The 72,089-nt window shown below is 50.5% G+C and overlaps 2 protein-coding genes across 3 annotated transcripts; one reads left to right on the top strand and one right to left on the bottom strand.

Moving 5' to 3' along the window:
- The first annotated feature begins 26,564 nt into the window (after nucleotides 1–26,564).
- Nucleotides 26,565–42,698, top strand: APOOL (apolipoprotein O like). Of its 2 annotated transcripts, none has more exons than XM_082264629.1 (9): nucleotides 26,565–26,700; nucleotides 27,439–27,543; nucleotides 28,215–28,334; nucleotides 35,278–35,332; nucleotides 35,442–35,540; nucleotides 36,005–36,096; nucleotides 36,718–36,834; nucleotides 39,912–40,062; nucleotides 42,571–42,698. In XM_082264629.1, the coding sequence occupies exons 1-9, from the start codon at nucleotides 26,689–26,691 to the stop codon at nucleotides 42,666–42,668; spliced, it is 849 nt and encodes a 282-aa protein (XP_082120755.1). In that variant the 5' UTR covers nucleotides 26,565–26,688; the 3' UTR covers nucleotides 42,669–42,698. The 2 variants fall into 2 exon arrangements, with proteins under 2 accessions (XP_082120755.1, XP_082120756.1); XM_082264630.1 differs by having other exon boundaries at nucleotides 26,568–26,700; nucleotides 42,574–42,698.
- Nucleotides 42,699–48,905: 6,207 nt separating this feature from the next.
- Nucleotides 48,906–64,152, bottom strand: AP2S1 (adaptor related protein complex 2 subunit sigma 1). The gene is made up of 5 exons (XM_082264263.1): nucleotides 64,031–64,152; nucleotides 59,002–59,151; nucleotides 51,284–51,397; nucleotides 50,457–50,516; nucleotides 48,906–49,237 (listed from the first exon to the last, which is right to left on the bottom strand). Exons 1-5 carry the CDS (start codon nucleotides 64,031–64,033, stop codon nucleotides 49,136–49,138), a joined length of 429 nt encoding a protein of 142 aa, XP_082120389.1. The 5' UTR covers nucleotides 64,034–64,152; the 3' UTR covers nucleotides 48,906–49,135.
- Between the last annotated feature and the right edge of the window lie 7,937 nt (nucleotides 64,153–72,089).

Raw genomic sequence — 72,089 nt, 5'->3', positions numbered from 1 at the left:
GGACCAGATCCATAAAGACATGGTTTGACCAGTTAGGATCAGATCCATAAAGACGTGGTTTGACTAATTTGAACCAGCTCCATAAAGACATGGGTTGATCATCTGGGACCAGCTCCATAAAGACATGGGTTGACCAGTTTGGACCAGCTCCATAAAAACATAGTGTGACCAGTTTGGACCAGATCCATAAAGACATGGTTTGACCAGGTAGGATCAGATCCATAAAGACGTGGTTTGACTAATTTGAACCAGCTCCATAAAGACATGGGTTGACCAGCTCCATAAAAACATGGTGTGACCAGTTTGGACCAGATCCATAAAGACATGGTTTGACCAGGTAGGATCAGATCCATAAAGACGTGGTTTGACTAATTTGAACCAGCTCCATAAAGACATGGGTTGATCATCTAGGACCAGCTCCATAAAGACATGGGTTGACCAGTTTGGACCAGCTTCATAAAGACATGGGGTGACCAGTATGGACCAGAATCATAAAGAGATGGGTTGACCAGTTTGGACCAGCTCCATAAAGGCATGGGGTGACCAGTTTGGAGTGGAGGAACTCGAGTGTCCTGTACAGAGCCCCAACCTCAACCCCACTGGAAACCTTTGGGATGAATTGGAACACCTTTAGTGAGCCAGGTCTTCTCATTCTGCATCAGTACCCAACCTCACAAATAGGCACAAAATCCCACAGAGACTCTTCAAAATCTTATTGAAAGCCTTCCCAGAAGAGTGGAGCATGTTGTAACCATAAAGGGAGTCCAAGTCTTTAAAGACATGGTCTTGCCAGTTGGGTGTGAAGGAACTGGAGTGTCCTGCACAGAACCGTGACCTCGTCCCTAATGAACACCTTTGGGATGAGATGGAACGCCACGCCAGGTCTTTTCATCCAACATCAGTACCTGGCCTCACAAATGAGCTCAAATTCACCACAGACACGCTCCAAATTCTTGTGGAAAGCCTTCCCTGAAGATTGGAGGATGTTCCAAACACAAAGGGAGGCAACTCTATATTAAGGGCCATGGTGTGGGATAAATTGGAACTCCAGTGGTGAGCCAGGTCTTCTTATCCAACATATTGCCTCGTTTCCACTGAGCGGATCGGTTTGGTACGGTATGCTAATTTGAGTGTTTCCATTATGAAAGTGACCCATACAACCAAACCGCACCATTCCTGGTCCTGCTTCAGATGTAGGGCCATAGGAAATGGTATGGTACGGTTAGGGCAGGGCTACTGGCGTCACACGATAGATTCCACTGATTGGCGGACAGGAAAACTTCAATGCTCACGTCAAATGAAAGAGCAAAACAAACATCTCATTTGGTGTAAACCCCGCATGGTCCCTGGTGGCCCGACTTGGAAACGCTCACCTGAATAGACCGGACCATTCTAACCCTTCCAAACTGTACCGACCCGAACCGTTCCGCTCAGTGGAAACGAGGCAAAATTCTCACAAACACCCTCAAAAATCTTGTGGAAAGCTTGCTCCAAAGGGTGAAGGATGTTGTAGTGCCAAAGGGACGCAATCCCATAATAATGGTTTTGGAAAGGAATTCCCACCAAGCTCCCATAGGTGTGATGGTCGGGTGTCCACTAATCTCAGAATTTCCAACTGTTATAAAACAAGCAAAAACATTGTCCCGTTTGTTCATAATGGAGGATAAAGTTAGCTTATGTATGACAAGGATCACGAACACCTATGAATACAGGGTGCTGTTAACACCCAGAATGCACTGCAATTGTGAGGGCTGCCTAATTGAGGGACAAATCAAGAACAAGTTTAGGGGGGGGGTTTACCATTTTGGGATTTCCTAATGAAGACACTTAGACAACCCTTTGCTTGGTGGGTGGAAATGCCACTGGTCAAAGGGGATGCAAATTTAAGGCCACCTTGGCAGGAAGATATGCCAACCTGTTTTGCGGCAAACTTCATGGAGTTTTTATTGTTTTTGTTTTTTTTTTACTTTGGCTCGAGTTATTAGAGAAGAAGAAATCTTTGTATTAGCACCATGACTGTATTCGAGTGATAGATGACGTAGTTCAATCTCCGCATAACAATTTATTAGGCGAAGCCAAAACTCTTAACTGCACTTAACGAGAGAGAGGTAAAACCTGAGAGAGCTGTATATAATCTTCATCTTCCTGTATCTGATACATGTACCTGGATTTCTTACTTATATAGTATATATAGATATAAATATATATATATAGGCACATATATAAACAGAATATTTTTTATAAATTATATAACTCCATATTTACCATGGGAGGAATGTGACACAACCAAGGAACATAAAGATCCTGATGTACAGTATATGACTTATAGCAATTATTTATTTGTTCTATATGTAGGAAAGTTAATTAAAAAAGAAAAAAAAAAAAAAAAGATTTTGTTATCTAATCAATAATAAAAACAGTTTTGCAAAACCATGCATCGTGATAAAGCTGCACTGAACTTTTTATGGACTTGTAGACAAAATTTATTTTTGTGCACCAAAAAAATGTCATAAAACTCACCGACTTCTCTGTTCTCAATAAATTCTACACGCCAAACATGCCTGCCAATTACAATTTACCCGGGTGTCTTTCCTACAAGGGTGCGATCTGTCTTCTCTTGTCCCTATATATATAGTCAAGAGTAAAGAAAGACTCTTCCCAACTTCTGCACTGTTCTCAAGTACCGAAATACATAATATAGCTAAATATGGACATCTGAACATTACACCTACCTATGTGAACCGCCCCTCCAAAAGGATATGTTCAGGTTTCTCCAGGTGAAGGGTACTGGTAATACTACATTGTACATCCTACAAAGACTATGTAGACAATTGTGCTCTTCCAACCTTGTGGTAACAGTTTGGTGAAGACCCTTTTCTGTTCCAGCATGACTGTCCCCCCTGTGTACAAAGCCAGCTCTATAAAGACATGGGTTGACCAGTTTAGACCAGCTCCATAAAGACATGGTTTGACTAGTGTGGACCATCTCCATAAAGACACGGGTTGACCAGTTTAAACCATCTCCATAAAGACATGGTTTGACCAGTGTGGACCAACGCCATAAAAACATGGTTTGACCAGTTTGAAGCAGCTCCATAAAGACATGGGTTAACCAGTGGGGACCAGCTCCATAAAGACACGGGTTGATAAGGGTGGACTAGCTCCATATAGACATGCGTTGACCAGTGTGGACCAGCTCCATAAAGACATGGTTTGACCAGTTTGAACCAGCTCCCTAAAGACATGGTTTGACCAGTTTGAACCAGCTCCCTAAAGACATGGTTTGACCAGTTTGGACCAGCTCCTTAAAGACCTGGTTTGACCAGTTTGGACCAATTTCATAAAGATATGGGTTGACCAGATTGGACCAGCTACATAAAGACATGGTTTGACAAGTTTGGACCAATTTCATAAAGATATGGGCTGACCAGTTTGAACCGGTTCAAGATATGCATCGACCAATTCGGAGCAGCTCCATAAAGACATCAGTAGACCAGTTTGGACCAGCTCCATAAAGACATGGGTTGACCAGTTTGGTGTGAAGGAACTTGATTGTCCTGCACACAGCCCTGACCTTAACCCTGCTGAAAACTTTTTGGATGAATTGAAATGCTGCCTGTGAATCAGGTCTTCTCATCCACCATCAGTACCTGACCTCACAAATGGGCACAAACTTCCTCCGACACCCTCCAATATCTTGTGAAAAGTATTGGAGGATGTTATAGACAAAAAGGGAGGGACAACTAACTCAGCATGGTTGGACCAGTTTGGTGTGAAGGAACTTGATTGTCCTGCACAGAGCCCTTACCTCATCCCTACTGAACACATTTGGCTTTATGATGAATTGTGATACCTATTGTGAGTGAGGTCTTCTTATCCAGCATCAGTACCTTACCTCTAAAATTGGCACACATTCCCACAGACACCCTCCAAAATCATCTAAAATAAGGGGGAGACCCCTCCTCTAAAATTCATTGGCTTTATCTGACTTTCTTGCTCAGTTACCATTTATAAATGGACTTCCCAATGAGACGACCTCTTTTACTAGGCGCTCCCAAGCACAAATCCGGGTTTTGATCTTCTAATGTTTCCTCCATGGTGATCAGAAAGGAAAAAGCCAAGAACCCGAACCAGGTCAACATGCTGAGCTTTCACCATTGGTTCATCTTCATCAAGGAGGACACCCCATCTTTTACATATACACTAGAACCAATTCTCATTCATACTGGTCCAGTGCTACCACATAGCTACAAGTTCCTAGAGGAGTGGAGGCTGTTATAGCTACCCTAAATCAGGCGGTTGGGGAAACTTCATATAAATGCCCATGGGATGTCCAGCAACCTCACATAGGTGTGATGGCCAGGTGTCCATGAAATTTTGCCCATAAAGTGTATTTATTGTAAATGATCAATTGCTGAAACAAAGAAAAATGTTGCACATAAATAATAATGCTCCCCCAAGCAGAGTACCGGTTACTTTAGTCATGGAGGCCTCTCCGCCTTTTGTCTTTCAGAAGTAATGCCGTTTGTCAAGGACACTGCTGCCAACCAACTCACCTTAGCTACTGTATGTCTACTCTGTAGTTTGATTGTGACTGAGCATTTGTGTTGAGGTCCTCTATATTGCTGGTGGACATTGTTTGTGGACAACTATCTGCACCTCCAAAGCTGTACAGCAGCCTTTCTCAAGCTTTTTCTAACATAGAGGAACACTTTATAAAACTAGATCTACAGCTAACAGTACAATATGGTGAACAGTAAGCTGAGCTACAGCCTCTAGTGGTGAGGATGGACTTGGCTGCAGCTGTACCCAGGTCACGGCCCCTGGGGTCCCCCGGGTCACGCTCTGTAGGGAGAGAGGGGAAGCAGCCACTCAGGACACAAGGGATAGTGATGGGTAAGCCGAGGTCGGGACAACAGGCAGATGAATGTAACCAAGGAACAGGCCAAAGGTCAGGGTCACAGGCAAACAGGAGTAGTCAGAGACGAGCCAAAGTCGGTACACAGAAAGGTAGATCAAGCACACGGCAGACAGGAACACAACTAACAAACACTGTTGAACAGCAAAGCAGACCTGCAGTGCGCTGGTTAATATAGACTTCCTGGAATGGCCTGGGGTGGAGCCAAACAGGGAGGAGACATGATAAAAAGGAGCCAGAAGGAGAGTCTGGCCTCTAATGCAGACATGAAGAAGCAGGTAAGCTGCCAGACACTATTGCATGTCCTTGACACAGAATATCAACCAAAAATCCAGAAAAAAAAACACGATACAAATGTTATAAATGGATTTGCAGTATTTGATCCCCGACCAACCAACAATAATTCTGTCTCCCACAGACACCCTCCCTACAGTCACCGTCCCTACAGTCACCATTCCTACAGACACCCTCCCTACAGTCACCATTCCTACAGTCACCTTCCCTACAGTCACCGTCCCTACAGTCACCATTCCTACAGTCACCGTCCCTACAGTCACCGTCCCTACAGTCACCGTCCCTACAGTCACCATTCCTACAGTCACCGTCCCTACAGTCACCGTCCCTACAGTCACTTTCCCTACAGACACCATCCTTACAGTCACCATCCCTACAGTCACCTTCCCTACAGTCACCGTCCCTACAGTCACCATTCCTACAGTCACCATTCCTACAGTCACCTTCCCTACAGTCACCGTCCCTACAGTCACCGTCCCTACAGTCACCATTCCTACAGTCACCTTCCCTACAGTCACCATTCCGACAGTCACCTTCCCTACAGTCACCGTCCCTACAGTCACCGTCCCTACAGTCACCATTCCTACAGTCACCGTCCCTACAGTCACCTTCCCTACAGTCACCGTCCCTACAGTCACCTTCCCTACAGTCACCGTCCCTAAAGTCACCGTCCCTACAGTCACCTTCCCTACAGTCACTTTCCCTACAGTCACCTTCCCTACAGTCACCATTCCTACAGTCACCGTCCTTACAGTCACCATTCCTACAGTCACCTTCCCTACAGTCACCGTCCCTACAGTCACCGTCCCTACAGTCACCATCCTTACAGTCACCGTCCCTACAGTCACCATCCCTACAGTTACCATCCCTACAGTCACCGTCCCTACAGTCACCGTCCCTACAGTCACCGTCCCTACAGTCACCATCCCTACAGTCACCGTCCCTACAGTCACCATTCCTACAGTCACTGTCCTTACAGTCGCCGTCCCTACAGTCACCATTCCTACAGTCACCTTCCCTACAGTCACCGTCCCTACAGTCACCGTCCCTACAGTCACCATCCCTACAGTCACCATTCCTACAGTCACTGTCCTTACAGTCACCGTCCCTACAGTCACCTTCCCTACAGTCACCGTCCCTACAGTCACCGTCCCTACAGTCACCGTCCCTACAGTCACCATTCCTACAGTTACCGTCCCTACAGTCACCATTCCTACAGTCACTGTCCTTACAGTCACCGTCCCTACAGTCACCTTCCCTACAGTCACCGTCCCTACAGTCACCATCCCTACAGTCACTGTCCCTACAGTCACCATTCCTACAGGCACCGTCCCTACAGTCACCATTCCTACAGTCACCGTCCCTACAATCACTTTCCCTACAGTCACCGTCCCTACAGACACCATCCTTACAGTCACCATCCCTACAGTCACCATCCCTACAGTCACCATCCCTACAGTCACCTTCCCTACAGTCACCATCCCTACAGTCACCATCCCTACAGTCACCTTCCCTACAGTCACCATCCCTATAGTCAAGCCCGGAGGTGGAAACATGATGCTCTGGGGCTGTTTCTCTGATAAAGGTACAGGCTCACTTTGCTCCATTGAGGGTCCAATGGGCGGGGCCATGTATTGTAAAATCTTGGATGAGAACCTTCTTCCCTCAGCCAGAACACTGAAGATGGGTCATGGATGGGTCTTCCAGCATGACAATGACCCAAAACATATCGCCAAGGAAACAAAGGAGTGGCTCAAGAAGAAGCACATGGAGTGGCCTAGCCAGTCTCCAGCCCTTCATCCTATAGAAAATTTATGGAGGGAGCTGAAACTTCGAGTTTCCAAGCAACAGCCAGGAAACCTTAAGGATTTAGAGAAGATCTGTAAAGAAGAGTGGACCAAAATCCCTCCTGAGATGTGTGCAAACCTCCAACTACAAAAAATGTCTGACCTCTGTGCTTCCAACAAGGGTTTCTCCACCAACTACTAAGGGGATCAAATACTTATTTTACTCCCCGAACTGCGACTCCATTTATAACATTTGTATCATGTGTGATTTCTGGATTTTTGGTTGATATTCTGTCTCTATCATATAAAATACACCTATGATAAAAATTATACACCCGTCATTTCTATGTAAGTGGGCAAACTCACACAATCTGCAGGGATCAAATCAGTATTCCCATCCCCCCTCCCTCTGTACTTGAATTTCACACACCATTGGTCATTTCCAGGCATCATACAGAATGGGAGGGGCCATTAAAGCTCGTATACTAAGGACCGGTCATCGGATATTTATAATAAATGCAGCATGCGGAGTCCGGTGTCAGTGTGACTCTCACAGAGATCATAGAATTCACCCCCTGAAAATTCCTTCATCTGCTTTCCTCTCCAGAAGGACGACACCATCTTTGTTCAGGTAACATCCAGGGTCACCATCTACTTCCTGGACTGAGATGTTGGCTCCGAGGTGACACAATCATGGAAATCCGTGGCGGTGTTCACAAATTTCTAACATGGATCAGCCCCTGCTGCAGCCTCTCACCTTGTGTCTTACTACAAAGTTACAATGTACGGTCTGATCACTGGGGGAGGAGACTGAGGAAATGACTCCTCCTCCGTCTACAAAGTTACAATGTACGGTCTGATCACTGGGGGAGGGGAGACTGAGGCAATGCCTCCTCCTGCTTGCAGCAGACTGATGACATCATCCCAGGCGGAGTCACTGAGTGGAGCTTTCTTAATGATCAAAGTGGAGTTTTCCTGAAGTATGACTCTACTGATGTATATTGGGACAGGTCAGGAATGCGGTCACACATGTGAAGATACTGAATCAGAGGTGAAAGGTCACATTCGGAGTTTCTGTGGCTGGGATTGGCTCATTCTCACACACTGCAAACTCAATTTAAGGATAACTCCGCCTTTATTTTTCAGTAGAGGACTCTTTTAGTTGGTGCAGCGAGAGCCTGTAATAGTCTATGGCAGACACCGGTCAGAGGCACGCCCTGAGCTTTGGCGCCCCCCAGAGGAGGAGTCAGACCACACTTCCACATAAAGCTAAGGCTGTTTATACAGCCAATCAGCCAGCAGCAGATGTAGAGGAGAAGAGGGAACATCGACCACAGCTGAGACATTGGAGCCTATGGATGACGCCACCACTCCTGGAAATCCCAGCCATTGTCCAGCGCTCTCATCAGCAGCCTGGAGTGGTGACATCACCCATAGGCTCCCATGTCTAAGCCACTGTTGGCGCTCCCTCTTCCTGTGATCCACTCTGGTCCCGTGATCCGGCTCCCCTGTGTCAGCTGCAGAGGAGGGAGCATCAACCACAGCTGGGCCATTGGAGCCTATGGATGACACCACCACTCCTAGAATTCCCAGCCATTGTCTAGCGCTCTCCTCAGCAGCCTGGCACTCATAGGCTCCCATGGTCCATCCGTTGTCGGCGTTCCCTCCTCTCCCCTGCAGCTGCCGCTGAGTGACACAAGGGATCTGGATCACGGAATCAGGTTGGGCTAAAAATAGGTAAGTATATATCTTTTTTTACACTGGTTAGTCAACATAGGGGTTAGGAGAGGGGGGGGGAGCATTTTTAGGACTCGTCAGGTCTAGGCTGGAAGTCTACTTTAGGAAATATTCTTCCTGTAAATTCCATATCTTGGAGTTCTTTGAGTGGCACAGAACTAGTTGAGGGGCACAGAACTAGGTGAGGGTGAGGGGCACAGAACTAGTTGAGGGTGAGGGGCACAGAACTAGATGAGGGGCACAGAATTAGATGAGGGGCACAGAACTAGTTGAGGGGCACAGAACTAGTTGAGGGGCACAGAACTAGTTGAGGACACAGAACTAGTTGAGGGGCACAGAACTAGTTGAGGGGCACAGAACTAGTTGAGGGGCACAGAATTAGTTGAGGGGCACAGAATTAGTTGAGGGGCACAGAACTAGTTGAGGGGCACAGAACTAGTTGAGGGGCACAGAACTAGTTGAGGGGCACAGAATTAGTTGAGGGGCACAGAATTAGTTGAGGGGCACAGAACTAGATGAGGGGCACAGAACTAGTTGAGGGGCACAGAATTAGTTGAGGGGCACAGAATTAGTTGAGGGGCACAGAATTAGATGAGGGGCACAGAACTAGTTGAGGGGCACAGAACTAGTTGAAGGGCACAGAACTAGTTGAGGGGCACAGAACTAGTTGAGGGGCACAGAATTAGATGAGGGGCACAGAATTAGTTGAGTGGCACAGAACTAGATGAGGGGCACAGAACTGGTTGAGGGGCACAGAACTAGTTGAGGGGCACAGAATTAGTTGAGGGGCACAGAACTAGTTGAGGGGCACAGAACTAGTTGAGGGGCACAGAATTAGTTGAGGGGCACAGAATTAGATGAGGGGCACAGAACTAGTTGAGGGGCACAGAACTAGTTGAAGGGCACAGAACTAGTTGAGGGGCACAGAACTAGTTGAGGGGCACAGAATTAGTTGAGGGGCACAGAATTAGTTGAGGGGCACAGAATTAGATGAGGGGCACAGAACTAGTTGAGGGGCACAGAACTAGTTGAGGGGCACAGAACTGGTTGAGAGGCACAGAACTAGTTGAGTGGCACAGAACTAGTTGAGAGGCACAGAACTAGTTGAGGGGCACAGAACTAGTTGAGAGGCACAGAACTAGTTGAGTGGCACAGAACTAGTTGAGGGGCACAGAACTAGTTGAGGGCACAGAACTAGTTGAGGGCACAGAACTAGTTGAGGGGCACAGAACTAGTTGAGGGGCACAGAACTAGTTGGGCACAGAACTAGTTGAGGGGCACAGAACTAGATGAGGGGCACAGAACTAGTTGAAGGGCACAGAATTAGTTGAGGGGCACAGATTTAGTTGAGGGGCACAGAACTAGATGAGGGGCACAGAACTAGTTGAGTGGCACAGAATTAGTTGAGGGGCACAGAACTAGTTGAGTGGCACAGAATTCATTGAGGGGCACAGAACTAGTTGAGTGGCACAGAACTAGTTGAGAGGCACAGAACTAGTTGAGTGGCACAGAATTAGTTGAGTGGCACAGAACTAGTTGAGGGGCACAGAACTAGTTGAGTGGCACAGAACTAGATGAGTGGCACAGAACTAGTTGAGGGGCACAAAACTAGTTGAGTGGCACAGAATTAGTTGAGGGGCACAGAACTAGTTGAGTGGCACAGAATTAGTTGAGGGGCACAGAACTAGTTGAGGGGCACAGAACTAGATGAGGGGCACAGAACTAGATGAGGGGCACAGAACTAGTTGAGGTGCCCAGAACTAGTTGAGTGGCACAGAATTAGTTGAGGGGCACAGAACTAGTTGAGTGGCACAGAATTAGTTGAGGTGCCCAGAACTAGTTGAGTGGCACAGAATTAGTTGAGTGGCACAGAACTGGTTGAGGGGCACAGAACTAGATGAGGGGCACAGAACTAGTTGAGGGGCACAGAACTGGTTGAGGGGCACAGAACTAGTTGAGGGGCACAGAATTAGTTGAGGGGCACAGAATTAGTTGAGGGGCACAGAACTAGTTGAGTGGCACAGAACTAGATGAGGGGCACAGAACTGGTTGAGGGGCACAGAACTAGTTGAGAGGCACAGAATTAGTTGAGTGGCACAGAACTAGTTGAGGGGCACAGAACTAGTTGCGGGGCACAGAATTAGTTGAGGGGCACAGAATTAGTTGAGGGGCACAGAACTAGATGAGGGGCACAGAACTGGTTGAGGGGCACAGAACTAGTTGAGAGGCACAGAATTAGTTGAGTGGCACAGAACTAGTTGAGGGGCACAGAACTAGTTGCGGGGCACAGAATTAGTTGAGTGGCACAGAACTAGTTGAGGGGCACAGAACTGGTTGAGGGGCACAGAACTAGTTGAGAGGCACAGAATTAGTTGAGTGGCACAGAACTAGTTGAGGGGCACAGAACTAGTTGCGGGGCACAGAATTAGTTGAGGGGCACAGAATTAGTTGAGTGGCACAGAACTAGATGAGGGGCACAGAACTAGTTGCGGGGCACAGAATTAGTTGAGTGGCACAGAATTAGTTGAGGGGCACAGAACTAGTTGAGTGGCACAGAATTAGTTGAGGTGCCCAGAACTAGTTGAGTGGCACAGAATTAGTTGAGTGGCACAGAACTAGTTGAGTGGCACAGAATTAGTTGAGGTGCCCAGAACTAGTTGAGGGCACAGAACTAGTTGAGTGGCACAGAACTGGTTGAGGGGCACAGAACTAGATGAGGGGCACAGAACTAGTTGAGGGGCACAGAACTGGTTGAGGGGCACAGAACTAGTTGAGTGGCACAGAACTAGTTGAGTGGCACAGAATTAGTTGAGTGGCACAGAACTAGTTGAGGGGCACAGAATTAGTTGAGTGGCACAGAACTAGTTGAGGGGCACAGAACTAGTTGCGGGGCACAGAATTAGTTGAGGGGCACAGAACTAGTTGAGGGGCACAGAACTGGTTGAGGGGCACAGAATTAGTTGAGTGGCACAGAACTAGTTGAGGGGCACAGAACTAGTTGAGGGGCACAGAACTGGTTGAGGGGCACAGAACTAGTTGAGAGGCACAGAACTAGTTGAGGGGCACAGAACTAGTTGAGGGGCACAGAACTAGATGAGGGGCACAGAACTAGTTGAGGGGCACAGAACTGGTTGAGGGGCACAGAACTAGTTGAGGGGCACAGAATTAGTTGAGGGGCACAGAATTAGTTGAGGGGCACAGAACTAGTTGAGTGGCACAGAACTAGATGAGGGGCACAGAACTGGTTGAGGGGCACAGAACTAGTTGAGAGGTACAGAATTAGTTGAGTGGCACAGAACTAGTTGAGGGGCACAGAACTAGTTGCGGGGCACAGAATTAGTTGAGGGGCACAGAATTAGTTGAGTGGCACAGAACTAGATGAGGGGCACAGAACTGGTTGAGGGGCACAGAACTAGTTGAGAGGCACAGAATTAGTTGAGTGGCACAGAACTAGTTGAGGGGCACAGAACTAGTTGAGTGGCACAGAACTAGTTGAGGGGCACAGAACTGGTTGAGGGGCACAGAACTAGTTGAGAGGCACAGAATTAGTTGAGTGGCACAGAACTAGTTGAGGGGCACAGAACTAGTTGCGGGGCACAGAATTAGTTGAGGGGCACAGAATTAGTTGAGTGGCACAGAACTAGATGAGGGGCACAGAACTAGTTGCGGGGCACAGAATTAGTTGAGTGGCACAGAATTAGTTGAGGGGCACAGAACTAGTTGAGTGGCACAGAATTAGTTGAGGTGCCCAGAACTAGTTGAGTGGCACAGAATTAGTTGAGTGGCACAGAACTAGTTGAGTGGCACAGAATTAGTTGAGGTGCCCAGAACTAGTTGAGGGCACAGAACTAGTTGAGTGGCACAGAACTGGTTGAGGGGCACAGAACTAGATGAGGGGCACAGAACTAGTTGAGGGGCACAGAACTGGTTGAGGGGCACAGAACTAGTTGAGTGGCACAGAACTAGTTGAGTGGCACAGAACTAGTTGAGTGGCACAGAACTAGTTGAGGGGCACAGAATTAGTTGAGTGGCACAGAACTAGTTGAGGGGCACAGAACTAGTTGCGGGGCACAGAATTAGTTGAGGGGCACAGAACTAGTTGAGGGGCACAGAACTAGTTGAGGGGCACAGAACTGGTTGAGGGGCACAGAATTAGTTGAGTGGCACAGAACTAGTTGAGGGGCACAGAATTAGTTGAGTGGCACAGAACTAGTTGAGGGGCACAGAATTAGTTGAGGGGCCCAGAACTAGTTGAGGGCACAGAATTAGTTGAGGGGCACAGAATTAGTTGAGTGGCACAGAACTAGTTGAGGGGCACAGAACTAGTTGAGGGGCACAGAACTGGTTGAGGGGCACAGAACTAGTTGAGAGGCACAGAACTAGTTGAGGGGCACAGAACTAGTTGAGGGGCACAGAACTAGTTGAGGGGCACAGAACTAGATGGGGGGCACAGAACTATTTATTCAGGGACATGCGGGTTATACTGCTAACCATCGCTCTAGGATTATGTACTATTCCTGGACAATATTGAAGGTTTTGGCTTTTTATATACTTTAGTACGGATTATAAACTCTTTAGGTGCCTCGGATTCCTGATCCTAAAAAAAGGGGGTGCTGTAACAGGGGGGCGCTGACCTATGTGAAGCAAGCGGGGGGGGGGCGCAGTTCCTTTGCGCAGGTTGCCCTCTGCCATCAAGGGCGTGGATTTACCAAAGACAAATAAACTGAGCACTTACTGTGTAGTTGCTCCAGAGCTTCGTAAAGGAGGAGGAGCTCTGCTGACTTCCATCATCCAATCATCTGCAAGCAAAAATTGTGTTTTGTTTTTTTAATCTTCCTTGCATGTGATTGGCTATTCTTTATAAAGTGAGTCTCCCCCCTCATTTACTAACCTCCGGAGCAGGGATTCCCAAACTATGGCCCACCAGATGTTCAGGAACTACAATTCCCATCATGCCTAGCCTCGTCTGTGAATGTCAGAGTTTTACAATGCCTCATGGGAGGTGTAGTTCTGCAGCAGCTGGAGGGCCGTAGTTTGGGAATCCCTGCTCTACAGCCCCCGCACCGTCTATTTGCCTTTAGTAACTCCGCCCCTACGTCTGCCGCCGGTCCGGCAACCAAAGTAGCGATCGCTAAACGTGGCGCCTGTGTGTACAGCCTAGATTGTCAGCTCCTGGGTCACATTGTCTGTATATAATGCTGTCCTATATTTCTGCAGCAATAGATTATAACTCAAAGCTTCAAGACTGTTCAAGCCCTGCATACTGCTGACTTCTCTAATCACCAATCAATGGGGGTGATTATTATTTATTGATTTTCCAGTCTTTGTTTCTTTTTTTGGAGGAGGGGGGTGGTAAAAGAAAAGGGATCTTGTTGGAGAGTGTGATGATGTCGGCTGCGTTGGAAAAGGCGGCACGTCAGTTCACGTTTTCCATTTATCCCCCGGATCACACCGGTGCGGTTTTGAAAATCGCGCAATTTCAAAGCAGCACATCGGTGCGATTTTGCGCTGCGGATTTCATTGCGGCCTGCGACTTCATTTAACGGAAGTCTATGGAAGCCGCAATGAAAATCGGTAAAAAGAAGCGCAAGAACCTTTTTCATAATCGCTGTGACGTGAATGTTTCCATTGCCGGCAATGGGGTGCGATTTGGAAATGTCAAATCGCATGAGAAGTCGCAGCGGTGTGAACGGCGCTCAGAGAGAATTCTCAGTGCCACCTCTACTGCGACTCTCATTGTTTATATCAGATTTTCACTTCTTTTTTTCTTTGCTTTATAAGTTATTATATAAATCGTCTATTCAATAAAATGATTAAAAGATATAAAATGTGTTTTTTTTTTTTTATTGGAGTCACATTCACCGCCTCCAGCATTGGCTCCAGCATTAAACATCAGAGTCATATTCACCGGCTCCAGCATTAAACATGGGAGTCACATTCACCAGCTCCAGCATTAAACATGGGAGTCACATTCACCAGCTCCAGCATTACACATGAGAGTCACATTCACCGGCTCCAGCAATAAACATGGGAGTCACATTCACCGGCTCCAGCATTAAACATGGGAGTCACATTCACCGGCTCCAGCATTAAACATGGGAGTCACATTCACCGGCTCCAGCATTAAACATGGGAGTCACATTCACCGGCTCCAGCATTACACATGGGAATCACATTGCTTCGGGGCCCCCAGTTCCAGTGACAGCTCTGTATCAGGATGCTTCGGGGGCCCCCAGTTCCATAGAAACATAGAATGTGTCGGCAGATAAGAACCATTTGGCCCATCTAGTCTGCCCAATATATGTGAATCCTATGAATAGTCCTTGGCCCTATCTTATATGAAGGATAGCCTTATGCCTATCCCATGCATGCTTAAACTCCTTCACTGTATTTGCAGCTACCACTTCTGCAGGAAGGTTATTCCATGCATCCACTACTCTCTCAGTAAAGTAATACTTCCTCATATTACTTTTAAACCTTTGCCCCTCTAATTTAAAACTGTGTCCTCTTGTGGTAGTTTTTCTTCTTTTAAATATGCTCTCCTCCTTTACCGAGTTGATTCCCTTTATGTATTTAAAAGTTTCTATCATATTCCCTCTGTCTCTTCTTTCTCCAAAGCTATACATGTTAAGGTCCTTTAACCTTTCCTGGTAAGTTTTTTCCTGCAATCCATGTACTAGTTTAGTAGCTCTTCTCTGAACTCTCTCTAGAGTATCTATATCCTTCTGGAGATATGGCCTCCAGTACTGCGCACAATACTCCAAGTGAGGTCTCACCAGTGTTCTGTACAGCGGCATAAGCACTTCTCTCTTTCTACTGCTTATACCTCTCCCTATACATCCAAGCATTCTGCTGGCATTTCGTGCTGCTCTATTACATTGTCTTCCCACCTTTAAGTCTTCTGAAATAATTACTCCTAAATCCCTTTCCTCAGATACTGAGGTCAGGACTGTGTCAAATATTCTATATTCTGCCCTTGGGTTTTTACCCCCCAGGTGCATTATCTTGCACTTATCCACATTAAATTTCAGTTGCCAGAGTTCTGACCATTCTTCTAGTTTTCCTAAATCCTTTTCCATTTGGCGTTTCCCTCCAGGAACATCAACCCTGTTACATATCTTTGTGTCATCAGCAAAAAGACAAACCTTACCATCGAGGCCTTTTGTAATATCACTTATGAAGATATTAAACAAAATTGGTCCCAGTACAGATCCCTGAGGTACCCCACTGGTAACATGACCTTGTTCTGAATGTTCTCCATTGACTACAACCCTCTGTTGTCTGTCACTCAGCCACTGCCTAATCCACTCAACAATATGGGAGTCCATGCTCAATGACTGCAGTTTATTGATAAGTCTTCTATGTGGGACAGTGTCAAAAGCCTTACTAAAATCTAGATATGCAATGTCTACGGCACCTCCACCATCTATTATTTTAGTCACCCAGTCAAAAAAATCTATAAGATTTGTTTGACATGATCTCCCTGAAGTAAACCCATGTTGTTTTTCATCTTGCAATCCATGGGATTTAAGATGTTCCACAATCCTATCCTTTAATAGGGTTTCCATTAATTTGCCTACTATTGATGTCAGACTCACTGGTTTATAGTTGCTCGATTCCTCCCTACTACCTTTCTTGTGAATGGGCACGACATTTGCCAATTTCCAATCTTCCGGGACGACTCCTGTTACTAATGATTGGTTAAATAAATCTGTTAATGGTTTTGCCAGCTCACCACTAAGCTCTTTTAATAATTTTGGGTGTATCTCATCAGGACCCTGTGACTTATTTGTCTTCACTTTAGACAGCAATCTTAGAACGTCTTCCTCTGTAAAGACACATGCATCAAACGATTCATTAGTCATCCTTTCAAGTGGAGGTCCTTCTCCTTTTTCTTCTGTAAAAACTGAACAGAAGTATTCATTAAGGCAGTCGGCTAGCCCTTTATTCCCTTCTACATACCTTCCGTCCTTTGTTTTTAATTTAGTTATTCCTTGTTTTAATTTCCTTTTTTCATTTATATATCTGAAGAATGTCTTATCCCCCTTTTTCATAGACTGAGCTAGTTTTTCTTCTGCCTGCGCTTTAGAAGTTCTTATAAATTGCTTGGCCTCTTTCCAGTGACAGCTCTGTATCAGGATACTTCGGGGCCCCCAGTTCCAGTGACAGCTCTGTATCAGGATGCTTCGGGGCCCCCAGTTCCAGTGACAGCTCTGTATCAGGATGCTTCGGGGCCCTCAGTTCCAGTGACAGCTCTGTATCAGGATGCTTCGGGGCCCTCAGTTCCAGTGACAGCTCTGTATCAGGATGCTTCGGGGCCCTCAGTTCCAGTGACAGCTCTGTATCAGAATGCTTCGGGGGCCCTCAGTTCCAGAGACAGCTCTGTATCAGGATGCTTCGGGGCCCTCAGTTCCAGTGACAGCTCTGTATCAGGATGCTTCGGGGCCCTCAGTTCCAGTGACAGCTCTGTATCAGGAAGCTTCGGGGCCCTCAGTTCCAGTGACAGCTCTGTATCAGGATACTTCGGGGCCCCTCAGTTCCAGTGACAGCTCTGTATCAGGATGGTTCGGGGCCCCTCAGTTCCAGTGACAGCTCTGTATCAGGATGGTTCGGGGGCCCTCAGTTCCAGTGACAGCTCTGTATCAGGATGCTTTGAGGCCCTCAGTTCCAGTGACAGCTCTGTATCAGGATACTTCGGGGCCCTCAGTTCCAGTGACAGCTCTGTATCAGGATACTTCGGGGGCCCTCAGTTCCAGTGACAGCTCTGTATCAGGATACTTCGGGGGCCCCCAGTTCCAGAGACAGCTCTGTATCAGGATGCTTTGGGGCCCCCAGTTCCAGTGACAGCTCTGTATCAGGATGGTTCGGGGGCCCTCAGTTCCAGTGACAGCTCTGTATCAGGATGCTTCGGGGCCCTCAGTTCCAGTGACAGCTCTGTATCAGGATGCTTCGGGGCCCTCAGTTCCAGTGACCGCTCTGTATCAGGATGCTTCGGGGCCCCTCAGTTTCAGTGACAGCTCTGTATCAGGATGCTTCGGGGCCCTCAGTTCCAGTGACAGCTCTGTATCATGATGCTTCGGGGGCCCTCAGTTCCAGTGACAGCTCTGTATCAGGATGCTTCGGGGCCCCTAAGTTCCAGTGACAGCTCTGTATCAGGATGCTTCGGGGCCCTCAGTTCCAGTGAAAGCTCTGTATCAGGATTCTTCGGGGGCCCTCAGTTCCAGTGACAGCTCTGTATCAGGATGGTTCGGGGGCCCTCAGTTCCGGTGACAGCTCTGTATCAGGATGCTTCGGGGCCCTCAGTTCCAGTGACAGCTCTGTATCAGAATGCTTCGGGGGCCCTCAGTTCCAGAGACAGCTCTGTATCAGGATGCTTCGGGGCCCTCAGTTCCAGTGACAGCTCTGTATCAGGATGCTTCGGGGCCCTCAGTTCCAGTGACAGCTCTGTATCAGGAAGCTTCGGGGCCCTCAGTTCCAGTGACAGCTCTGTATCAGGATACTTCGGGGCCCCTCAGTTCCAGTGACAGCTCTGTATCAGGATGGTTCGGGGCCCCTCAGTTCCAGTGACAGCTCTGTATCAGGATGCTTTGAGGCCCTCAGTTCCAGTGACAGCTCTGTATCAGGATACTTCGGGGCCCTCAGTTCCAGTGACAGCTCTGTATCAGGATACTTCGGGGGCCCCCAGTTCCAGTGACAGCTCTGTATCAGGATGGTTCGGGGGCCCTCAGTTCCAGTGACAGCTCTGTATCAGGATGCTTCGGGGCCCTCAGTTCCAGTGACAGCTCTGTATCAGGATGCTTCGGGGCCCTCAGTTCCAGTGACCGCTCTGTATCAGGATGCTTCGGGGCCCCTCAGTTTCAGTGACAGCTCTGTATCAGGATGCTTCGGGGCCCTCAGTTCCAGTGACAGCTCTGTATCATGATGCTTCGGGGGCCCTCAGTTCCAGTGACAGCTCTGTATCAGGATGCTTCGGGGCCCCTAAGTTCCAGTGACAGCTCTGTATCAGGATGCTTCGGGGCCCTCAGTTCCAGTGAAAGCTCTGTATCAGGATTCTTCGGGGGCCCTCAGTTCCAGTGACAGCTCTGTATCAGGATGGTTCGGGGGCCCTCAGTTCCGGTGACAGCTCTGTATCAGGATGCTTCGGGGCCCTCAGTTCCAGTGACAGCTCTGTATCAGGATACTTCTGGGCCTTCAGTTCCAGTGAAAGCTCTGTATCAGGATGCTTCGGGGGCCCCTCAGTTCCAGTGACAGCTCTGTATCAGAATGGTTTAAGGCCCTCATTTCCAGTGACAGCTCTGTATCAGGATACTTCGGGGCCCTCAGTTCCAGTGACAGCTCTGTATCAGGATGCTTCGGGGCCCCCAGTTCCAGTGACAGCTCTGTATCAGGATGCTTCGGGGCCCTCAGTTCCAGTGACAGCTCTGTATCAGGATGCTTCGGGGCCCTCAGTTCCAGTGACAGCTCTGTATCAGGATGCTTCGGGGCCCTCAGTTCCAATGACAGCTCTGTATCAGAATGCTTCGGGGGCCCTCAGTTCCAGAGACAGCTCTGTATCAGGATGCTTCGGGGCCCTCAGTTCCAGTGACAGCTCTGTATCAGGATGCTTCGGGGCCCTCAGTTCCAGTGACAGCTCTGTATCAGGAAGCTTCGGGGCCCTCAGTTCCAGTGACAGCTCTGTATCAGGATACTTTGGGGGCCCCCAGTTCCGGTGACAGCTCTGTATCAGGATACTTCGGGGCCCCTCAGTTCCAGTGACAGCTCTGTATCAGGATGGTTCGGGGCCCCTCAGTTCCAGTGACAGCTCTGTATCAGGATGGTTCGGGGGCCCTCAGTTCCAGTGACAGCTCTGTATCAGGATACTTCGGGGGCCCCCAGTTCCAGAGACAGCTCTGTATCAGGATGCTTTGGGGCCCCCAGTTCCAGTGACAGCTCTGTATCAGGATGGTTCAGGGGCCCTCAGTTCCAGTGACAGCTCTGTATCAGGATGCTTCGGGGCCCTCAGTTCCAGTGACAGCTCTGTATCAGGATGCTTCGGGGCCCTCAGTTCCAGTAACCGCTCTGTATCAGGATGCTTCGGGGCCCCTCAGTTTCAGTGACAGCTCTGTATCAGGATGCTTCGGGGCCCTCAGTTCCAGTGACAGCTCTGTATCATGATGCTTCGGGGGCCCTCAGTTCCAGTGACAGCTCTGTATCAGGATGCTTCGGGGCCCCTAAGTTCCAGTGACAGCTCTGTATCAGGATGCTTCGGGGCCCTCAGTTCCAGTGAAAGCTCTGTATCAGGATTCTTCGGGGGCCCTCAGTTCCAGTGACAGCTCTGTATCAGGATGGTTCGGGGGCCCTCAGTTCCGGTGACAGCTCTGTATCAGGATGCTTCGGGGCCCTCAGTTCCAGTGACAGCTCTGTATCAGGATACTTCTGGGCCCTCAGTTCCAGTGAAAGCTCTGTATCAGAATGGTTTAAGGCCCTCATTTCCAGTGACAGCTCTGTATCAGGATACTTCGGGGCCCTCAGTTCCAGTGACAGCTCTGTATCAGGATGGTTCGGGGGCCTCAGTTCCAGTGACAGCTCTGTATCAGGATGCTTCGGGGCCCTCAGTTCCAGTGACAGCTCTGTATCAGGATGGTTCGGGGCCCCTCAGTTCCAGTGACAGCTCTGTATCAGGATACTTCGGGGGCCCCCAGTTCCAGTGACAGCTCTGTATCAGGATGCTTTTGGGCCCCCAGTTCCAGTGACAGCTCTGTATCAGGATACTTCGGGGCCCCCAGTTCCAGTGACAGCTCTGTATCAGGATGCTTCGGGGCCCCCAGTTCCAGTGACAGCTCTGTATCCGAAGGATGCTTTGGGGGACTTTAGTTCCGGTGACAGCTCTGTATCAGGATGCTTCAGGGGCCCTCAGCTCCGGTGACAGCTCTGTATCAGGATATTTAGGGGCCCCCAGTTCCGGTGACAGCTCTGTATCAGGATGCTTCGGGGGCCCTCAGTTCCGGTGACAGCTCTGTATCAGGATGCTTCAGAGGCCTCAGTTCCGGTGACAGCTCTGTATCAGGATGCGTCGGGGCCCTCAGTTCCAGTGACAGCTCTGTATCAGGATACTTCGGGGCCCTCAGTTCCGGTGACGGCTCTGTATCAGGATGCTTCGGGGGCCCTCAGTTCCAGTGACAGCTCTGTATCAGGATGCTTCGGGGCCCTCAGTTCCAGTGACAGCTCTGTATCAGGATGGTTCGGGGGCCCTCAGTTCCGGTGACAGCTCTGTATCAGGATGCCTCGGGGCCCCTCAGTTCCACTGACAGCTCTGTATCAAGATACTTCGGGGCCCTCAGTTGAGGTGACAGCTCTGTATCAGGATGCTTCGGGGCCCTCAGTTCCAGTGACAGCTCTGTATCAGGATACTTCGGGGCCCTCAGTTCCGGTGACAGCTCTGTATCAGGATGCTTCGGGGGCCCCCAGTTCCAGTGACAGCTCTGTATCAGAATGGTTTAAGGCCCTCATTTCCAGTGACAGCTCTGTATCAGGATACTTCGGGGCCCTCAGTTCCGGTGACAGCTCTGTATCAGGATGGTTCGGGGGCCCTCAGTTCCAGTGACAGCGCTGTATCAGGATGGTTCGGGGCCCCTCAGTTCCGGTGATGGCTCTGTATCAGGATACTTCGGGGCCCTCAGTTCCGGTGACAGCTCTGTATCAGGATGGTTCGGGGGCCCTCAGTTCCAGTGACAGCTCTGTATCAGGATGGTTCGGGGCCCCTCATTTCCAGTGACAGCTCTGTATCAGGATACTTCGGGGCCCTCAGTTCCAGTGACAGCTCTGTATCAGGATGGTTCGGGGCCCTCAGTTCCGGTGACAGCTCTGTATTAGGATACTTCGGGGCCCTCAGTTCCGGTGACGGCTCTGTATCAGGATGGTTCGGGGCCCCTCAGTTCCAGTGACAGCTCTATATCAGGATGGTTCGGGGCCCCTCGGTTCCAGTGACAGCTCTGTATCAGGATGCTTCGGGGCCCTCAGTTCCAGTGACAGCTCTGTATCAGGATATTTCGGGGCCCTCAGTTCCAGTGACAGCTCTGTATCAGGATACTTTGGGGCCCCTCGGTTCCAGTGACAGCTCTGTATCAGGATACTTCGGGGCCCTCAGTTCCGGTGACAGCTCTGTATCAGGATGCTTCGGGGCCCTCAGTTCCATTGACAGCTCTGTATCCGAAGGATGCTTTGGGGGCCCTCAGTTCCGGTGACAGCTCTGTATCAGGATACTTTGGGGCCCCTCGGTTCCAGTGACAGCTCTGTATCAGGATACTTCGGGGCCCTCAGCTCCGGTGACAGCTCTGTATCAGGATATTTCGGGGCCCTCAGTTCCAGTGACGGCTCTGTATCAGGATACTTCGGGGGCCCCCAGTTCCGGTGACAGCTCTGTATCAGGATGCTTCGGGGGCCCTCACTTCCGGTGACAGCTCTGTATCAGGATATTTCGGGGCCCTCAGTTCCAGTGACGGCTCTGTATCAGGATACTTCGGGGGCCCCCAGTTCCGGTGACAGCTCTGTATCAGGATGCGTCGGGGGCCTCAGTTCCAGTGACGGCTCTGTATCAGGATGCTTCGGGGCCCTCAGTTCCAGTGACAGCTCTGTATCAGGATGCTTCGGGGCCCCTCGGTTCCAGTGACAGCTCTGTATCAGGATGCTTCGGGGCCCCTCGGTTCCAGTGACAGCTCTGTATCAGGATGCTTCGGGGGCCCTCAGTTCCAGTGACAGCTCTGTATCAGGATGGTTCGGGGCCCCTCAGTTCCAGTGACAGCTCTGTATCAGGATGGTTCGGGGGCCCTCAGTTCCGGTGACGGCTCTGTATCAGGATGCTTCGGGCCCCTCAGTTCCAGTGACAGCTCTGTATCAGAGTGGTTTAAGGCCCTCATTTCCAGTGACAGCTCTGTATCAGGATGGTTCGGGGCCCCTCAGTTCCAGTGACAGCTCTGTATCAGGATGCTTCAGGGCCCCCAGTTCCAGTGACAGCTCTGTATCAGGATACTTCGGGACCCCTCGGTTCCAGTGACAGCTCTGTATCAGGATGGTTCGGGGGCCCTCAGTTCCAGTGACAGCTCTGTATCAGGATATTTCGGGGCCCCTCAGTTCCGGTGACAGCTCTGTATCAGGATACTTCGGGCCCCTCAGTTCCGGTGACAGCTCTGTATCAGGATACTTCGGGGGCCCCCAGTTCCAGTGACTGCTCTGTATCAGGATGCTTCGGGGCCCCTCAGTTCCGGTGACAGCTCTGTATCAGGATACTTCGGGGGCCCTCAGTTCCGGTGACAGCTCTGTATCAGGATACTTCGGGGGCCCTCAGTTCCGGTGACAGCTCTGTATCAGGATACTTCGGGGCCCCTCAGTTCCGGTGACAGCTCTGTATCAGGATACTTCGGGGGCCCCCAATTCCGGTGACAGCTCTGTATCAGGATACTTCGGGGGCCCCCAGTTCCGGTGACAGCTCTGTATCAGGATGGTTCGGGGGCCCTCAGTTCCAGTGACAGCTCTGTATCAGGATATTTCGGGGCCCCTCAGTTCCGGTGACAGCTCTGTATCAGGATACTTCGGGGCCCCTCAGTTCCGGTGACAGCTCTGTATCAGGATACTTCGGGGGCCCCTCAGTTCCGGTGACAGCTCTGTATCAGGATACTTCGGGGCCCTCAGTTCCGGTGATGGCTCTGTATCAGGATACTTCGGGGGCCCTCAGTTCCGGTGACAGCTCTGTATCAGGATGCTTCGGGGCCCCTCAGTTCCGGTGACAGCTCTGTATCAGGATACTTCGGGGCCCCGCAGTTCCAGTGACGGCTCTGTATCAGGATACTTCGGGGCCCTCAGTTCCGGTGACAGCTCTGTATCAGGATGCTTCAGGGCCCCTCAGTTCCGGTGACAGCTCTGTATCAGGATACTTCGGGGGCCCCCAATTCCGGTGACAGCTATGTATCAGGATGCTTCGGGGCCCCTCAGTTCCGGTGACAGCTCTGTATCAGGATGCTTCAGGGCCCCTCAGTTCCGGTGACAGCTCTGTATCAGGATACTTCGGGGGCCCCCAATTCCGGTGACAGCTCTGTATCAGGATGCTTCGGGGCCCCTCAGTTTTGGTGACAGCTCTGTATCAGGATACTTCGGGGCCCCGCAGTTCCAGTGACAGCTCTGTATCAGGATGCTTCGGGGCCCCTCAGTTCCGGTGACAGCTCTGTATCAGGATGGTTCGGGGCCCTCAGTTCCAGTGACGGCTCTGTATCAGGATACTTCGGGCCCCTCAGTTCCAGTGACGGCTCTGTATCAGGATACTTCGGGGCCCCTCAGTTCCGGTGACAGCTCTGTATCAGGATGGTTCGGGGCCCTCAGTTCCAGTGACAGCTCTGTATCAGGATACTTCGGGCCCCTCAGTTCCAGTGACGGCTCTGTATCAGGATACTTCGGGCCCCTCAGTTCCAGTGACGGCTCTGTATCAGGATACTTCGGGCCCCTCAGTTCCGGTGACAGCTCTGTATCAGGATGCTTCGGGCCCCTCAGTTCCAGTGACAGCTCTGTATCAGGATACTTCGGGGCCCTCAGTTCCGGTGACAGCTCTGTATCAGGATACTTCGGGCCCTCAGTTCCGGTGACAGCTCTGTATCAGGATACTTTGGGGCCCCTCAGTTCCGGTGACAGCTCTGTATCAGGATGGTTCGGGGCCCCTCAGTTCCGGTGACAGCTCTGTATCAGGATGGTTCGGGGCCCCTCAGTTCCGGTGACAGCTCTGTATCAGGATGGTTCGGGGGCCCCTCAGTTCCGGTGATGGCTCTGTATCAGGATACTTCGGGGCCCTCAGTTCCGGTGATGGCTCTATATCAGGATACTTCGGGGCCCTCAGTTCCGGTGATGGCTCTGTATCCTGCGGGGATCCGTTAGCCATATAAGAAATGCTGCTGAAGTCGGGGCCCTGAAGTGAGAACCACCTGGGGCCTCCCTAAGGCCCTTCTCCTTCCCCCCATGGTTGGACCCTTCCCCTGGGGGAGGAGTCATCATGCTCGCCTGGACACACAGGATAGGACTGATATGTGAGCGCCCGCCTCTGCAGAACTAAGGACCGCCCACCAGGAGAACATCACATGACACCCAGAAAACACTGAATGAATAAATAGGGAGAGGGGGAGATCAGGAGTGGGGGATGGGGGTCTTACACTGAGGGGTGCTCTAGTGGGGGGGCAGGGCGAGCTCCAGGACTACTCAAATGGGGGACAGGGCAGGAAGTTCTGGGGTGATACACTGGGGGGGTGGGACCAGGGGTGAGGGATGCTTTAGTTGGGGGGGGCAGTATGCTCTAAGGGGGGCTGGGTACCATGGAATAAGGGGTGCTCCCCTAGAAGATGGGGATGGGGGAGGGGTGTTCCAGTCGGAGGACAGGGCTGAAATGCTGGGGTTAGGGGTGGGAGCCTGACATGCTGAGATGAAGACTACTTAAGGGGGGGGGGGCAGGGCAGGCTGTTCTGGGGTGATCCACTGGGAGGTGGGGCTACGAGTGCTGGGAAGAGGGGGGGCTGGGTATCCTGGTATGAGGGGTGCTCCCCTGGTGGATGGGGTTGGGGGGGCGCTCCATTGGGGGTGGGGGCGCTCCATTGGGGGTGGGGTTGGGGTGGGGGGGCGCTCCATTGGGGGTGGGGTTGGGGTGGGGGGGCGCTCCATTGGGGGTGGGGTTAGAAGTCGTGGAGTGCGGCCTCCATGGGGCTTTGTTCTGTCATTAGTAGGACCCTCCAGGTGATCAATAACTGCCCGGTTACCATGGAGACAACTCACAGCACACAGCCGGTTACCATGGTGACAGCTCACAGCCGGTTACCATGGAGACAACTCACAGCACACTGCCCGGTTACCATGGTGACCCCCTCACAGCACACTGCCTGGTTACCATGGAGACCCCTCACAGCACACTGCCGGTTACCATGGAGACAGCTCACAGCACATTGCCGGTTACCATGGAGACCCCCTCACAGCACACTGCCGGTTACCATGGAGACAGCTCACAGCACACTGCAGGTTACCATGGAGACCCCTCACAGCACACTGCCGGTTACCATGGAGACAGCTCACAGCACACTGCCGGTTACCATGGAGACAACTCACAGCACACTGCCGGTTACCATGGAGACAGCTCACAGCACACTGCCGGTTACCATGGAGACCCCCTCACAGCACACTGCCGGTTACCATGGAGACAGCTCACAGCACACTGCCGGTTACCATGGTGACCCCCTCACAGCACACTGCCGGTTACCATGGAGACAGCTCACAGCACACTGCCGGTTACCATGGAGACAGCTCACAGCACACTGCCGGTTACCATGGAGACAGCTCACAGCACACTGCCGGTTACCATGGTGACCCCCTCACAGCACACTGCCGGTTACCATGGAGACAGCTCACAGCACACTGCCGGTTACCATGGAGACACCTCACAGCACACTGCCGGTTACCATGGAGACAACTCACAGCACACTGCCCGGTTACCATGGTGACAGCTCACAGCACACAGCCGGTTACCATGGTGACAGCTCACAGCCGGTTACCATGGAGACACCTCACAGCACACTGCCGGTTACCATGGTGACAGCTCACAGCCGGTTACCATGGAGACAACTCACAGCACACTGGCCGGTTACCATGGAGACACCTCACAGCACACTGGCCGGTTACCATGGTAACACACCGCCTTTCACCACACGCTTCCCCCTCTGTAGAGCCCGCCATAGCTGTTTGCAGTCACGTGTACGGGGCAGTGGGCGGAGCCGCTACTTCACTCACCCAGTCCATTTCCATTCTGGTTGTGGAGCGGCACGCCCCCGAATTTTATCCAATGTCAGCAAAGAATCTCTCTTCTGAGCCCCGCCCCCGCAGCGGGATTGGCTAAAAGTTATGCTCACATGACCGGAAGTAGTCGGAGGGAGAAGGGGGGAGGGCGGAGCTGTCATGGTGGCCAAGGTGAGGACAGAGACTTCACTCCCCCTCCCCCCCCCACCACAGTCCGGCTCCCCCCTTCCCCAGGGGGGCTCAGGCTGTTTCTCCCCCCCCCCGGTCACCCTCCACGCTGTGCGAGATCCGATCTCTCCCCCCCCCCCCCCACCACCACCGGGCTCTATGGAGGGGGTGTCCCCCTGCTGGGGGGGCTGCAGTGAGGGGGTGGGACTGGAGGCCCTAGGGGAGGGGTGCTAATTGGGGGCGGAGCTTGATGTTCTGGGGGAGGGGTGCCCTATTGGGGCGGAGCTGGGTGTCCTATGGGAGGGGTGCTTTATTGGGGGGTGGAGCTGGGAGTCCCTGGGGGAGGGGTTCTTCTTTTAGGGGGCGGGTCTTAGTTGTATAATTAGTGGGACCCTCCATGTGATTGGATGAGGAGACGGCGATTCGTCCCGGAAACTTTCTGAATCTTTTGTGAGAAATCTCTCCGAGCCAATCACCTCCTTCCCTGTGACTGGGGTGATATTTACCCCTCCCCCCCCCTCACCTCCCCCCCGCCCTCACCTCCCCTTCCCCCCCCCCCTTCACTTCCCCTTCCCCCCCTCCCCCGCCCTCACCTCCCCTTCCCCCTCCCCCGCCCTCACCTCCCCTTCCCTCCCCCCTTCACCTTCCCTTCCCCCCCCTCCCCCGCCTTCACCTCCCCTTCCCCCCCGCCCCCCTCCCCCCCCCTCTATTCTCTCTCACTCTATGTTGTCTCTCTTGCAGATCCTGAAGTTGGCGGTGTTGCCGGCTGGTCTGGCGCTCTCCTCCTATGGGCTGTACGCCGTGTCTGACCGCGAGCCGAAGGGACCCCCGCTGAGTCCTCACCAGGTGACATCTCTACCCCTCCCCCATATCACTGAGATTCTGCCCCCCCCCCCCCCTTATCACTGAGATTCCCCCCCAATAATGCTGAGATTTTACCCCCCCCCCAAATATCACAGATTCCCCCCCCCCCCATATCCCTGAGATTTCCCACCCATAATATTTGGGGGGGGGGGGGTGGAATCTCAGTGTTATTTTGGGGAGGGAATAGAATCTACCGGCCGTTCCCTCAGCAGCTTGGAAGTCCCCCCCCCCCCCAATGCACCCAAGTTGCAGGCCCGCCTCCCACACATTCCTATTGGCCAGAGAGGCGACCCATTATAGTAATGGGCCAATGACAATGTGTAGGAGGGGCTAAGTGCCAGAACTGGGAATTGCAGCCAATGAGAGCGCAGAGCTGTCAGTAACTTCATAAATCTGCATGAATAATCCCGACATGTCACATTGTATCACAACCGGATCATTGCTCTGCAAAGCTCCGCCTTTTATCATTATAAAGATGTCCGGGTGCTCCGGTCAGTGACTCCGCCCAGGCTGAGATGATGTCATCAGTCTGCTGCAGGCAGGAGGAAGCATTTCCTCAGTCTCCCCTCCCCCAGTGATCAGGCTGTACATTGTATCTTTGTAGGCAGATCTGTATGGTGACGGTTTGATATATTTATTTATTTCTCTTGCAGTTGTCGGTGTATTCGGCTCCTCCTCGGTATTCCAGGTTCATTGAAGAAGAGCCGGGCCGGGTGCAGCTCTCCATCTCTGCGGTGCGCACAGCGTTCTCACCTGTTGTGACGTGGGGGAAGGTAAGTGCAGGGACACCACGCCCCCTCCTAAAATTCTAGACCTGATGAAGGCGGAGTGCTAGAGCCACCAAAACGCGTTGCTTGTAATCACCTCCATATCAACTCAATATAAAAAATGAATTTGGACTCTTCCACCATTGGCCTGCCACTCTCATTACACCTTTTACTGTAACACGCTTCCTGTCCTGGGGGGCGACTGCGCCTCCTGTCCTGGGGGGCGACTGCGCCTCCTGTCCTGGGGGGCGACTGCGCTTCCTGTCCTGGGGGGCGACTGCGCCTCCTGTCCCTCTCATTACACCTTTTACTGTAACACGCTTCCTTTTCCGGGGGCGACTGTGCTTCCTGTCCTGGGGGGCGACTGTGCTTCCTGTCCCTCTCATTACACCTTTTACTGTAACACGCTTCCTGTCCTGGGGGGCGACTGCGCTTCCTGTCCAGGGGGCGACTGTGCTTCCTGTCCTGGGGGGCGACTGCGCTTCCTGTCCAGGGGGCGACTGCGCTTCCTGTCCAGGGGGCGACTGCGCTTCCTGTTCAGGGGGCGACTGCGCTTCCTGTCCTGGGGGCGACTGCGTCCTGTCCCTCTCATTACACCTTTTACTGTAACACGCTTCCTGTCCTGGGGGGCGACTGTGCTTCCTGTCCCTCTCATTACACCTTTTACTGTAACACACTTCCTGTCCTGTCGGCGACTGCGCTTCCTGTCCCTCTCATTACTCCTTTTACTGTAACACGCTTCCTGTCCTGGGGGCGACTGTGCTTCCTGTCCTGGGGGGCGACTGTGCTTCCTGTCCCTCTCATTACACCTTTTACTGTAACACGCTTCCTGTCCCGGGGGCGACTGTGCTTCCTGTCCCGGGGGCGACTGTGCTTCCTGTCCCGGGGGTGACTGTGCTTCCTGTCCTGGGGGGCGACTGTGCTTCCTGTCCCTCTCATTACACCTTTTACTGTAACACGCTTCCTGTCCTGGGGGGCGACTGCGCTTCCTGTCCAGGGGGCGACTGCGCTTCCTGTCCAGGGGGCGACTGCGCTTCCTGTCCTGGGGGCGACTGCGTCCTGTCCCTCTCATTACACCTTTTACTGTAACACGCTTCCTGTCCTGTCGGCGACTGTGCTTCCTGTCCCTCTCATTACACCTTTTACTGTAACACACTTCCTGTCCTGTCGGCGACTGCGCTTCCTGTCCCTCTCATTACTCCTTTTACTGTAACACGCTTCCTGTCCTGGGGGCGACTGTGCTTCCTGTCCTGGGGGCGACTGTGCTTCCTGTCCTGGGGGCGACTGTGCTTCCTGTCCCTCTCATTACACCTTTTACTGTAACACACTTCCTGTCCTGTCGGCGACTGCGCTTCCTGTCCCTCTCATTACTCCTTTTACTGTAACGTGCTTCCTGTCCTGGGGGCGACTGTGCTTCCTGTCCTGGGGGGCGACTGCGCTTCCTGTCCTGGGGGTGACTGTGCTTCCTGTCCCTCTCATTACACCTTTTACTGTAACGCGCTTCCTGTCCTGGGGGCGACTGCGCTTCCTGTCCCTCTCATTACACCTTTTACTGTAACACGCTTCCTGTCCTGGGGGGCGACTGTGCTTCCTGTCCTGGGGGGCGACTGTGCTTCCTGTCCCTCTCATTACACCTTTTACTGTAACACGCTTCCTGTCCTGGGGGGCGACTGCGCTTCCTGTCCAGGGGGCGACTGCGCTTCCTGTCCAGGGGGCGACTGCGCTTCCTGTCCTGGGGGCGACTGCGTCCTGTCCCTCTCATTACACCTTTTACTGTAACACGCTTCCTGTCCTGTCGGCGACTGTGCTTCCTGTCCCTCTCATTACACCTTTTACTGTAACACACTTCCTGTCCTGTCGGCGACTGCGCTTCCTGTCCCTCTCATTACTCCTTTTACTGTAACACGCTTCCTGTCCTGGGGGCGACTGTGCTTCCTGTCCTGGGGGCGACTGTGCTTCCTGTCCTGGGGGCGACTGTGCTTCCTGTCCCTCTCATTACACCTTTTACTGTAACACACTTCCTGTCCTGTCGGCGACTGCGCTTCCTGTCCCTCTCATTACTCCTTTTACTGTAACGTGCTTCCTGTCCTGGGGGCGACTGTGCTTCCTGTCCTGGGGGGCGACTGCGCTTCCTGTCCTGGGGGTGACTGTGCTTCCTGTCCCTCTCATTACACCTTTTACTGTAACGCGCTTCCTGTCCTGGGGGCGACTGCGCTTCCTGTCCCTCTCATTACACCTTTTACTGTAACACGCTTCCTGTCCTGGGGGCGACTGTGCTTCCTGTCCTGGGGGCGACTGTGCTTCCTGTCCCTCTCATTACACCTTTTACTGTAACACGCTTCCTGTCCTGGGGGTGACTGCGCTTCCTGTCCTGGGGGGCGACTGCACTTCCTGTCCTGGGGGCGACTGTGCTTCCTGTCCCTCTCATTACACCTTTTACTGTAACACGCTTCCTGTCCTGGGGGGCGACTGCGCTTCCTGTTCTGGGGGTGACTGCGCTTCCTGTCCGGGGGGCGACTGCATTTCCTGTCCTGGGGGCGACTGCACTTCCTGTCCTGGGGGTGACTGTGCTTCCTGTCCCTCTCATTACACCTTTTACTGTAACGCGCTTCCTGTCCTGGGGGCGACTGCGCTTCCTGTCCTGGGGGCGACTGCGCTTCCTGTCCTGGGGGCGACTGCGCTTCCTGTCCCTCTCATTACACCTTTTACTGTAACACGCTTCCTGTCCTGGGGGGCGACTGCGCTTCCTGTTCTGGGGGTGACTGCGCTTCCTGTCCGGGGGGCGACTGCATTTCCTGTCCTGGGGGCGACTGCACTTCCTGTCCTGGGGGTGACTGTGCTTCCTGTCCCTCTCATTACACCTTTTACTGTAACGCGCTTCCTGTCCTGGGGGCGACTGCGCTTCCTGTCCTGGGGGCGACTGTGCTTCCTGTCCCTCTCATTACACCTTTTACTGTAACACGCTTCCTGTCCTGGGGTGACTTTTTTTTTTTAAATAGTTTTTCTTCATTTCTGTTATAAAATTTTGCAAATAAATAATCTTTCATCATAAATTTTGCCCAAATTTGTATTCTGCTCTAATTCTTGGGTGAAAATAACCCAAATCAGTGAATAATATTTATTCTGTAGGAAAGTTACAGAATCCACAAACTATGGGAAATATATCTGACGATCGATCGATCCTGATGTACTGGCGGCCGATCTCATTTTTTTGAGACCCAAAAATGCCAGAACAGTACAAATACCCCCAAATCACCCCCCTTTTTTTGGGGGAAATTTAAACAGTCTGAGGTACTTGGTAAGAGGCATGGCAGTTTTGTTTTTGAAGTTTGTACTTTTTTGTCACAATTCTTTGGAAAAATAAAAAAAAATTAAATATTCACTTTTTTTTTTTTTTTTTTTTTGCTACGGTCACCAGTGCAGTACAGCCCCAAATAATGGGTGTGACGATCAGACACTGACTGGTGACAGTATGTAAAAAAAAAAAAAAAAAAAAAAAAAATGTGAATATTTAATTTTTTTATTTTTCCAAACAATTGTGACCTAAAAATTACAACTTTAAAACCTGCCGTGCCTCTTACTAAATACCTCAAACTATAAAAAATGTATATAGAAATAATCAAAATGAAAAGGAATCTGATAATTTGATCGATCCTGATTTACTGACGGCTGATCTCATTTCTTAGGATCCGAAAATGCCAGGACAGTACAAATACCCCCCCCCCCCCCCCCCCAAATCACCCCTTTAATGGAAAGTAGTCTGAGGTATTTAATAAGAGGCATGGGGCAGTTTTTATTGAAGTTGTACTTTTTTTGTCACAATTGTTTGGAAAAATAAAAAAATGTAAAAAGTAGTATGTTAATTTTTTTTTTACATACAGTCCTGAGTGCAGTACAGCGTCATATCATGGGGGTGACGATCACACACTGACTGGTGACAAGTATGTAAAAAAAAAATCCCTTTTTTTTTTTTTTTTCAAAGAAATTGTGACATAAAATCTGCAACTTCAAAAATCCTGCCATGCCTCAGACTATAGAAATAATCAAAATGAAAAGGTGTGTGTATGTGTGTGTGTGTGTATATATATATATATATATATATATATATATATATATATATATATATATATATATATATATAATGTTTGGGAGTTATATAATTAATTTTTTTATATAATCCAAAATGAAAACTATATAAAAAAAATATATATATATATATACACACATATATACACACCTTATTTTTATATATATATGTATATGGTGTGTGTGTGTGTGTGTGTGTATATGTATGTGTATATATATATATATATATATATATATATATATATATATATATATATATATATACACACACCATATACATATATATATAAAAATAAGGTGTGTATATATGTGTGTATATATATATATATATATATATATATATATATATATATATATATATACATACACACACACACACACACACACACACACACACACACACACACACACACACACACACACACACACACACACACTATATATATATAAAAATAAGGTGTGTATATATGTATGTGTGTGTGTGTATGTATTTATATATAAACATATACTTACACACACACACACTATATATATATATATATATATATGTATGTGTGTATATATATATATATATATATATATATATATATATATATATATATATATATATATATATATATATATATATGTGTGTGTGTGTGTGTGTGTATATATATATATATATATATATATACACACCTTTTATTTATTTATTCATTTATTTATATATATATATATATATATATATATATATATAATAAATAAGGTGTGTGTGTGTAAGTATATATATATATTTTAATTTTTTTTTTTTTTTTTATATAGTTTTCATTATGGATTATATAAAAAGAATAAATTTTATAACTCCCAAACATTGTGTGTACAAGTACGGTAATTTTCTAGTAAAATATACGGATTTAAACTTGTAAACAAAAAGGGCGGGGTCAGCAAGAGGTTAAAGCTGCCATGACAATATATATTACATATGATTGTTGTTTACATGTGCATGTGAGCACAGGGGAATGGGGGGCACTGTAAAAAAAAAATTTTAACTTAAAAAAGAAATTAAATTAAAAAAAAAAAGAAATTTTCCTAATTTAAAGTCCCAGTTTCCCTGTGCTCACATGCATGCAAATAGGCCCCACGTGCATATGGTAGAAAAATATATTGTGTATATTAGCGCGCCAGAGAGCTGGTATCTATGACCTGGTTTGGAATTATATATTTAATAAATTAGTGATAATAAATTATTTGCAGCTGCTAGTAAAGTGCGGGTGCAGAAATTGAAAGAAAAGTATTCACAATAGTGATACCTCTAGCGCTTGCTGTTCCCTAGTGGAAATACATATACTCAAATATGTGCTAAAAATTCATAGTGGAAAATAAATCTTCAATATAAATAAATCACTTCAAAATTAATAATAAAAAAATAGTCCATCCAATGTATAGTGATGAATCAATCAACCTTTAAAATAGTATATAAAGTCCAATTTCGATATATGTGCTAAAGTGCTGGTGCTTCTTCTAATAACTTGGTGCTTCCTTTCCCGTGATCAATAAATAAATTGCCCACTCATCAGATGCTGTGGGTCCAAATGTCTTATGACATTAGAACCAATCGTGCTTCGATAGGAAAAACCTTTCCAGGTTCGGATTTCCTCTCTCTGGATATGGACCGGCGCTGCGGTTAATCTTCCACCATGGAATGAGTCTCCTCCAACCACGGGCCAAAAATGTGAGATGTATCCCTGTAAATCACCTCCAATCACAAGCCGTGATGGGGGAATAAATGGATAGTGTGGTATTGTTTTCCAAAACTTTTATTGCACACACTAAAATTAAAACCCCACACTCAACGGTATAAATCCATCCATAAATCCAAAGGTGATAAAAACAGGCGTCATACACTTCCACAGTTCCAAATAAAAATTGCAGCAAAGTGAGGAGAAACCGTGCTCAATCCAAAATAGTGAGAAACAAACAGGACAGGATCGTCATACACGTGTGCTGGAGAAGTGGAGAGCGGTAGTTCCGGTTTGCGTTCCACTCAAGCAACGTATGACGTCACGGCTTGCGTTCCAACTAACGCGTTTCGTCATTGGTTTAAACGTCTTCAGAGGTGGAGTCACACGTCTAACTCAGTTCTTATATGCCGGAGCTGCCACTCTACACTCCGCCCATCTCCGCCCATCGAATCTTCTATCGGAAACAGGAAGTGACTCCATGTCCCCGCATTACCATTGTGCTATGTGCACCATAACAAAAATAAATCATACCAAATATGTTTATGCAAATAGGCCCCACGTGCATATGTCAAAGATGAAAAAAAATAAATAAATTATATATATATATATATATATATATATATATATATATATATATATATATATATATAATATAAATATAATTTATTTTTATTTTTTTTAAATATATATAATCTCTCACACCCCCATATAAATGGTGCAGTGTCTTGAGTATAGCGCCCCCTATTGATGGTTGCTTGCTCAGTGTTTTTGTACACATTGGGTTGCCGCATTACACTATATATAATATATATATTATAAATATTTTTTTTTTTCATTATTGCTCATTTTTCACTTTTATCCAAACATTTAGATTGGCGCGGGGGTTTCTCCTATTGCTATTTTATGTTTGCACTATTTTAGAGTACTTTTTCCTGACGATGGGTTTGATAGCTGCGTATTTCACAACATATAAAAATTTCAGCTCCCACCATTTTACTCTCCGGGGGCTCTGCTTTCAGGAAAACATATTTTATTATTATTTTTTTTTTTTGTGGGGTTACAGTAATTTGTAGAATAAAATGCAGATTAGTTATTGCTGTGGAAGGGAAGTATTTAATGTATTATTTGCTGTGACTCCTCAGAACGCCGGCGATGCCGTTAGGAACGGAGTTGTGGAAGCGATTCGGCTCACACAAGGTGAGGGGGGAGGGGTGGCACTTTCTGAAGATACTAAGTTTCTCTGTTCATTTTTTTTTTTTTTTTATACCCTGAAAATGGTGTAAATTTGCTGTGTTTTGTTATACAGACAGTTACGTCTACCTGAAGAACCCGCCCCCAGAGTTCCTGCCGCGGGTTGGCGTCATTACCATCAGCGGATTGGCTGGCCTGGTTTTGGCCCGGAAAGGTGAGCGCTCCCTACTTCATTTCCTGCAGTTTTCTTCTTCCTATCCGCCGTGCGTTTTTTATAAACGTCCTCAGATGGGAGGGGGGGGGGGTCTCCCGGTCATCACTGCTGTAATGGTGAAGAAATCATTTTGTTGGGTTGAAGATTCCATACAAAGTGAAAGCGATCCTAGCGGCCTAACGAGCTGCTGGATTACTTTTATAGATGGTGGAAGGGGGTAAATCTTCCTTCCACTTCATGATTGTGTCCCACTTGTTGTTGATTCTTCACAAAAAAATTACAGTTTTATATCTTTGTTTGAAGCCTAAAATGTGGCAAAAGGTTGCAAAGTTCAAGGGGGCCGAATACTTTCGCAAGGCACTGTGTATATATATATATATATATATATATATATATATAGTGGTTCAGTAGAAGGTTATGACTCACTTTGGTGAGTTGATAATTGTTGTGTTTGCTCTGTGCAGGATCCCGGCTGAAGAAAGTTGTGTACCCGGTTGGTCTGACAGCGCTGGGTGCGTCCGTCTGCTATCCCGCACAAGCCGTCATTTTTGCAAAGGTAAAATTTCTATTGTGTCTGACATCCATTCATCAGATCCCCGCTGACCGTCCCCTCCATTCATCAGATCCCCGCTGACCGTCCCCTCCATTCATCAGATCCCCGCTGACCGTCCCCTCCATTCATCAGATCCCCGCTGACCGTCCCCTCCATTCATCAGATCCCCGCTGACCGTCCCCTCCATTCATCAGATCCCCGCTGACCGTCCCCTCCAATCATCAGATCCCCGCTGACTGTCCCCTCCAATCGTCAGATCCCCGCTGACTGTCCCCTCCAATCGTCAGATCCCCGCTGACCGTCCCCTCCAATCGTCAGATCCCCGCTGACCGTCCCCTCCAATCGTCAGATCCCCGCTGACCGTCCCCTCCAATCGTCAGATCCCCGCTGTCCGTCCCCTCCAATCGTCAGATCCCCGCTGACCGTCCCCTCCAATCGTCAGATCCCCGCTGACCGTCCCCTCCATTCATCAGATCCCCGCTGACCGTCCCCTCCATTCATCAGATCCCCGCTGACCGTCCCCTCCAATCATCAGATCCCAGCTGACCGTCCCCTCCATTCATCAGATCCCCGCTGACCATCCCCTCCAATCATCACCATTTTTTTTTATTTTTCCCATCTCAGGTAACGGGTAAAAAGTTGTATAATGCCGGCCATTGGACGTATGACTCTGTGAGCTCATTATGGAAGGCGGAGCCTCAGAAGGAGGAAAGCAACCCAACTACAGCAGACAATAAGGAGGTACGTCACTGTGCTGTAAGATTACCCAGGTGGAGGGTGGGGGGACGATATCCCCCCAGTAGCAGGCTGAGGGTGGGGGGACGATAATCCCCCCCAGTAGCAGGTGGAGGGCGGGGGACGATAATCCCCCCAGTAGCAGGCTGAGGGTGGGGGGACGATAATCCCCCCAGTAGCAGGCTGAGGGCGGGGGACGATATCCCCCCAGTAGCAGGCTGAGGGCGGGGGACGATATCCCCCCAGTAGCAGGCTGAGGGCGGGGGACGATATCCCCCCAGTAGCAGGCTGAGGGTGGGGGGACGATATCCCCCCAGTAGCAGGCTGAGGGTGGGGGGACGATATCCCCCCAGTAGCAGGCTGAGGGTGGGGGGACGATAATCCCCCCCAGTAGCAGGTGGAGGGCGGGGGACGATAATCCCCCCAGTAGCAGGCTGAGGGTGGGGGGACGATAGTCCCCCCAGTAGCAGGCTGAGGGTGGGGGGACGATAATCCCCCCAGTAGCAGGCTGAGGGCGGGGGACGATATCCCCCCAGTAGCAGGCCAAGTGTGGGGGGACGATATCCCCCCAGTAGCAGGCTGAGGGTGGGGGGACGATAATCCCCCCCAGTAGCAGGCTGAGGGTGGGGGGACGATAATCCCCCCAGTAGCAGGCTGAGGGCGGGGGATGATAATCCCCCCAGTAGCAGGCTGAGGGTGGGGGGACGATAATCCCCCCCAGTAGCAGGCTGAGGGTGGGGGGACGATAATCCCCCCAGTAGCAGGCTGAGGGTGGGGGGACGATAATCCCCCCAGTAGCAGGCTGAGGGTGGGGGGACGATAATCCCCCCAGTAGCAGGTGGAGGGTGGGGGGACGATAATCCCCCCAGTAGCAGGCTGAGGGTGGGGGGACGATAATCCCCCCAGTAGCAGGCTGAGGGTGGGGGGACGATAATCCCCCCAGTAGCAGGCTGAGGGTGGGGGGACGATAATCCCCCCAGTAGCAGGCTGAGGGTGGGGGGACGATAATCCCCCCAGTAGCAGGCGGAGGGTGGGGGGACGATAATCCCCCCAGTAGCAGGCTGAGGGTGGGGGGACGATAATCCCCCCCCCCCCAGTAGCAGGTGGAGGGTGGGGGGACGATAATCCCCCCCCCAGTAGCAGGCTGAGGGCGGAGGGACGATAATCCCCCAGTAGCAGGCTGAGGGCGCGGGGACGATAATCCCCCCCCAGTAGCAGGCTGAGGGCGGGGGACGATAATCCCCCCCCCCAGTAGCAGGCTGAGGGCGGGGGACGATAATCCCCCCCCAGTAGCAGGCTGAGGGCGGGGGACGATAATCCCCCCCAGTAGCAGGCTGAGGGCGGGGGACGATAATCCCCCCCCCAGTAGCAGGCTGAGGGCGGGGGACGATAATCCCCCCCAGTAGCAGGCTGAGGGCGGAGGGACGATAGTCCCCCCAGTAGCAGGTGGAGGGTGGGGGGACGATAATCCCCCCCCAGTAGCAGGCTGAGGGCGGGGGACGATAATCCCCCCCAGTAGCAGGCTGAGGGCGGAGGGACGATAATCCCCCCAGTAGCAGGTGGAGGGTGGGGGGACGATAATCCCCCCCCAGTAGCAGGCTGAGGGCGGAGGGACGATATCCCCCAGTAGCAGGCTGAGGGTGGGGACGATATCCCCCCCAGTAGCAGGCTGAGGGCGGGGGACGATATCCCCCAGTAGCAGGCTGAGGGCGGGGGACGATAATCCCCCCAGTAGCAGGCTGAGGGCGGGGGACTATAATCCCCCCCAGTAGCAGGCTGAGGGCGGGGGACGATAATCCCCCCCAGTAGCAGGCTGAGGGCGGGGGACGATAATCCCCCCCAGTAGCAGGCTGAGGGCGGGGGACGATAATCCCCCCCAGTAGCAGGCTGAGGGCGGGGGACGATAATCCCCCCCCAGTAGCAGGCTGAGGGCGGGGGACGATAATCCCCCCAGTAGCAGGCGGAGGGTGGGGGGACGATAATCCCCCCCCCCAGGAGCAGGCTGAGGGCGGAGGGACGATATCCCCCAGTAGCAGGCTGAGGGCGGGGGACGATAATCCCCCCAGTAGCAGGCGGAGGGTGGGGGGACGATAATCCCCCCCAGTAGCAGGCTGAGGGCGGAGGGACGATATCCCCCAGTAGCAGGCTGAGGGCGGGGGACGATATCCCCCAGTAGCAGGTGGAGGGTGGGGGGACGATAATCCCCCCCAGTAGCAGGCTGAGGGCGGAGGGACGATAATCCCCTCCAGTAGCAGGCTGAGGGCGGGGGACGATAATCCCCCCAGTAGCAGGCGGGGGGAGGGCGGGGGCCCTGTGCTTATTCTATAGGAGGAGTCCCATTACCCCATACATAGCCAATGACTGTAGATGATTTGTTGGGGGTCACTGGCCCATCATTTCTCTACTGGCCTTCTATAGGAGGATAAATCATCATGGCTGCTCCCTCAGTATTCTTTCCCACAATCCCCTGTTGCTGGTAAAGTGGTTCTGATGCAGTTCCATAACTCCTGTAGGAGAATGGAGGTGCTGAACCATGAATGATGCTGGCTCTGCCGTCTTTCCCATGATGCCCTCCTACTTGATATAAGTTGCTGGTGCTGTACTTAGAATCATCTGTCCGTTCTTAGCGCCGTGTTTTTTATTTATTAGCACATCAGGACCTGGGTGTCCCTTTTTTTTTTTTATTTTTTTTTTTTTTTTTTTTTTTTTTTTTTTCTATTAATATTGCAGAACTCTGATTGGCCTGTATAGTAGTCCTATGGTAGCGAGGAGAGTGTAACACAGGCAAAGATATATTTCAAGCAGCTAGGAGAAGGAAATCCACTAGGTGGCGACCTCAGCAAACATTCGCACACACTGGAAGATTTTATTTAATTTTTTCTTCCTTTTTTAATTATAAAGTTTTTGGATTGGTTGCACGGAATCGTCAGCCCGGAAAGTCACATGATCTTGGTCTGGAATGTGTTAGCAATGGATTAGAAATCAGAACTGCCGCACTTTGTTACATTGTTTCCTGGGCAGGAATAGCGATTTGGTTTTAATCTTTGCTCCTTAGAAATAAATAATCAATTTTCTGTGATCAGAAACCTCAGAGAGAAGAGAAGAGCAGCGAGACGGCGCCGGAGAGTACAACAGAGGAACCAATCGAAGCAGAGCATGCAGAACCTCCCGCCTCTCCTGAACCTGCGGAGCCTCCCAATACACAAGAGGGCAGCACTGGAAGTGTCCCCCCAGGTAATCAGTGTGCTGTCCTCGGGATAATTACTAACAGGGATCTCTAGGCTTTTATGTGTTATAGATATGAAGGTTTTACAGGAATGCGCGATTTCTATCGCCCGAACCCCCCCCCCACCGCCCCCCCCCCCCCCCCCCCCGGGACATGCAGTTCTGGGCGCCGGGAAGGAAGTTTTTTTTTTTGTTTTTTTAAGTTTGTTTCGGCTGCAGGTGCTGCTAGGTGGAGGTGAGGGAGGAGAGCAGATACACGCCCACTCTCCTCCCCTTCTTGTTCCTGACCTGGAAGTGACGTGTATGACATCACTTCCAGGTCCCCGTTGTCACGTTGTCCCCGTTTTTTTTGTGCAGGACTGCGACATTGCGGCGGACAGATCGGACCCCTGACTGACATTTTTGACACTTTTGGGGGTACCAGTGACATTACTACAGTAATCAGTGCTATACATATGCACTGTTACTGTAAAAATGACACTGGCAGGGAAGGGGTAATTTTATTAGAGATCCAGGGGTTAAGTGTGTCCCTAGGGGCGTGATTTTAACTGTCAAGGGGCGTGGCTTGTGATGTAACCACAGAGACATACGATCCTACATAGCAGGATCGTATGATCTCTGCAGTTACATCAGGGAGAATGACAGATGGTTGTGTTTACATCAGCCACCTGCCTTTCTCCCTCTCCAGCGGGAGATGCCGAGTGACCGGCGGACATCGGAGCCGCCAGTCACTCGCGCGGGGATGTCCCTGTGAACGGGCAGGAGCGCGCGTTCGCCCCCTATGGGCTCGTGGGCGAGTGACATACCGATACGTCACTTTGTCCAGGAGGGGCTGACCGCCGCAGTATATGTACTTGCGGCGGTTGGCAAGTGGTTAAAAGAATGTTATTATTATTATTATTATTATTATTATTAATCTTATCTGTATTATGATGAGAAATAGAACACAATTAGACCCCTCCAGCATTTCCAGCCATTTGCTAACACCTTCATTGGGTGTAAAGGCTGCTGGGTGAGAAGATCTCTGTATAATAATCCAACTATCACAGACCGGAGCCCAAATCCACAGAGAGGAGGCAAATGCTGGGGATTTAAAATGGGTTCTAAAGGCTGAAGATTTTTTTTTTAAACCACCTTTGCGTAGCACCCCCAACCCCCCCCCCCCCTTCCTTTAAAGGTTTGGACACAGCAGCGGGAGCTGTCAATTACAGCCAGCGAGGAGAAAGCATAGCGAGCAAGGTAACTGTGGAGACCTGGGGTATACAGAGGGTGCTGAAGGTGGAGCATAGTGGGCAAGGCAACTGTGGAGACCTGGGGTACTGACACACGCACTACTGGTTTAACTAGATAGACTTGTGTCTTTATTTCAACCTAACTATGTAAGTTGGGTGTACTTGGAGATGGAATGGACTAGGTGACAAAGGGTAAGTGCACTTGGGGACATGAAGCGCACTAGGACACACTTGGAGAGGTGGGTGCAGACACACTTGTTGTAGACACCAGGTCATACAAGGGTGCACTTGGGGAAACTGGGAATGTGGGCAGCACATGTGCACACTTGGAGACACAATGCACTAGGCGTGCACACTTGGCGGCACGAGGCGTGCACACTTGGAGACACAAGACACTTGGAGGCACGGGGCTTGCACACTTGGAGACACAAGACGCTTGGAGGCACGGGGCGTGCACACTTGGCGGCACGAGGCATGCACACTTGGAGACACGGGGCGTGCACACTTGGAGACACAAGACACTTGGCGGCACGAGGCATGCACACTTGGAGACACGGGGCGTGCACACTTGGAGACACAAGACACTTGGAGGCACGGGGCGTGCACACTTGGAGACACAATACACTTGGAGGCACGGGCGGGAACACTTGGAGACACAATACACTTGGAGGCACGGGGCGTGCACACTTGGAGACATGGAGGCACGGGGCATGCACACTTGGAGACACAAGACACTTGGAGGCACGGGGCGTGCACACTTGGAGGCACAAGACACTTGGAGACATGGGCTACACAAGCATTCAGTTGGAGACATAAGGCACATATAAAAACATACGGCTGGCGCACTTGCAAACACCGGGCACACAAACGTGCAATTGGAGACAAGCGGAGCATATAAGTGCACTTGGAGACATGGGAACACTTGGAATCTTGGGGTGAACTTGCAGACATGGGGTACAGGATGCATAGAAATACTGAGGCATGACGAGGGCAAGAATACTTGGCAGGGAGGATACAGGAGGTATGGGAGAGCTTGGCATAGGCGTAGTACCATGTTGCTTGAACACATGTTGCCTAGCCCTTTAAGTGAGAACCAATCAGGAGAGCAGTCACCTGATTGGCCATGGAGGGCAGACACGCCATGTAAAACCTGGAAGTAGTGGTGGTCATGTGCTGAATAAAATGCCCGGCACTGGATCCCAATGTTACACCAGCATGCAATTCAAATGTCCTCTAATAGTCGTACCCCGGTCACATTACTGATGGTCTTCCCTCTCTTTTTCAGCAGCAGTGAAGCAATCTGTATTTATAGCTCCCCCAGCCCTGACAGACCACGGACAGTCCAATCCAGAAGATGTGGATATGTACAGCACCAGATCCTGAGTGTGACCCCAGGATGGATCCTGTATATTCTATGTACGCAGCATTTCTGCCAGAATGTTTTTTGTAACCTGCAAAGTCCGGAGCTCCCCTTTACTTATCATGTTTGATAAAATAAAAAGCAAAATGTTTTCTCATGTACCCGGCGTCCTGTTCTGGAGGCGCGCCGCAGTGACCGGTGGGAGGCGCGCTGCTGTGACCGGTGGGAGGTGGGCTGTGATTGGTGAGAGGTGTGCTGCTGTGACCGGTGGGAGGTGGGCTGTGACCGATGAGAGGTGGGCTGCAGTGACCGGTGGGAGGCGCGCTGCAGTGACCGGTGGGAGGCGCGCTGCAGTGACCGGTGGGAGGCGCGCTGCAGTGACCGGTGGGAGGTGTGCTGTGATTGGTGGGAGGTGTGCTGCAGTGACCGGTGGGAGGTGTGCTGCTGTGACCGGTGGGAGGTGTGCTGCTGTGACCGGTGGGAGGTGGGCTGTGATTGGTGGGAGGTGTGCTGCAGTGACCGGTGGGAGGTGTGCTGCTGTGACCGGTGGGAGGTGGGCTGTGATTGGTGGGAGGTGTGCGGCTGTGACCAATGAGAGGTGTGCTGCAGTGACCGGTGGGCTGTGATTGGTGAGAGGTGGGCTGTGACCGGTGGGAGGTGTGCTGCTGTGACCGATGAGAGGTGGGCTGTGGGAGGTGTGCCGCAGTGACCGGTGCGAGGTGTGCTGCAGTGACCGGTGCGAGGTGTGCCGCTGTGACCGGTGAGAGGTGGCTGTGACCGGTGCGAGGTGTGCCGCTGTGACCGGTGAGAGGTGGCTGTGACCGGTGCGAGGTGTGCTGCTGTGACCGATGAGAGGTGGGCTGTGCGAGGTGTGCCGCTGTGACCGGTGCGAGGTGTGCTGCTGTGACCGGTGGGAGGTGTGCTGCTGTGACCGGTGGGAGGCGCGCTGCTGTGACCGGTGGGAGGCGCACCGCTGTGACCGGTGGGAGTTCCTAGGTGGGCTGCATTTGCATGGGTAACACCCACATTTGATGCTGGGCCTCCATGATTTTCAGACCTGAAATACAATGAATGAAAAGGGTGGGGCCAGGGAAGGTTGGGCTGGGGAGGAAAGAGCTAATAATCATGGGTACTCAATCTGTGGCCCTCCAGCGGTTGTGAAACTACAAGTCCCATGAGGCATTGCAAGAATGACAGCCATGCAATGCCTCATGGGACTTGCTTGTAACTGACAGTTACATGCATGATTCCCAAAGGATGATTGGACTTGTAGTTCTGACAATTTAAATCGTATATCTCGGTAATTGTGGTGGAGGTCTCGGCTCAGACATCTTGCAGTGTAAGACCTCCTCGCCAGATGTGTCTGCAAACCGGAGGATGGAACCCCAGGGTGGGTGTTGGGTTTATTTCCTCCTTATACTGCGTTACGCTGCGTGTGGGACTCTGCTTGGTGATTACCCCGGAGATTTCCTCTTAATGTTCCTGTTGGACCTTGAATCCCTGGATGAGCCCAGGGGCCCTCCACCCATGCGTTTCAGGTTATCTTTAGAGAAATTTAAAAAGATGCCGTCGCTCCTCGTCTTTCATAGTATGCGATGGGTGTCGTGTTCCAGTGCAGGGTGATGAAGCTCATGGAGTGACAACGGGAAAAGATGGCTTCCCGGCGAAAGAAGAATCACAGTATGAGTCTTATAGTCTGTTTGCTTTTATCCAGCCCTTGGGGCACTATTTTATTCACTGACACCAATAATGAGATACAATTCCTCCCACTGACACCAATGATGGGGCACTATTCCTCCCACTGACACCAATGATGGGGCGCTATTCCTCCCACTGACACCAATGATGGGGCGCTATTCCTCCCACTGACACCAATGATGGGGCGCTATTCCTCCCACTGACACCAATGATGGGGCGCTATTCCTCCCACTGACACCAATGATGGGGCGCTATTCCTCCACTGACACCAATGATGGGGCGCTATTCCTCCCACTGACACCAATGATGGGGCGCTATTCCTCCCACTGACACCAATGATGGGACTCTATTCCTCCCACTGACACCAATGATGGGACACTATTCCTCCCACTGACACCAATGATGGGGGGCGCTATTCCTCCCACTGATACCAATGATGGGACACTATTCCTCCCACTGACACCAATGATGGGACACTATTCCTCCCACTGACACCAATGATGGGGCGCTATTCCCCCCACTGACACCAATGATGAGGCGCTATTCCTTCCACTGACACCAATGATGAGGCACTATTTCTCCCACTGATACCAATGATGAGGCACTATTCTTCCCACTGACACCAATGATGGGACACTATTCCTCCCACTGACACCAATGATGGGACGCTATTCCTCCCACTGACACCAATGATGAGGCGCTATTCCTCCCACTGACACCAATGATGAGGCGCTATTCCTCCCACTGACACCAATGATGAGGCACTATTTCTCCCACTGACACCAATGATGGGGCACTATTCCTCCCACTGACACCAATGATGAGGCACTATTTCTCCCACTGACACCAATGATGGGGGCGCTATTCCTCCCACTGATACCAATGATGGGGCACTATTCCTCCCACTGACACCAATGATGAGGCACTATTTCTCCCACTGACACCAATGATGGGGCACTATTCCCCCCCACTGACACCAATGATGAGGCACTATTCCTCCAACTGACACCAATGATGGGGCACTATTCCCCCCCACTGACACCAATGATGGGGCACTATTCCTCCCACTGACACCAATGATGGGGCGCTATTCCCCCCACTGACACCAATGATGGGGCACTATTCCTCCCACTGACACCAATGATGGGACACTATTCCCCCCACTGACACCAATGATGAGGCGCTATTCCTCCCACTGACACCAATGATGGGGGCGCTATTCCTCCCACTTATACCAATGATGGGGCACTATTCCTCCCACTGACACCAATGATGAGGCACTATTTCTCCCACTGACACCAATGATGGGGCACTATTCCCCCCCACTGACACCAATGATGAGGCACTATTCCTCCCACTGACACCAATGATGGGGCACTATTCCCCCCCACTGACACCAATGATGAGGCACTATTTCTCCCACTGACACCAATGATGGGGCACTATTCCTCCCACTGATACCAATGATGAGGCACTATTCTTGCCACTGACACCAATGATGGGACACTATTCCTCCCACTGACACCAATGATGGGGCGCTATTCCCCCCACTGACACCAATGATGAGGCGCTATTCCTTCCACTGACACCAATGATGAGGCACTATTTCTCCCACTGATACCAATGATGAGGCACTATTCTTCCCACTGACACCAATGATGGGACACTATTCCTCCCACTGACACCAATGATGAGGCGCTATTCCTCCCACTGACACCAATGATGAGGCGCTATTCCTCCCACTGACACCAATGATGGGGGCGCTATTCCTCCCACTGATACCAATGATGGGGCACTATTCCTCCCACTGACACCAATGATGAGGCACTATTTCTCCCACTGACACCAATGATGAGGCACTATTCCTCCCACTGACACCAATGATGAGGCACTATTCCTCCCACTGACACCAATGATGAGGCACTATTCCTCCCACTGACACCAATGATGGGGCACTATTTCCCCCCACTGACACCAATGATGAGGCACTATTCCTCCCACTGACACCAATGATGGGGCACTATTCCTCCCACTGACACCAATGATGAGGCGCTATTCCTCCCACTGACACCAATGATGAGGCGCTATTCCTCCCACTGATACCAATGATGGGGCGCTATTCCTTCCACTGACACCAATGATGGGGCGCTATTCCTTCCACTGACACCAATGATGGGGCACTATTCCTCCCACTGACACCAATGATGGGGCACTATTCCTCCCACTGACACCAATGATGGGGCACTATTCCCCCCACTGACACCAATGATGGGACACTATTCCTCCCACTGACACCAATGATGAGGCACTATTTCTCCCACTGATACCAATGATGGGACACTATTCCTCCCACTGACACCAATGATGGGGAACTATTCCTCCCACTGACACCAACAACGGGGTACTATTCAGCATGGTTGGAGGAAAGAAGATTGCACCATCTATGCCCGTCTTTAGGCACATGCTGCATTTTATGGCGGCGCACCGTACAGAAATCGCATGGCACTGTACGGCAAAGCAGCGCACCATGCTGCTGTACAGTGACATAAAATTTAATGTATGTTTTGTACAGTTCAAATAAAGTTTGTACTAAAAAAAAAAAAAAAAAAAAAAGAGGGGGGACCACACCGCCCCCTACCGCAGCTGGGAATAGAGCGGTAAAGCACTCCAGCAGCAGTCCGGATAGTGTGAATTCAGCCTTAGAGAGGAATTCCAGGCATTGTATATTTTATATGCAGTTTGGTTACATTGTTGCAGCTTGGACCAATATAACTTTGTATATACCATACCTGGCCAATCCCCTGGAAATCACTGGAGAGGACACCGCTACTACATCACTACTACACTGGGGGACACTGAACACAGGAGGCCGGACTGCCATTCAGAGAATGTTTCATATTCTCCGAATGAATCCAGTGATTGGACAATTTGGAGACTGGGTGGTGACATCACACTCCCCACCCCATCCAACCGGAGGATGCTTGGCATTCATTAGGATGTGGTAGTCCGGCCTCCTGTGTTCAGAATTCAACAGGGCAGCCGCTTAGCACGGGAGCCGGAAGCCAGTGGAGATCAGCGTAGTAGCAGTGTAGTAGTAGTGTAGTAGTAGTGTCTACTACAGGGATTTCCTGTTTCCACGGGAATCGGCCAGATATTGTATATACATAGATGGTCCAACCTGCAACAATTTAACCATTTAGTAAGACACGTACCTGGAATTCTTCCTTGAAGTATTACCGATTCAATACCGGACACTTTCACCTCCTTCCTGACCCAGCCAATCTTCAGCTTTCACCGCTGATGAGGCTGCACTGAAGGGCGTTGATGAGGCTGCACTGAAGGGCGCTGAAGAAGCTGCACTGAAGGGTGCTGAAGAAGCTGCACTGATGGGCGCTGATGAGGCTGCACTGATGGGCGCTGATGGGCCCTGATGAGACTGCACTGATGGGTGATGATGCGGCTGCAATGTAGGGCGCTGATGCAGCTGCGCTGATGAGGCTGCACTGATGGGCGCTGGGGATGCACTGAAGGGCGATTATGTGGATGCACTGATGGGCGATGATGCGGATGCACTGATGGGGGATGATGTCTGTCTGTTTACACGTGATCAGCTATGATTGGACACAGCTCATCACACGGTAAAGGGCTGCTGTGATTGGCCATTTACCCTGATCTGTGATCAGCTGTGTCCGATGCGCAGCCCAGGGGGCGGGTTCTGGGAGGACCTCTATGGATGCCCTCCCAGAACTATAGCACTGCACCGTATCCGTCTTTTGGCTGTCGCCCGGTACTACAGTGAGTAAACCCAAACCTAGAAACGTCACATATTGCACCTCACCAATCAGACGTGACGACTGCATTCCTTTTCTTTTCTTAGCTTTTTTTTCCCCCTCTGTTTTCACCTGGTGATCTGGCCAGTAACACACCTCCTGTATTAGAGCGCCCCCCAATCTGGATGAAGGAGCACAGGGGGCACCTTTGGACAGCAGCATTGTTAGTCTGGGGGGAGGGGAGTGTTAGATATTTTAGAAGATTTAGATACACTAAAACTGAATCCAAACTCCAGCTCACACGTTATAATCAGTGACGGTCGTTTTCTTTTGGGATAAAGATTTTACATAAAAGCAGATCATTGTAAGCACCCCTGCCAGTGATAAATGGTTTGCCTGAACCCTCTAACTGCTACATCTGCAGGGCGTTCTGTTGAAAGACAACCGACTTACTGGTGAAAATAAAAAGGAAAGAAAACCTAAAATGTTCACCATAGACGTTACAATCCGGCTACAACCAACCAAACTATATAATCTGAGGACGACCTAATTTCTATCCAATCCCGCGAGTCCTCCTACTACTACTTCCTGAGAGATGGAAGAGAGATTGTACGGTCAGATTGTACTGTGTGTGTGGGGTGATGTAAAGACAAAACTATAAATAAAATACATCTGAAGCCCCCATCCCCCGCATCATATCACACACCCCACCCCCATCATATCGCACACCCCACCCCCATCATATCGCACACCCCACCCCCATCATATCACACACCCCACTCTTCTCTCGTTATATCCATAGAATGTTTTATTCTCTTCACATTAAATTGTACAAAATAAAAAAAAAATAAGATAAAAAAAAAAAAGGTCACCCCCAATGAAGGGGCGGGGCAGGCGAGACAGGATGGAGGCAGAGAAGAGCACTGGTGGGAGAGTAACACTGGTCATGGGATTGGGGGGAGGGGGGACCTGATCCGGGAATGTGGTCACATGACAGGAAACACATGAGCGGGGGTCACCGGTCACTCCAGGGACTGCAGCATCAGCAGTTGTTTCAGGACTTTTGTCTGGCTGGTTTCCCGGATCTCTCCTGCTAGAAACATCTCATCCACCACCGTGTAAACCTGCGAGGAAACCAGCGGCAGAGTCACCCCACAGACAGACAGACCGACATACTGTACAGACAGACATACTGTACAGACAGACAGAGACCGACCGACATACATACATACAAATACAGACAGACATAGAGACAGACACACAGACAGACTGGACAGACAGACACACAGACAGACACACAGACAGACAGACACACAGACAGACACACAGACAGACAGACAGACACACAGACAGACAGACAGACACACAGACAGACAGACAGACACACAGACAGACAGACAGACACACAGACAGACAGACAGACACACAGACAGACAGACAGACACACAGACAGACAGACAGACACACAGACAGACAGACAGACACACAGACAGACAGACAGACACACAGACAGACACACAGACAGACAGACACACAGACAGACACACAGACAGACACACACACAGACAGACACACACACAGACAGACACACACACAGACAGACACACACACAGACAGACACACACACAGACACACACACAGACAGACACACACACAGACAGACACACACACAGACAGACACACACACAGACAGACACACACACACACAGACAGACACACACACAGACAGACACACACACAGACAGACACACACACAGACAGACACACACACAGACAGACACACACACAGACAGACACACACACAGACACACACACACACAGACAGACACACACACAGACAGACAGACAGACACACACACAGACAGACACACACACAGACAGACACACACACAGACAGACACACACACAGACACAGACACACACACAGACACAGACACACACACAGACTGACAGACACACACACACAGACAGACTGACAGACACACAGACAGACTGACAGACACACACACACACAGACAGACAGACACACAGACAGACAGACACACACACAGACAGACACACACACAGACAGACACACACACAGACAGACACAGAGACACAGACAGACACAGAGACACAGACAGACACAGAGACACAGACAGACACAGAGACACAGACAGACACAGAGACACAGACAGACACACACACAGACAGACAGACACACACACAGACAGACAGACAGACAGACAGACAGACAGACAGACAGACAGACAGACACACAGACAGACACACAGACAGACACACAGACACACAGACAGACACACACACAGGCAGACAGAAATACAGACAGACAGAAGCACTCACCTTATAGAAATTAAACACCAGATCCAACTCACACACATTGTGGAAATATTCATTCAGCACCTAAAGAAAGAAAAAAGAAAGCAGTCAAAATCCCAAACCAGCCAATCACAGGTCATATGGTAGGGAGCTCAGCCCCAGGACCCCCCCGGCGGTAGGGAGCTCAGCCCCAGGACCCCCCCCGGCGGTAGGAAGCTCAGCCCCAGGACCCCCCCCCGGCGGTAGGAAGCTCAGCCCCAGGACCCCCCCGGCGGTAGGGAGCTCAGCCCCAGGACCTCCCCGGTGGTAGGGAGCTCAGCCCCAGGACCCCCCCGGCGGTAGGGAGCTCAGCCCCAGGACCCCCCCGGCGGTAGGGAGCTCAGCCCCAGGACCCCCCCGGCGGTAGGGAGCTCAGCCCCAGGACCCCCCGGCGGTAGGGAGCTCAGCCCCAGGACCCCCCGGCGGTAGGGAGCTCAGCCACAGGACCCCCCGGCGGTAGGGAGCTCAGCCACAGGACCCCCCGGCGGTAGGGAGCTCAGCCACAGGACCCCCCGGCGGTAGGGAGCTCAGCCACAGGACCCCCCGGCGGTAGGGAGCTCAGCCCCAGGACCCCCCGGCGGTAGGGAGCTCAGCCCCAGGACCCCCCGGCGGTAGGGAGCTCAGCCCCAGGACCCCCCGTCGGTAGGGAGCCCAGCCCCCGGACTCGGGAAATAGTGAGCTTACTATCGGACCCCAGCAAAAGTGAACTTAAATTCCATATACAGACACAAAGATCTGTCAGAACAGAAGAGAATGTCCGTCCTGCGTCCATCTTCCTCCCCCACCCCCATCCTGCCTCTGGAGCTCCTTACCTCTACAAAGTTGTGAATGGCCTCCAGATAGGCCAGGTTATTGTCCGTCACATCCACACAGATACAGAAGTACAGGCCGGCGTATCGGCGATAGATGATCTTAAAGTTTCTGAACTGTAACAGAAGATGGCGGGGGAGGGGGGGGAGATAATTGGGGGGGTAGAGAGAGTACAGGTCATTATTAATAAGATGGCTGAATTGAGCTATAAAACACATTACAATAATTTCCAAATCTCTTTCACTCCTCAGATGATTGATTTTCCTGGTGTCATTTTGTATCCCTGATGAAGGGGAGGGGTCTAAATCTCTGAAACGCGTTGGTTATCTTTAAAGAACTTTCATGTGAATCAATAATTTTCTTTGGACTCTATTCTGGAAATGGACCTCTACAGAGATGTAGTTCCCTTACCTGCACCTAAGTCAGGAAGTACAAACAACTGCCCCCACCTATAACTGGCCTTCGCAGAAAGGAGCGTGTGGAAGGGCGACGCGTTTCATACAAAACCAAAGAAATTACCAATAGAGATGTCCCAAACTGTTCGCCGGCGAACTTCACATGTTCGCGTTCGCCTCGGGAGGCGAACATATGCGATGTTCGGTCCGCCTCCTATACATCATCATTGAGCAAACTTTGACCCTGTACCTCACAGTCAGCAGACACATTCCAGCCAATCAGCATACCTCCCTTCCACACCCTCCCACCTCCTATAAAAAAGCAAGGGCAGCATCCATCTTAGATTCATTCTGAAGCTGCAGTGTTAGTTAGAGCAGGGAGAGGGCTGCTGCTGCTGCTGAATTGATAGGGAAATCATTAGCTAGGCCAGTGTTCTGTGTCCACTCCTGCTGTAAGGACAGCATCCTGACAGCACCCCAAAAAGGAAGCCCCCCTTTTTAGGGCTGGTACATCAGTCTGCTTTCATTTATTTTTTTTTTCTATATATTTATTTATCAGGCTTTTTTGGAGGCAGGCATGACTTTTTTTGGGATTAGTGTCGAGGGGGGGGGGGGGGGGTCTAAAAAGTGTACCTGTGAAGTTTCAGCTCTGTAGCATGTCCAGAACCAGAAAAGAAAGATCATATAGGTGTAAAAGGGGTTCCCACCATCCCTGCTCTACTGAAAAATTATCTTTTATTCATGGTTCTGGACATGCTACAGAGCTGAAACTTCACAGGTACACTTTTTAGACCCCCCCCCCCCCCCAGACACTAAATCACACAAAAAAAGTTCTTAAAAAATTGTCATTTTTGATAGAGAGCCAATTATTGGAAAAATTAAAAAAAAAAAAAAATTCTTTGGATTTAGTGTCTGGGGGGTCTTAAAAGTGTACCTGTGAAGTTTCAGCTCTGTAGCATGTCCAGAACCAGGAAAAAATATGAATTAGGGTTAGGGTTATTTTTAGTGCTTAGGGTTAGAGGGGTAGGGTTACTAATTCTAACCCTAAGTATCTCACCGTAACCCTAACCCTATCCCCTAACACTAAACCTAACCCTAACCCTCTAAGCCTAGCCATAAAAATAACCCTAACCCTAACCCTCTAACCTTAAACTTAACCCCCTAACCCTAACCCTAGCCCTAACCCTAACCCTAGCCCTAACCCTAATTCATATTTTTTTTCTGGTTCTGGACATGCTACAGAGCTGAAACTTCACAGGTACACTTTTTAGACCCCCCAGATGCTAAATCCAAAGAAATTTTTTATTTTTTTAATTTTTCCAATCATTGGCTCTCTATCAAAAAGGACAATTTTTAATAACTTTTTTTTGTGTGATTTTGTGTCTGGGGGGTCTAAAAAGTGTAGCTGTGAAGTTTCAGCTCTGTAGCATGTCCAGAACCAGAAAAAAAAATAGAATTTGGGTTAGGGTTATTTTTAGTGCTTAGGGTTAGACGGTTAGGGTTAGAGGCGTAGGGGTAGGGTTACTAACTCTAACCCTAAGTATCTCACCGTAACCCCAACCCTATCCCCTAACACTAAACCTAACCCTAACCCTTAAAGCCCAGTTCCTGTCCCATTTTGGTCGGTTCTGGTCTGTTTGCGGAGCGTTTGGTCTGTCACTGTGAAGCGGGCGTAACCCTTACACTACCTGATCGATACAACATCATACCTGATCGCACACACACACTGGATGTTTTAAAGCACGTTATTCCAAACAATTTAGGAATGTTAGGTGATTTATGCCCTTTATGGAATAAAACCCGACTCTGCGTCAACTACGTAATTTTCCATGGGAGTTTTGCCATGGATCCCTCTCCGGCATGCCACAGTCCAGGTGTTTGTCCCCTTGAAACAACTTTTCCATCACTATTGTGGCCAGAAAGAGTCCCTGTGGGTTTTAAAATTCGCCTGCCTATTGAAGTCTATGGCGGTTCGCAATGTTCGCCGGTTCGTGAACATTTGCGGAAGTTCACGTTCGCCGTTCGCGAACATTAAATTTTATGTTCGCGACATCACTAATTACCAACTCAACTTACCAACCAACCAAATTCTCCTGTATGAAAATTTCTCTTAAAACGGGGGTTTAGAGATTCTCTGTATGCTTCTAAATTGTTGTTTTCTTTATGGTAAAAATTTATACTTGTGACGCACAGTGGGGGAAAATAATGATTTGATCCCTGCAGATTGTGTAAGTTTGCCCACTTACAAAGAAATGGCGGGTGTATAATTTTTATCATCGGTGTATTTTATATGATAGAGACAGAATATCAACCAAAAATCCAGAAAAAACACATAATACAAATGTTATAAATGGAGTTGCAGTTCAGTGAGTAAAATAAGTATTTGATCCCCAAGCAACTAACAATAATTCTCCCTCCCACAGACTGGCTACAGGAGGTGCTCATGTGGTACACAGATTAGTCCTGTCAATGTAAGAAGGAGCTCCTAATGATAACTCATTATGTGTATAAAAGACTCCCGTCTACAGAATCTCTTTCCTCCAATCACAGCTCACCATCATGGGAAGACCAAAGAGCTGTCAGAGGAGGTCAGGGAGAAGATTGTAGACCTATACAAGGCTGGAGTGGCTACAAGACCATCAGCAAGAAGCTTGGAGAGAAGGAGACAACTGTTGGAACGATTATTCACAAATGGAAATACAAAATAACCATCAATCGCCCTCAGTTTGGAGCTCCATGCAAGATTTCACCTCATGGGGTGAGGATGGTCATGAGAAAAGTGAGGGATCCGCCCAGAACTACACGGGAGGAGCTTGTGAATGATCTCAAGGCAGTTGGGACCACAGTCACCAAACAAACCATTGGTAACACAATACACCGCCATGGACTGAAATCCTGCAGCGCCCGCAAGGTCCCCCTCCTCAGGAAGGCACATGTACAAGACCATCTGAAGTTTGCCAGTGAACATCCAAATGATTCAGAGAAGGATTGGGGGGGGGGGGGGGGGGGAAGTGCTGTGGTCAGATGAAACCAAAATTGAGCTCTTTAGCATTAGCTCAACTCGCCGTGTTTGGAGGAAGAAAAATGCTGACTATGACCCTAAGCAGACCATCCCTACAGACGCCGTCCCTACAGACGCCGTCCCTACAGACGCCGTCCCTACAGACGCCGTCCCTACAGACGCCGTCCCTACAGACGCCGTCCCTACAGCCAAGCACGGAGGTGGAAACATGATGTTTTGGGGCCGTTTCTCTGCTAAAAGGTACAGGCCGACGTTGCCGCATTGAGGGGCCAATGGGAGAGGCCATGTATTGTAAAATCTTGGATGAGAACCTTCTTCCCTCAGCCAGAACACTGAAGATGGGTCATGGATGGGTCTTCAAACATGACAATGACCCAAAACATATCGCCAAGGCAACAAGAAGAAGCACATTAAGGTCATGGAGTGGCCTAGTCAGTCTCCAGACCTTAATCCTATAGAAAATGTATGAAGGGAGCTGAAACTTCAAATTGCCAAGTAACAGCCAAGAAACCTTAAGGATTTAGAGAAGATCTGTAAAGAAGAGTGGGCCAAGATCCCTCCTGAGATGTGTGCAAACCTGGGGGCCAACTACAAGAAACGTCTGACCTCCGTAATTGCCAATAAATGTTTCTCCACCAACTACTAAATCATGTTTTGGGGATCAAATAATGGGATTTTTGACTTACCGTAAAATCCATTTCTCTGATGTTCATTGACGTAGCCAGCTCCTGGCATTCCTAAACATTGGGTTATACTGCAGACTACAGGAGTAGGACACAAGGCAGAAAAAAAGTCTGGCTATGCCTTTGGGCAGAAGAATTACAACTCCACAGGGGGGTGGGTGCTGTGTCCTTCAATGAACATCAGAGAAATGGATTTTACGGCAAGTCAAAAATCCCATTTTCCCTTTCGTTCATTGACGGACACAGCTCCTGATCTTTTTCACCATTGGGACGTCCCAAAGCAGTATTAAACATGAGGGGTGGGAACAGTGAAAAACAAATTTCCAAGGCTAACGATAGCCAACCAGGTAATCCAGAGCTCTACTGAAAAAAACAATACACCCTCAAAGAGGACCAGGTCCTCTAAATATCAGCCTGCAAAACCTTGCGGCCAAAGGAAGCATCCACAGATGCCAACACATCCACTCTATAGAACTTTGTGAAAGTGTGCACCGACGACCAGGTGGCCGCCTTGCAAACCTGTGTCACTGATGCCTGATGATGGAAGGCCCAGTAGAGTGAACCTTGACAGGGAAAGGAGGAACCTGACCCTTAATGCAATAGGCCTGAACCACCCACCATCTTTCTGATCCATTGGGAAATGGTCACAGGGAAGCGGACAACCCTTTCCGCGGCCCATCCATGAGCACAAATTGTGAGTCTGATTTCCTAAAAGACTCCGTAGCTGCCAGGTACACACTAATCGCCCGGACCACATCCAAGGTATGCGAAGCAATTTCCTTTGGATGTTTTTGCCTGGGACACAGGGAAGTCAACACATTGTCTTCATTCAAATGAAAATCAGAGACAACCTTTGGAAGGAACGACGGACAGGGGGCGAAGAACCACATTATCTCTGTGAAACACCAAGTAAGATGAACGACAAGACAACGTCGCCAATTCCGACACCCTGCGCACAGAAGTGATAGCCTCCAAAAAGGCCACCTTATGGGACAGCGTAAGCAGGGGAATCTCCCTAAGATTCTCCCTTTGAGAGGCTTCTGGAGGACAGAGCACCAAATTGAGGTCCCAAGACGATAACGGAGACCCCGCACTGGAGGAGCCAAGTGGCGAACTCCCTGAAGAAAAGTACGCACCAGAGAGTGTGTGGCCAAGGGTCGTTGAAAGAAGATTGCTAAGACCGCCCCCTGACCCTTGATAGTACTCAAGGACAGTTTTGGCTCAACCACCCGTTAAAGGAAGGTCAAGATCCGAGCCACCGAAAAGGAACCAGGATGAACCCCAAAAGACTAAACCCCTGTACACACGTACCGAATGTCGGCCCAACGATCGGCCGTCTTTTGTCCGGAGCTGTCCTGTCGGTTGAAAAGTGCTAAAGACTGCACATGAATTTTGTCGGCCAACAACAGCCGACTGCAGAAGTGATGTCATGTGATGGTTAACTTTCCGTGTGTTTTTTCTTCTCTGAGCATGCCCAGTCTTGCAAATCTGCTGTTTGTCGGCCGAATTCTGTACTGACTGGCGAACAATCGGCCGTTCTGGTGTTGGCCAACAAAAATTTTAATGCCTGCACACCAGATTCTGTTCGGCAGAAAAGTCGCAGTCGGTTGTCGGAAGCATCATACTAACAAGCCGACAATCGGCCGATCGTTTGGCGGCCGAATATTTACGGCCGACAATCGCTACGTGTGTACGGGGCTTTAAACCACGCAATGTACATCTTCCCAGAAGTAGATTTTCTAGCTTTTAGCAGCGTTGGAATCACTGACTCTATCCATCAACACCTGGCGTTCAACAGCCAAGCCATCAAAGCCAGCGACTGTAAAGCAGGATGGAGGATCGGTCCTTGGGACAGCAGATCCTCCCTGAAAGGAAGCTTCTAAGGAACGTCAGCGACCAGCCTCACCAGATCGGCGTTCTGGCGTCACAGAGGCTCCACCCCCACTGTCTGTTATCTAAACATGTCCCTCACAGAGGCTCCACCCCCACTGTCTGAATCTAAACATGTCCCTCACAGAGGCTCCACCCCCACTGTCTGTATTTAAACATGTCCCTCACAGAGGCTCCACCCCCACTGTCTGTATCTAAACATGTCCCTCACAGAGGCTCCACCCCCACTGTCTGTATCTAAACACGTCCCTCACAGAGGCTCCACCCCCACTGTCTGTATCTAAACATGTCCTTCACAGAGGCTCCACCCCCACTGTCTGTATCTAAACATGTCCCTCACAGATGCTCCACCCCCACTGTCTGTATCTAAACATGTCCCTCACAGAGGCTCCACCCCCACTGTCTGTATCTAAACATGTCCCTCACAGATGCTCCACCCCCACTGTCTGTATCTAAACATGTCCCTCACAGAGGCTCCACCCCCACTGTCTGTATCTAAACATGTCCCTTACAGAGGCTCCACCCCCACTGTCTGTATCTAAACATGTCCCTCACAGAGGCTCCACCCCCACTGTCTGTATCTAAACATGTCCCTCACAGAGGCTCCACCTCCACTGTCTGTATCTAAACATGTCCCTCACAGATGCTCCACCCCCACTGTCTGTATCTAAACATGTCCCTCACAGAGGCTCCACCCCCACTGTCTGTATCTAAACATGTCCCTTACAGAGGCTCCACCCCCACTGTCTGTATCTAAACATGTCCCTCACAGAGGCTCCACCCCCACTGTCTGTATCTAAACATGTCCCTCACAGAGGCTCCACCCCCACTGTCTGTATCTAAACATGTCCCTCATAGAGGCTCCACCCCCACTGTCTGTATCTAAACATGTCCCTCACAGAGGCTCCACCCCCACTGTCTGTATCTAAACACGTCCCTCACAGAGGCTCCACCCCCAATGTCTGTATCTAAACATGTCTCTCACAGAGGCTCCACCCCCACTCTCTGTATCTAAACACGTCCCTCACAGAGACTCCACCCCCATTGTCTGTATCTAAACACGTCCCTCACAGAAGCTCCACCTCCACTGTCTGTATCTAAACACGTCCCTCACAGAGGCTCCACCCCCACTGTCTGTATCTAAACATGTCCCTCACAGAGGCTCCACCCCTACTGTCTGTATCTAAACATGTCCCTCACAGAGGCTCCACCCCCACTGTCTGTATCTAAACATGTCCCTCACAGAGGCTCCACCCCCACTGTCTGTATCTAAACATGTCCCTCACAGAGGCTCCACCCCCACTGTCTGTATCTAAACATGTCCCTCACAGAGGCTCCACCCCCACTGTCTGTATCTAAAATGTCCCTCACAGAGGCTCCACCCCCACTGTCTGTATCTAAAATGTCCCTCACAGAGGCTCCACCTCCACTGTCTGTTATCTAAACATGTCCCTCACAGAGGCTCCACCTCCACTGTCTTTATCTAAACATGTCCCTCACAGAGGCTCCACCCCCACTGTCTGTATCTAAACATGTCCCTCACAGAGGCTCCACCCCCACTGTCTGTATCTAAAATGTCCCTCACAGAGGCTCCACCCCCACTGTCTGTATCTAAACATGTCCCTCACAGAGGCTCCACCCCCACTGTCTGTATCTAAACATGTCCCTCACAGAGGCTCCACCCCCACTCATGTTCTATGTAGCCCCACCCCCGCAGAACTGGGCGTTACCTCCACGAAGTTGGTGTGTTTGGCGTCTCGGACGGTCACCACGGCGTGGACCTCTTCAATCAGCTTCTGTTTCTCATCGTCATCGAACTGCATGTACCACTTCGCCAGGCGGGTCTTCCCGGCCCGGTTCTGGATGAGGATGAAGCGGATCTGAAGGGGGAGATGGGGGGAGGGGATGGTTATACAGAAGGTCACATGACCGGATACTGCCAGGGGGCGGGGATAGCGGATAGGAATAATCCTTATTAATACTGAAGGGGATCTGACAGCCAATCAGATAGAGAGAACATCTATGAATGGTAACCATGTGAGGGGGGATACAATGTATCATACAGAGGGGAGGAGGGGGGATACAATGTATCATACAGAGGGGAGGAGGGGGGATACAATGTATCATACAGAGGGGAGGAGGGGGATACAATGTATCATACAGAGGGGAGGAGGGGGGATACAATGTATCATACAGAGGGGAGGAGGGGGATACAATGTATCATACAGAGGGGAGGAGGGGGGATACAATGTATCATACAGAGGGGGGGAGGAGGGGGGATACAATGTATCATACAGAGGGGGGGAGGAGGGGGGATACAATGTATCATACAGAGGGGGGGAGGAGGGGGATACAATGTATCATACAGAGGGGGGGAGGAGGGGGTATACAATGTATCATACAGAGGGGAGGAGGGGGATACAATGTATCATACAGAGGGGGGGAGGAGGGGTATACAATGTATCATACAGAGGGGAGGAGGGGGATACAATGTATCATACAGAGGGGAGGAGGGGGGATACAATGTATCATACAGAGGGGAGGAGGGGGATACAATGTATCATACAGAGGGGAGGAGGGGGATACAATGTATCATACAGAGGGAGAGGAGGGGGGATACAATGTATCATACAGAGGGGGAGGAGGGGGGATACAATGTATCATACAGAGGGGGGGAGGAGGGGGGATACAATGTATCATACAGAGGGGGGGAGGAGGGGGGATACAATGTATCATACAGAGGGGGGGAGGAGGGGGGATACAATGTATCATACAGAGGGGGGGAGGAGGGGGGATACAATGTATCATACAGAGGGGGGGAGGAGGGGGGATACAATGTATCATACAGAGGGGGGAGGAGGGGGGATACAATGTATCATACAGAGGGGGGAGGAGGGGGGATACAATGTATCATACAGAGGGGGGGAGGAGGGGGGATACAATGTATCATACAGAGGGGGGGAGGAGGGGGATACAATGTATCATACAGAGGGGAGGAGGGGGGATACAATGTATCACACAGAGGGAGGAGGGGGGATACAATGTATCATACAGAGAGGGGAGGAGGGGGTACAATGTATCATACAGAGAGGGGAGGAGGGGGTACAATGTATCATACAGAGAGGGGAGGAGGGGGTACAATGTATCATACAGAGAGGGGAGGAGGGGGGGATACAATGTATCATACAGAGAGGGGAGGAGGGGGATACAATGTATCATACAGAGAGGGGAGGAGGGGGGGATACAATGTATCATACAGAGGGGGAGGAGGGGGATACAATGTATCATACAGAGGGGGAGGAGGGGGATACAATGTATCATACAGAGGGGGAGGAGGGGGATACAATGTATCATACAGAGGGGAGGAGGGGATACAATGTATCATACAGAGGGGGGGAGGAGGGGGATACAATGTATCATACAGAGGGGGGGAGGAGGGGGATACAATGTATCATACAGAGGGGGGGAGGAGGGGGATACAATGTATCATACAGAGGGGGAGGAGGGGGATACAATGTATCATACAGAGGGGGGAGGAGGGGGGATGCAATGTATCATACAGAGAGGAGGAGGGGGGATGCAATGTATCATACAGAGGGGAGGAGGGGGGATACAATGTATCATACAGAGGGGAGGAGGGGGGATACAATGTATCATACAGAGGGGGGAGGAGGGGGATACAATGTATCATACAGAGGGGGGGAGGAGGGGGGATACAATGTATCATACAGAGGGGGGGAGGAGGGGGGATACAATGTATCATACAGAGGGGGGGAGGAGGGGGGATACAATGTATCATACAGAGGGGGGAGGAGGGGGGATACAATGTATCATACAGAGGGGGGAGGAGGGGGGATACAATGTATCATACAGAGGGGGGGAGGAGGGGGGATACAATGTATCATACAGAGGGGGGGAGGAGGGGGATACAATGTATCATACAGAGGGGAGGAGGGGGGATACAATGTATCACACAGAGGGAGGAGGGGGGATACAATGTATCATACAGAGAGGGGAGGAGGGGGTACAATGTATCATACAGAGAGGGGAGGAGGGGGTACAATGTATCATACAGAGAGGGGAGGAGGGGGTACAATGTATCATACAGAGAGGGGAGGAGGGGGGGATACAATGTATCATACAGAGAGGGGAGGAGGGGGATACAATGTATCATACAGAGAGGGGAGGAGGGGGGGATACAATGTATCATACAGAGGGGGAGGAGGGGGATACAATGTATCATACAGAGGGGGGGAGGAGGGGGGATACAATGTATCATACAGAGGGGGGGAGGAGGGGGGATACAATGTATCATACAGAGGGGGGGAGGAGGGGGATACAATGTATCATACAGAGGGGGGGAGGAGGGGGTATACAATGTATCATACAGAGGGGAGGAGGGGGATACAATGTATCATACAGAGGGGGGGAGGAGGGGTATACAATGTATCATACAGAGGGGAGGAGGGGGATACAATGTATCATACAGAGGGGAGGAGGGGGGATACAATGTATCATACAGAGGGGAGGAGGGGGATACAATGTATCATACAGAGGGGAGGAGGGGGATACAATGTATCATACAGAGGGAGAGGAGGGGGGATACAATGTATCATACAGAGGGGGAGGAGGGGGGATACAATGTATCATACAGAGGGGGGGAGGAGGGGGGATACAATGTATCATACAGAGGGGGGGAGGAGGGGGGATACAATGTATCATACAGAGGGGGGGAGGAGGGGGGATACAATGTATCATACAGAGGGGGGGAGGAGGGGGGATACAATGTATCATACAGAGGGGGGGAGGAGGGGGGATACAATGTATCATACAGAGGGGGGAGGAGGGGGGATACAATGTATCATACAGAGGGGGGAGGAGGGGGGATACAATGTATCATACAGAGGGGGGGAGGAGGGGGGATACAATGTATCATACAGAGGGGGGGAGGAGGGGGATACAATGTATCATACAGAGGGGAGGAGGGGGGATACAATGTATCACACAGAGGGAGGAGGGGGGATACAATGTATCATACAGAGAGGGGAGGAGGGGGTACAATGTATCATACAGAGAGGGGAGGAGGGGGTACAATGTATCATACAGAGAGGGGAGGAGGGGGTACAATGTATCATACAGAGAGGGGAGGAGGGGGGGATACAATGTATCATACAGAGAGGGGAGGAGGGGGATACAATGTATCATACAGAGAGGGGAGGAGGGGGGGATACAATGTATCATACAGAGGGGGAGGAGGGGGATACAATGTATCATACAGAGGGGGAGGAGGGGGATACAATGTATCATACAGAGGGGGAGGAGGGGGATACAATGTATCATACAGAGGGGAGGAGGGGATACAATGTATCATACAGAGGGGGGGAGGAGGGGGATACAATGTATCATACAGAGGGGGGGAGGAGGGGGATACAATGTATCATACAGAGGGGGGGAGGAGGGGGATACAATGTATCATACAGAGGGGGAGGAGGGGGATACAATGTATCATACAGAGGGGGGAGGAGGGGGGATGCAATGTATCATACAGAGAGGAGGAGGGGGGATGCAATGTATCATACAGAGGGGAGGAGGGGGGATACAATGTATCATACAGAGGGGAGGAGGGGGGATACAATGTATCATACAGAGGGGGGAGGAGGGGGATACAATGTATCATACAGAGGGGGGGAGGAGGGGGGATACAATGTATCATACAGAGGGGGGGAGGAGGGGGGATACAATGTATCATACAGAGGGGGGGAGGAGGGGGGATACAATGTATCATACAGAGGGGGGAGGAGGGGGGATACAATGTATCATACAGAGGGGGGAGGAGGGGGGATACAATGTATCATACAGAGGGGGGGAGGAGGGGGGATACAATGTATCATACAGAGGGGGGGAGGAGGGGGATACAATGTATCATACAGAGGGGAGGAGGGGGGATACAATGTATCACACAGAGGGAGGAGGGGGGATACAATGTATCATACAGAGAGGGGAGGAGGGGGTACAATGTATCATACAGAGAGGGGAGGAGGGGGTACAATGTATCATACAGAGAGGGGAGGAGGGGGTACAATGTATCATACAGAGAGGGGAGGAGGGGGGGATACAATGTATCATACAGAGAGGGGAGGAGGGGGATACAATGTATCATACAGAGAGGGGAGGAGGGGGGGATACAATGTATCATACAGAGGGGGAGGAGGGGGATACAATGTATCATACAGAGGGGGAGGAGGGGGATACAATGTATCATACAGAGGGGGAGGAGGGGGATACAATGTATCATACAGAGGGGAGGAGGGGATACAATGTATCATACAGAGGGGGGGAGGAGGGGGATACAATGTATCATACAGAGGGGGGGAGGAGGGGGATACAATGTATCATACAGAGGGGGAGGAGGGGGATACAATGTATCATACAGAGGGGGGAGGAGGGGGGATGCAATGTATCATACAGAGAGGAGGAGGGGGGATACAATGTATCATACAGAGGGGAGGAGGGGGGATACAATGTATCATACAGAGGGGAGGAGGGGGGATACAATGTATCATACAGAGGGGGGAGGAGGGGGATACAATGTATCATACAGAGAGGGGAGGAGGGGGGATACAATGTATCATACAGAGGGGAGGAGTCTATGAATAATGTATGTCAGTCTGACACCCCTCCCCCCCATGTACAGCGATAATAAGGCCGTCGGTTCCCCCCCTCCCCGGTGATATTCGGTGGCCCGGCTCTCCTCCTCACCATGTCGGTCTCTTCTCTTTCCTGTCAGCCGCCCGGAATTCCCAGAACTACAATTCCCAGAACGCAGTGCGGGCAGCCGGCGGAAATGACGTCAGCGCCTATTCCTCTCCAGCTTCCTCCGCATCCTGCACGAGTGTGGAAACCCCGCCCACCGCTAACTCCGCCCTCCGGGAATTCTCCTGTGTATGCGCGGTGGGGCCGGCAGGTGGAGCTCTCTCATTGTCTTCTATGAGCTGTGCGCTCTCTCTGAATGTATTGGACAGTCCGGGATCAGGAGGAGGATGAAGAGATATATCATTATATATATATATATACAGGCATGTGTGTTTGAGTTTTGGGGTGCACACGTATGGTAATATGGATCGTTATCCGGGTGATATGGAGATCATTGTGTGTGAGGTGATTAGGGATTGAAGTCTCAGTGGAGAGAAGCTCCGCCTCCAATAATTTCTCATACTCCCCTGAGGAGCGGAGATATTTCTGGGGTATAAAGACTGTGTGCAATCCGGGGGTGGGGAAGAGGACCGGAGCCCCCAATGGGGAAGAGGACCGGAGCCCCCAATGGGGAAGAGGACCGGAGCCCCCTGGATGGGGAAGAGGACCGGAGCCCCCAGATGGGGAAGAGGACCGGAGCCCCCAGATGGGGAAGAGGACTGGAGCCCCCTGGATGGGGAAGAGGACCGGAGCCCCCTGGATGGGGAAGAGGACTGGAGCCCCCTGGATGGGGAAGAGGACCGGAGCCCCCAGATGGGGAAGAGGACCGGAGCCCCCAATGGGGAAGAGGACCGGAGCCCCCTGGATGGGGAAGAGGACCGGAGCTCCCAGATGGGGAAGAGGACCGGAGCCCCCTGGATGGGGAAGAGGACCGGAGCCCCCAGATGGGGAAGAGGACCGGAGCCCCCAATGGGGAAGAGGACCGGAGCCCACCCCCCTGGATGGGGAAGAGGCCAGGGACCCCCGGATGGGGAAGAGGACCGGAGCTCCCGGATGGGGAAGAGGACCGGAGCCCCCAATGGGGAAGAGGACCGGAGCCCCCTGGATGGGGAAGAGGACCGGAGCCCCCAGATGGGGAAGAGGACCGGAGCCCCCTGGATGGGGAAGAGGACCGGAGCTCCCAGATGGGGAAGAGGACCGGAGCCCCCTGGATGGGGAAGAGGACCGGAGCCCCCAATGGGGAAGAGGACCGGAGCCCCCAATGGGGAAGAGGACCGGAGCCCCCCCCCCCCTGGATGGGGAAGAGGCCAGGGACCCCCGGATGGGGAAGAGGACCGGAGCTCCCGGATGGGGAACAAGTGAAATAATATAAATCAATCGCACTAACCATAACCGTAACTGAAAATAAAGCTGCTAGCACATCAACTGACACCTGTTGTGTAAACCAAATTAAAACATAAAAGTGCAGCGCTAAATCAGTGAACAAATGTAATAACAATATAAATATAAATTCATATAACCAATGTATAAAAGTTCATAAGTGAGTCCACAGGGTATGCAGAAATGAAGCAGTGCTTCAAATTCATCAGTGAAGAAAAGTTGTGTAAAATCCCCGCACCAAGAGTAGAAAGTGGAAGCGCCCACCGGAGGGTACGGACCCAGAATACCTCATAGTATGGGGGCCATACAGGCTGCTAGATGGTATAATTCCCAGGCGGTGGCTGGAACCCTCCATGTTAAGAAGAGGTGGGCAGAGCGTCTCATGTAGGAACTTACAGGTCTCTCATAGTGATACATGGAGGAACGAGCAGACAAAGCCGACATAGTGCAAAACCGCTAAAACTTTTATTTTGCATAAAAAGTCAAAGACAAACTTACAAGTATTCAATGCAAATGAGCGGGGAAATATACAGAGATTGATGGCATTCACGACAATCCTAAATTGGGAAAAGGACTGGGACCCCCGGATGGGGAAGAGGACAGAAGGTTCTGGATGGGGAAGAGGACTGGGACCCCCGCATGGGGAAGAGAACAGAAGCTTCTGGATGGGGAAGAGGACTGGGACCCCCAGATAGGGAAGAGGACAGGAGTTCCTGGATGAGGAAGAGGACAGGAGCTCCCGAATGGGGAAGAGGACCGGAACTCCCGGATAGGGAAGAGGACAGGAGTTCCTGGATGGGGAAGAGGACAGGAGCTCCCGAATGGGGAAGAGGACAGGAGCTCCCGGATAGGGAAAAGGACTGGAGCTCCCGGATAGGGAAGAGGACTGGGACCCCCAGATAGGGAAGAGGACAGGAGTTCCTGGATGGGGAAGAGGACAGGAGCTCCCGGATAGGGAAAAGGACTGGAGCTCCCGGATGGGGAAGAGGACTGGAGCTCCCGGATGGGGAAGAGGACCGGAGCTCCCGGATGGGGAAGAGGACTGGGACCCCCAGATAGGGAAGAGGACAGGAGTTCCTGGATGGGGAAGAGGACAGGAGCTCCCGGATAGGGAAAAAAACTGGAGCTCCCGGATGGGGAAGAGGACAGGAGCTCCCGGATAGGGAAGAGGACAGGAGCTCCCGGATGGGGAAGAGGACTGGGACCCCCAGATAGGGAAGAGGACAGGAGTTCCTGGATGGGGAAGAGGACAGGAGCTCCCGGATAGGGAAAAGAACTGGAGCTCCCGGATGGGGAAGAGGACAGGAGCTCCCGGATAGGGAAGAGGACAGGAGTTCCCGGATAGGGAAGAGGACAGGAGCTCCCGGATAGGGAAAAGGACTGGAGCTCCCGGATAGGGAAGAGGACTGGGACCCCCAGATAGGGAAGAGGACAGGAGTTCCTGGATGGGGAAGAGGACAGGAGCTCCCGGATAGGGAAAAGGACTGGAGCTCCCGGATGGGGAAGAGGACTGGAGCTCCCGGATGGGGAAGAGGACCGGAGCTCCCGGATGGGGAAGAGGACTGGGACCCCCAGATAGGGAAGAGGACAGGAGTTCCTGGATGGGGAAGAGGACAGGAGCTCCCGGATAGGGAAAAGAACTGGAGCTCCCGGATGGGGAAGAGGACAGGAGCTCCCGGATAGGGAAGAGGACAGGAGCTCCCGGATGGGGAAGAGGACTGGGACCCCCAGATAGGGAAGAGGACAGGAGTTCCCGGATGGGGAAGAGGACAGGAGCTCCCGGATAGGGAAGAGGACAGGAGCTCCCGGATGGGGAAGAGGACAGGAGCTCCCGGATGGGGAAGAGGACAGGAGCTCCCGGATAGGGAAGAGGACAGGAGTTCCCGGATAGGGAAGAGGACAGGAGCTCCCGGATGGGGAAGAGGACAGGAGCTCCCGGATAGGGAAGAGGACAGGAGCTCCCGGATAGGGAAAAGAACTGGAGCTCCCGAATGGGGAAGAGGACAGGAGCTCCCGGATGGGGAAGAGGACAGGAGCTCCCGGATAGGGAAGAGGACAGGAGCTCCCGGATGGGGAAGAGGACTGGGACCCCCAGATAGGGAAGAGGACAGGAGTTCCCGGATGGGGAAGAGGACAGGAGCTCCCGGATAGGGAAGAGGACAGGAGCTCCCGGATGGGGAAGAGGACAGGAGCTCCCGGATGGGGAAGAGGACAGGAGCTCCTGGATAGGGAAGAGGACAGGAGCTCCCGAATAGGGAAGAGGACAGAAGCTCCCGAATAGGGAAGAGGACAGAAGCTCCCGTATAGGGAAGAGGACAGGAGCTCCCGGATAGGGAAGAGGACTGGGACCCCCAGATAGGGAAGAGGACAGGAGTTCCCGGATAGGGAAGAGGACAGGAGCTCCCAGATAGGGAAGAGGTCAGGAGCTCCCGAATAGGGAAAAGGACTGGGACCCCCGAATGGGGAAGAGGACAGGAGCTCCTGGATGGGGGAGAGGACTGGGACCCCCGGATAGGGAAGAGGACCTGAGCTCCCAGATGGGGAAGAGGACAGGGACCTCCGGATGGGGAAGAAGACCGGAGCTCCCAGATAGGGAAGAGGACAGAGACTTAGGTGACTTAGGGATTTAGGTGCAGCAGAGGCAGCGTTGTCACTCCTTACAGGAAATTCAGGGAACAATGGATTTGTGGCAGGATCACCAGAGATTGGTGTGTATTTGTGGGGTCCGAATAGGGGGAAATGTTTGTGTATTGCGGAGATGGAATGAATATTTTTATATTTTATTCCTGGACATTCACAATCAGGAGAACTGATCTGTATATTAGTTCCATGTCACTGACTACTGAAACCGCAGGATCGGGGTGACAGCCAGTAAAAGAGCATTGTAAGAAGGGGGGTGGCAAGATATGGAGAGAGAATGATGATTATGGAAGAAGGTGGGAGGGCGCACATAATGTATCATATAGAGGGAGAATGGGATATACAATGTAACTTATTGAGGGAGAAGGGAGGTATACAATGTATCATATAGAGCAGTGTTTCTCAACTCCGGTCCTCAGGGCACACTAACAGGCCAGATTTTAAGTATTACCTTGGGGAGATGCAGACTAGAATACTGCAATCACTGAGCAGCAAATGGGATCACCTGTGATGTAATTTAGTTATCTTGCAAACCTGGCCTGTTGGTGGGTCCCGAGGACCGGAGTTGAGAACCACTGATATAGAGCAGTGTTTCTCAACTCCGGTCCTCAGGGCACACTAACAGGCCAGATTTTAAGTATTACCTCTTGGGGAGATGCAGACTAGAATACTGCAATCACTGAGCAGAAGATATCACTTGTGAAGTATTTCAGTTTTCTTGCAAACCTGGCCTGTTAGTGTGCCCTGAGGACCGGAGTTGAGAAACACTCATATAGAGGGAGAATGGGGATATAGGGAGAAGGGAGGTATACAATGTATCTTATAGAGGAAGAAGGGGGTATAGAATGTATCTTATAGAGGGATAAGGGGGGTATACAATGTATCTTATAGAGGGAGAAGGGAGGTATACAATGTATCTTATAGAGGAAGAAGGGGGTATACAATGTATCTTATAGAGGGATAAGGGGGGTATACAATGTATCATATAGAGGGAGAAGGGAGGTATACAATGTATCTTATAGAGGGATAAGGGGGGTATACAATGTATCTTATAGAGGGATAAGGGGGGTATACAATGTATCTTATAGAGGGATAAGGGGGGTATACAATGTATCATATAGAGGGAGAAGGGGGATACGATGTATCTTATAGAGGGAGAAGGGGGTATATAATGTATCTTATAGAGGGATAAGGGGGGTATACAATGTATCATATAGAGGGAGAAGGGAGTCATACAATGTATCATATAGAGGGAGAAGGGGGATACAATGTATCTTATAGAGGGAGAATGGGTATACAATGTATCTTATAGAGGGATAAGGGGGGTATACAATGTATCATATAGAGGGAGAAGGGAGGTATACAATGTATCTTATAGAGGGATAAGGGGGGTATACAATGTATCATATAGAGGGAGAAGGGAGGTATACAATGTATCTTATAGAGGGAGAAGGGAGGTATACAATGTATCATATAGAGGGAGAAGGGGGATACGATGTATCATATAGAGGGATAAGGGGGGTATACAATGTATCTTATAGAGGGAGAAGGGGGATACGATGTATCATAGAGAGGGAGAAGGGGGGTATACAATGTAGCTTATGGATGGAGAAGGGAAATATACAATGTAATCTTATAACGGAGAAGGGGGTATACAATGTATCTTTTAGAGGGAGAAGGGGGTTTACAATCTATCTTATAGAGGGGGAAGGGGGTATACAATGCATCTTATAGAGGGAGAAAGGGGATATACAATGTATCTTATGGAGGGAGAATGGGGGATATACAATGTATCTTATAAAGGAAGAAGGGGGGTATAGAATGTATCTTATGGAGGAAGAAGGGGGGTATATAATGTATCTTATAGAGGGAGAAGGGGGATATACAATGTATCTTATAAAGGTAAAAGGGAGAAATACAATGTATCACATAGAGGGAGAAGGAGGATATACAATGTATCTTATAGAGGGAGAAGGGGATATACAATGTATCTTATAGAGGGATAAGGGGGATATACAATGTATCTTATAGAGGAAGAAGGGGGTATAGAATGTATCTTATAGAGGAAGAAGGGGATATACAATGTATCTTATAGAGGGAGAAGGGGTTATACAATGTATCTTATAGAGGAAGAAGGGGGGTATATAATGTATCATATAGAGGGAGAAGGGGGGTATACAATGTATCATATAGAGGGAGAAGGGGGGTATACAATGTATCTTATAAAGGTAGAAGGGAGATATACAATGTATCTTATGGAGGGAGAAGGGGGTATACAATGTATCGTATAGAGGGAGAAGGGAGATATACAATGTATCTTATAGAGGGAGAAGGAGGATATACAAGTTATCTTATAGAGGAAGAAGGGGGGTATACAATGTATCTTATAGAGGGAGAAGGAGGATATACAAGGTATCTTATAGAGGAAGAAGGGGGTATACAATGTATCATATAGAGGGAGAAGGGGGTATACAATGTATCTTATAGAGGGAGAAGGAGGATATACAAGGTATCTTATGGAGGAAGAAGGGGGGTATAGAATGTATCTTATAGAGGGAGAAGGGGATATACAATGTATCTTTTAGAGGGAGAAGGGGTATACAATGTATCTTATAGAGGAAGAAGGGGGATATACAATGTATCTAATGGAAGGAGAAGGGGGGTATACAATTAATATTATAGTGGGAAAAGAGAGATATACAATGTATCTTACAGAGTGAGAAGGGGAATATACAATGTATCTTATAGAGGGAGAAGGGGGGTATACAGTGTGTCTTTTAGAGAAAGAAGGTGATATACAATGTACCAAGGAAGAAGGAGGATATACAAGGTATCTTATAGAGGAAGAAGGGATGTAAACAATGTATCATATAGAGGGAGAAGAAGGTATACAATGTATCATATAGAGGGAGAAGAAGGTATACAATTTATCATATAGAGGAAGAAGGGGGTATACAATGTATCATATAGAGGGAGAAGGGGGGTATACAATGTATCATATAGAGGGAGAAGGGGGTATACAATGTATCATATATAGGGAGAAGGGGATATACAATGTATCATATATAGGCAGGGCCGGCCTTAGGTGTTCAGGCGCCCTGTGCGAGCTAATCCTGTGGCGCTCCCACTGCGCGCATGCCCCCCCCCCCCCCGCACATTTTCTTTCACTTTTTTGCACTTTATTTCACTTTTCTTTTTTATGATCACTAATAACTTAGCCCCCCCTTTACATTAGAGACCCCTCACAGAGCCCCCCTTACATCAAATACCCCTTTACATTAGAGATCCCCACAGAGCCCCCTCTTACATCAGAGACTCCCCGCACAGAGCTCCCCTTACATCAGAGACCCCCCCACATAGAGCCCCCGTTACATCAGAGACCCCCACACTGAACCTTCAGGCCGCGATCGCCGCTTACCTCCCGCTGTGCGGCCTGATCATCTGCGAGCTGTGATGACCGCACGGCGCCCCTGTTGCCCATGGTGCCCTGTGCGGCCGCACAGCTCGCACACCCCAAAGGCCGGCCCTGTATATAGGGAGAAGGGGGTATACAATGTATCATATAGAGGGAGAAGGAGGTATACAATGTATCATATAGAGGGAGAAGGGGGTATACAATGTATCATAGAGTGGGAGAAGGGGGTATACAATGTATCGAATAGAGGGAGAAGGGGGTATACAATGTATCATATAGAGGGAGAAGGGGATATACAATGTATCATATAGAGGGAGAAGGGGGATATACAATGTATCATATAGAGGGAGAAGGGGGTATACAATGTATCATATAGAGGGAGAAGGAGGTATACAATGTATCATATAGAGGGAGAAGGGGGTATACAATGTATCATATAGAGGGAGAAGGGGGTATACAATGTATCATATAGAGGGAGAAGGGGTATACAATGTATCTTATAGAGGAAGAAGGGGGATATACAATGTATCTAATGGAAGGAGAAGGGGGGTATACAATTAATATTATAGTGGGAAAAGAGAGATATACAATGTATCTTACAGAGTGAGAAGGGGAATATACAATGTATCTTATAGAGGGAGAAGGGGGGTATACAGTGTGTCTTTTAGAGAAAGAAGGTGATATACAATG

This window comes from Pelophylax lessonae (genome assembly GCF_965119305.1).
Source record: "Pelophylax lessonae genome assembly, chromosome: 7".
Classification (NCBI taxonomy): domain Eukaryota; kingdom Metazoa; phylum Chordata; class Amphibia; order Anura; family Ranidae; genus Pelophylax; species Pelophylax lessonae.
The sequence above is the reverse complement of the archived record's forward strand: the minus strand, read 5'-3'. Positions and strand labels throughout refer to the sequence as shown.

Excerpts from the sequence above, each read along its gene's own strand:
- APOOL (XM_082264629.1), top strand. Across the intron at positions 28,335-35,277 it reads CTGTTGTGACGTGGGGGAAG|AACGCCGGCGATGCCGTTAG; the intron begins GTAAGTGCAGGG and ends GTGACTCCTCAG. Across the intron at positions 40,063-42,570 it reads CACTGGAAGTGTCCCCCCAG|CAGCAGTGAAGCAATCTGTA; the intron begins GTAATCAGTGTG and ends TCTCTTTTTCAG.
- AP2S1 (XM_082264263.1), bottom strand. Across the intron at positions 51,398-59,001 it reads AACACACCAACTTCGTGGAG|TTCAGAAACTTTAAGATCAT; the intron begins GTAACGCCCAGT and ends CTTCTGTTACAG. Across the intron at positions 50,517-51,283 it reads CCATTCACAACTTTGTAGAG|GTGCTGAATGAATATTTCCA; the intron begins GTAAGGAGCTCC and ends TTCTTTCTTTAG.